The sequence below is a fragment of the Parasteatoda tepidariorum genome, chromosome 10 (assembly GCF_982258835.1).
Source record: "Parasteatoda tepidariorum strain Cologne lab strain chromosome 10, Ptep-v5.0, whole genome shotgun sequence".
NCBI classification, from domain to species: domain Eukaryota; kingdom Metazoa; phylum Arthropoda; class Arachnida; order Araneae; family Theridiidae; genus Parasteatoda; species Parasteatoda tepidariorum.
Genome location: NC_141764.1, coordinates 6,967,490 through 7,039,578, shown reverse-complemented (window position 1 = coordinate 7,039,578; position 72,089 = coordinate 6,967,490). Strand labels below are relative to the sequence as shown.

The following is a 72,089-nucleotide window of genomic DNA, read 5'->3' as shown; positions in this document are numbered from 1 at the left end:
TAGCGAATAATGGGGAAAAGCTGGAAAAATCCAGGAAAATTGGTTTATTTCCAATGTTTTAAATTATTTTTAAGATATATTCGTCAGTTTATCATGTGTAAGGTTTTCTAAGAGTAGAATAGTGCATCTTTCTTTGTTAAAGAGGGAAAAGGAATAATAATAAAGAAAAAAAAATAAATAAAATGACTGGTTGGGGTTCGAATTTCGACGCCGTCGAACTCCCTTTAATATTAAGTTATAATTTTCAAACTCGGTCCCTAAGTAGGTGTCTATGGTCAAAACACAATGGCTGGATTAAATTTTTATAGGTGAATTAGGGGGTGCAGGGCGGCTCTCAAAGATCTATTGCATAACTGACCATGAGAGGACTTTTGAAGCGAAATTGTGGCGGGCTTTTCGTATTTAAGTGGTATGGTGGTCAAGACACCGGACTAGTAACTGACGTCTGTGGCGAGGGGTTCGCAGGTTCGATTTCCAGCCTCAGCAGCTTTTCTAAAAAAATTTCTTTATTTTTTCTTCCGCATATTTTGCATTATATTATTTTTTCAATGTGTTTTTCTATATTTTAGAGGATCCTACATATAGGAAATAATTTTTCTTAATTTGGGAAAATAGCGAATAATGGGGAAAAACGGAAAAATCCATGAAAATTGGTTTATTCCCACTGTTTTAAATTATTTTTACAATATATTCGACAGTTCATCATGTGTAAGGTTTTCTATGAGTAGAATAGTGCATCTTTCTTTGTTAAAGAACGCATAAAGGAATAATAATGAAAAAATAAAAAATAAAATAAAATGGCTGGTTGGGGTTCGAATTTCGAAGCCGTCGAACTACCTTTAATATTAAGTAATAATTTTAAAACTCGGACCCTAAGTAGGTGTCTATGGTCCAAACATAATAACTGGATTAAATTTTTATAGCTGAATTAGGGGGTGCAGGGCGGCAGTCAAAGATCTATTGCATAACTGACCATAAGAGGACTTTTGAAGGTAATTGTGGCGGGCTTTTCGTATTTGAGTGGTATGGTGGTCAAGACACCGGACAAGGAGCTGACGTCTGTGGCGAGAGGTTCGCAGGTTCGAATCCCAGCCTCAGCAACTTTTCTAAAAAATTTCTTTTTTTTTTCTCTTCCGCTTATTTTGCATTATATTATATTTTCAATGTGTTTTTCTACATTTTTGAGGATCCTACATATAGGAAATAATTTTTCTTAATTTGGGAAAGTAGCGAATAATGGGGAAAAACTGAAGAAATCCAGGAAAATTGGTTTATTTCCACTGTTTTAAATTATTTTTACAATATATTCGACAATTTATCATGTGTAAGGTTTTCTATGAGTAGAATAGTGCATCTGTCTTTGTTAAAGAACGCATAAAGGAATAATAATAAAAAAATAAAAAATAAAATAAAATGGCGGGTTGGGGTTCGAATTTCAACGCCGTCGAACTCCCTTTAATATTAAGTTATAATTTTCAAACTCGGTCCATAAGTAGGTGTCTATGGTCAAAACACAATGGCTGGATTAAATTTTTATAGGTGAATTAGGGGGTGCAGGGCGGCACTCAAAGATCTATTGCATAACTGACCATGAGAGGACTTTTGAAGCGAAATTGTGGCGGGCTTTTCGTATTTGAGTGGTATGGTGGTCAAGACACCGGACAAGTAACTGACGTCTGTGGCGAGGGGTTCGCAGGTTCGAATACCAGGTTTCTAAAAAATTTCTTTTTTTTTCTCTTCCGCTTATTTTGCATTATATTATATTTTCAATGTGTTTTTCTATATTTTTGAAGATCCTACATATAGGAAATAATTTTTCTTAATTTGGGAAAATAGCGAATAATGGGGAAAAACAGAAAAAATCCAGGAAAATTGGTTTATTTCCAATGTTTTAAATTATTTTTACAATATATTCGACAGTTCATCATGTGTAAGGTTTTCAAGAGTAAAATAGTGCATCTTTCTTTGTTAAAGAACGCATAAAGGAATAATAATAATAAAAATAAAAAAATAAAATGGCGGGTTGGGGTTTGAATTGCGAAGCCGTCTAACTCCCTATAATATTAAGTTATAATTTTCAAACTCGGACCCTAAGTAGGTGTCTATGGTCCAAACATAATGGCTGGATTAAATTTTTATAGGTGATTAAGGGGGTGCAGGGGGCACTCAAAGATCTATTGCATAACTGACCATGAGAGGACTTTTGAAGGGAAATTGTGGCGGGCTTTTCGTATTTGAGTGGTATGGTGGTCAAGACACCGGACAGGTAACTGACGTCTGTGGCGAGGGGTTCGCAGGTTCAAATCCCAGAATCAGCAACTTTTCTAAAAAATTTCTTTTTTTTCTCTTCCGCTTTTTTTGCATTATATTATATTTTCAATGTGTTTTTCTATATTTTTGAGGATCCTACATATAGGAAATAATTTTTCTTAATTTGGGAATGCAGCGAATAATGGGGAAAAACTGAAAAAATCCAGGAAAATTGGTTTATTTCCAATGTTTTAAATTATTTTTACAATATGTTCGACAGTTTATCATGTGTAAGGTTTTCTATGAGTAGAGCAGTGCATCTTTCTTTGTTAAAGAACGCATAAAGGAATAATAATAAAAAAATAAAAATTAAAATAAAATGGCGGGTTGGGTTTCGAATTTCGAAGCGGTCTAACTCCCTTTAATATTAAGTTATAATTTTCAAACTCGGACCCTAAGTAGGTGTCTATGGTCCAAACATAATGGCTGGATTAAATTTTTATAGGTGAATTAGGGGGTGCAGGGAGGCACTCAAAGATCTATTGCATAACTGACCATAAGAGGACTTTTGAAGGTAATTGTGGCGGGCTTTTCGTATTTGAGTGGTATGGTGGTCAAGATACCGGACAAGTAAATGACGTCTGTGGCGAGGGGTTCGCAGGTTCGAATCCCAGCCTCAGCAACTTTTCAAAAAAATTTCTTTTTTTTTTCTCTTCCCCTTATTTTGCATTATATTATATTTTCAATGTGTTTTTCTACATTTTTGAGGATCCTACATATAGGAAATAATTTTTCTTAATTTGGGAAAGTAGCGAATAATGGGGAAAAACTGAAGAAATCCAGGAAAATTGGTTTATTTCCACTGTTTTAAATTATTTTTACAATATATTCGACAATTTATCATGTGTAAGGTTTTCTATGAGTAGAATAGTGCATCTGTCTTTGTTAAAGAACGCATAAAGGAATAATAATAAAAAAATAAAAAATAAAATAAAATGGCGGTTTGGGGTTCGAATTTCGACGCCGTCGAACTCCCTTTAATATTAAGTTATAATTTTCAAACTCGGTCCATAAGTAGGTGTCTATGGTCAAAACACAATGGCTGGATTAAATTTTTATAGGTGAATTAGGGGGTGCAGGGCGGCACTCAAAGATCTATTGCATAACTGACCATGATAGGACTTTTGAAGCGAAATTGTTGCGGGCTTTTCGTATTTGAGTGGTATGGTGGTCAAGACACCGGACTAGTAACTGACGTCTGTGGCGAGGGGTTCGCAGGTTCGATTCCCAGCCTCAGCAGCTTTTCTAAAAAAATTTCTTTTTTTTTTCTTCCGCATATTTTGCATTATATTATTTTTTCAATGTGTTTTTCTATATTTTAGAGGATCCTACATATAGGAAATAATTTTTCTTAATTTGGGAAAATAGCGAATAATGGGGAAAAACTGGAAAAATCCATGAAAATCGGTTTATTCCCACTGTTTTAAATTATTTTTGCAATATATTCGACAGTTCATCATGTGTAAGGTTTTTGTATGAGTAGAATAGTGCATCTTTCTTTGTTAAAGAACGCATAAAGGAATAATAATGAAAAAATAAAATAAAATGGCGTGTTGGGGTTCGAATTTCGAAGCCGTCGAACTCCCTTTAATATTAAGTTATAATTTTCAAACTCGGACCCTAAGTAGGTGTCTATGGTCCAAACATAATAACTGGATTTAATCTTTATAGCTGAATTAGGGGGTGCAGGGGGGCACTTAAAGATCTATTGCATAACTGATCATGAGAGGTCTTTTGAAGGGAAATTGTGGCGGGCTTTTCGTATTTGAGTGGTATGGTGGTCAAGACACCGGACTAGTAACTGACGTCCGTCTGTGGCGAGGGGTTCGCAGGTTCGATACCCAGCCTCAGCAACTTTTCTAAAAAAATTTCTTTTTTTTTTCTTCCGCTTATTTTGCATCATATTATTTTTTCAATGGGTTTTTCTATATTTTGGAGGATCCTACATATAGGAAATAATTTTTCTTAATTTGTGAAAATAGCGAATAATGGGGAAAAACTAGAAAAATCCTGGAAAATTGGTTTATTTCCACTGTTTAAAATTATTTTTACAATATATTCGACAGTTCATCATGTGTAAGGTATTCTATAAGTAGAGTAGTGCATCTTTCTTTGTTAAAAAACGCATAAAGGAATAATAATAAAAAAATAAAAAATAAAATAAAATGGCGGGTTGGGGTTCGAATTTCGAAGCCGTCTAACTCCCTTTAATATTAAGTTATAATTTTCAAACTCGGACCCTAAGTAGGTGTCTATGGTCCAAACACAATGGCTGGATTAAATTTTTATAGGTGTATTAGGGGGTGCAGGGGGGCACTCAAAGATCTATTGCATAACTGACCATGAGCGGACTTTGAAGCGAAATGGTGGCGGGCTTTTCGTATTTGAGTGGTATGGTGGTCAGCACACCGGACTAGTAACTGACATCTGTGGCGAGGGGTTCGAAGGTTCGAATCCCAGCCTCAGCAACTTTTCTAAAAAATTTCTTTTTTCTTCTCTTCCGCATATTTTGCATTATATTATATTTTCAATGTGTTTTTCTATATTTTTGAAGATCCTACATATGGGAAATAATTTTTCTTAATTTGGGAACGTAGCGAATAATGGGGAAAAACTGAAAAAATCCAGGAAAATTGGTTTATTTCCACTGTTTTAAATTATTTTTACAATATATTCGACAATTTATCATGTGTAAGGTTTTCTATGAGTAGAATAGTGCATCTGTCTTTGTTAAAGAACGCATAAAGGAATAATAATAAAAAAATAAAAAATAAAATAAAATGGCGGTTTGGGGTTCGAATTTCGACGCCGTCGAACTCCCTTTAATATTAAGTTATAATTTTCAAACTCGGTCCATAAGTAGGTGTCTATGGTCAAAACACAATGGCTGGATTAAATTTTTATAGGTGAATTAGGGGGTGCAGGGCGGCACTCAAAGATCTATTGCATAACTGACCATGAGAGGACTTTTGAAGCGAAATTGTGGCGGGCTTTTCGTATTTGAGTGGTATGGTGGTCAAGACACCGGACTAGTAACTGACGTCTGTGGCGAGGGGTTCGCAGGTTCGATTCCCAGCCTCAGCAGCTTTTCTAAAAAAAATTCTTTTTTTTTTCTTCCGCATATTTTGCATTATATTATTTTTTCAATGTGTTTTTCTATATTTTAGAGGATCCTACATATAGGAAATAATTTTTCTTAATTTGGGAAAATAGCGAATAATGGGGAAAAACTGGAAAAATCCATGAAAATCGGTTTATTCCCACTGTTTTAAATTATTTTTGCAATATATTCGACAGTTCATCATGTGTAAGGTTTTTGTATGAGTAGAATAGTGCATCTTTCTTTGTTGAAGAACGCATAAAGGAATAATAATGAAAAAATAAAAAATAAAATAAAATGGCGTGTTGGGGTTCGAATTTCGAAGCCGTCGAACTACCTTTAATATTAAGTTATAATTTTCAAACTCGGACCCTAAGTAGGTGTCTATGGTCCAAACATAATAACTGGATTTAATCTTTATAGCTGAATTAGGGGGTGCAGGGGGGCACTTAAAGTTCTATTGCATAACTGACCATGAGAGGACTTTTGAAGGGAAATTGTGGCGGGCTTTTCGTATTTGAGTGGTATGGTGGTCAAGACACCGGACTAGTAACTGACGTCCGTCTGTGGCGAGGTGTTCGCAGGTTCGAATCCCAGCCTCAGCAACTTTTCTGAAAAATTTCTTTTTTCTTCTCTTCCGCATATTTTGCATTATATTATATTTTCAATGTGTTTTTCTATATTTTTGAAGATCCTACATATGGGAAATAATTTTTCTTAATTTGGGAACGTAGCGAATAATGGGGAAAAGCAGGAAAAATCCCGGAAAATTGGTTTATTTCCACTGTTTAAAATTATTTTTACAATATATTCGACAATTTATCATGTGTAAGGTTTTCTATGAGTAGAATAGTGCATCTGTCTTTGTTAAAGAACGCATAAAGGAATAATAATAAAAAAATAAAAAATAAAATAAAATGGCGGGTTGGGGTTCGAATTTCGACGCCGTCGAACTCCCTTCAATATTAAGTTATAATTTTCAAACTCGGTCCCTAAGTAGGTGTCTATGGTCCAAACACAATGGCTGGATTAAATTTTTATATTCGAATTAGGGGGGGCAGGGCGGCACTCAAAGATCTATTGCATAACTGACCATGAGAGGACTTTTGAAGGGAAATTGAGGCGGGCTTTTCGTATTTGAGTGGTATGGTGGTCAAGACACCGGACTAGTAACTGACGTCCGTCTGTGGCGAGGGGTTCGCAGGTTCGAATCCCAGCCACAGCAACTTTTCTAAAAAAATTTCTTCTTTTTTTCTTCCGCTTATTTTGCATTATATTATTTTTTCAATGTGTTTTTCTAAATTTTAGAGGATCCTACATATAGTAAATAGTTTTTCTTAATTTAGGAAAATAGCGAATAATGGGGAAAAACAGGAAAAATCCCGGAAAATTGGTTTATTTCCACTGTTTTAAATTATTTTTACAATATATTCGACGGTTTAGCATGTGTAAGGTTTTCTATGAGTAGAATAGTGCATCTTTCCTTGTTAAAGAACGCATAAAGGAATAATAATAAAAAAATAAAAAATAAAATAAAATGGCGTGTTGGGGTTCGAATTTCGAAGCCGTCTAACTCCCTTTAATATTAAGTTATGATTTTCAAACTCGGACCCTAAGTAGGTGTCTATGGTCCAAACATAATGGCTGGATTAAATTTTTATAGGTGAATTAGGGGGTGCAGGGGGGCACTCAAAGATCTATTGCATAACTGACCATGAGAGGACTTTTGAAGCGAAATTGTGGCTGGCTTTTCGTATTTCAGTGGCATGGTGGTCAAGATACTGGACTAGTAACTGACGTCTGTGGCGAGGAATTCGCAGGTTCGAATCCCAGCCTCAGGAACTTTTCTAAAAAAATTTCTTTTTTTTTTCTTCCGCTTATTTTGCATCATATTATTTTTTCAATGTGTTTTTCTATATTTTGGAGGATCCTACATATAGGAAATAATTTTTCTTAATTTGTGAAAATAGCGAATAATGGGGAAAAACTAGAAAAATCCTGGAAAATTGGTTTATTTCCACTGTTTAAAATTATTTTTACAATATATTCGACAGTTCATCATGTGTAAGGTATTCTATAAGTAGAGTAGTGCATCTTTCTTTGTTAAAAAACGCATAAGGGAATAATAATAAAAAAATAAAAAATAAAATAAAATGGCGGGTTGGGGTTCGAATTTCGATGCCGTCGAACTTCCTTTAATATTAAGTTATAATTTTCAAACTCGGACCCTAAGTAGGTGTCTATGGTCCAAACATGATGGCTGGATTAAATTTTTATAGCTGAATTAGGGGGCGCAGGGGGGCACTCAAAGATCTATTGCATAACTGACCATGAGAGGACTTTTGAAGCGAAATTGTGGCGGGCTTTTCGTATTTGAGTGGTATGGTGGTCAAGACATCGGACTAGTAACTGACGTCTGTGGCGAGGGGATCGCAGGTTCGAATCCCAGAATCAGGAACTTTTCTAAAAAAATTTCTTTTTTTTTCTTCCGCTTATTTTACATTATATTATTTTTTCAAAGTGTTTTTCTATATTTTAGAGGATCCTACATATAGGGAATATTTTTTCTTAATTTGTGAAAATAGCGAATAATGGGGAAAAACTGGAAAAATCCTCGAATATTGGTTTATTTCCACTGTTTTAAATTGTTTTTACAATATAGTCGACAATTTATCATGTGTAAGGTTTTCTATGAGTAGAGTAGTGCATCTTTCTTTGTTAAAGAACGCATAAAGGAATAATAATAAAAAAATAAAAAATAAAATAAAATGGCGTGATGGGGTTCGAATTTCGACGCCGTCGAACTCCCTTTAATATTAAGTTATAATTTTCAAACTCGGACCCTAAGTAGGTGTCTATGGTCCAAACATAATGGCGGGATAAAATTTTTATAGCTGAATTAGGGGGCGCAGGGTTGCACTCAAAGTTCTATTGCATAACTGACCATGAGATGACTTTTGAGGCGAAATTGTGGCGGGCTTTGCGTATTTGAGTGGTATGGTGGTCAAGACACCGGACAAGTAACTGACGGCTGTGGCGAGGGGTTCGCAGGCTCGAATCCCAGCCTCAGCAACTTTTCTAAAAAAAAAATTTCTTTTCTTCCGCTTATTCTGCATTATATTATTTTTTCAATGTGTTTTTCTATATTTTAGAGGATCCAACATATAGGATATAATTTTTCTTAATTTGGGAAAATAGCGAATAATGGGAAAAAACTGGAAAAATCCAGGAAAATTGGTTTATTTCCACTGTTTTAAATTATTTTTACAATATATACGACAGTTTATCATGTGTAAGGTTTTCTATGAGTAGAATAGTGCATCTTTCCTTGTTAAAGAACGCATAAAGGAATAATAATAAAAAAATAAAAAATAAAATAAAATGGCGGGTTGGGGTTCGAATTTCGAAGCCGTCTAACTCCCTTTAATATTAAGTTATAATTTTCAAACTCGGACCCTAGGAAGGTGTCTATGGTCCAAACATAATGGCTGGATTAAATTTTTATAGGAGAATTAGGGTGTGCAGGGGGGGCACTTAAAGATCTATTGCATAACTGACCATGAGAGGACTTTTGAAGCGAAATTGTGGCGGACTTTTCGTATTTGAGTGGTATGGTGGTCAAAACACCGGACTAGTAACTGACGGCTGTGGCGAGGGGTTCGCAGGTTCGAATCCCAGCCTCAGGAACTTTTCTAAAAAAATTTCTTTTTTTTTTCTTACGCTTATTTTGCATTATATTATTTTTTCATTGTGCCGACCAGTCTGTGTAGGGGGCAGGGAACTGTCCTTGCATCAGAAAGGTTCTGGGTTCGAATCCCGGGCAAGGCATGGATGTTTCTTTCCCTCCTGTGTTCTATGTCCTTTCTCCTTTGTGTGTGAATGTGTGAATGTGACCCGCCCTATAAACGGGTTGTGGTAGTGTGACGTGGGCGACGCTGTTCCACCGCCGTGGCTTCGCCACAGGTGCCCACTGGGTAACGAAAAGAGAATTAGCAGTTCTGGCACTTTCTGTGGCCAATGGACAATAGCTCCAAGTGCCCGCCATTAAAAAAAAAAAAATTTTTTTTTCAATGTGCTTTTCTATATTTTAGAGGATCCTACATATAGGAAATATTTTTTCTTAATTTGAGAAAATAGCGAATAATGGGGAAAAACTGGGAAAATTCAAGGAAAATTGGTTTATTTCCACTGTTTCAAATTATTTTTACAATATATTCGACAGTTTATCATGTGTAAGGTTTTCTATGAGTAGAATAGTGCATCTTTCCTTGTTAAAGAACGCATAAAGGAATAATAATGAAAAAATAAAAAATAAAATAAAATGGCGGGTAGGGGTTCGAATTTCAAAGCCGTCTAACTCCCTTTAATATTAAGTTATAATTTTAAAACTCGGACCCTAAGTAGGTGTCTATGGTCCAAACATAATGGCTGAATTAAATTTTTATAGGAGAATTAGGGGGTGCAGGGGGGCACTCAAAGTTCTATTGCATAACTGACCATGAGAGGACTTTTGAAGCGAAATTGAGGCGGGCTTTTCGTATTTGAGTGGTATGGTGGTCAAGACACCGGACTAGTAACTGACGGATGTGGCGATGGGTTCGCAGGTTCGAATCCCAGCCTCAGGAACTTTTCTAAAAAAAATTCTTTTTTTTTTCTTACGCTTATTTTGCATTATATTATTTTTTCAATGTGTTTTTCTATATTTTAGAGGATCCTACATATAGGAAATAATTTTTCATAATTTGAGAAAATAGCGAATAATGGGAAAAAACTGGGAAAATTCCAGGAAAATTGGTTTATTTCCACTGTTTAAAATTATTTTTACAATATATTCGACAGTTTATCATGTGTAAGGTTTTCTATGAGTAGAATAGTGCATCTTTCTTTGTTAAAGAACGCATAAAGTAATAATAATGAAAAAATAAAAAATAAAATAAAATGTCGGGTAGGGGTTCGAATTTCAAAGCCCTCTAACTCCCTTTAATATTAAGCTATAATTTTAAAACTCGGACACTATGTAGATGTCTATTGTCCAAACATAATGGCTGAATAAAATTTTTATAGGTGAATTAGGGGGTACAGGGGGGCACTCAAAGATCTATTGCATAACTGACCATGAGAGGACTTTTGAAACGAAATTGTGGCGGGCTTTTCGTATTTGAGTGGTATGGTGGTCAAGACACCGGACTAGTAACTGACGGCTGTGGCGAGGGGTTCGCAGGTTCGAATCCCAGCCTCAGGAACTTTTCTAAAAAAATTTCTTTTTTTTTTCTTACGCTTATTTTGCATTATATTATTTTTTCAATGTGTTTTTCTATATTTTAAAGGATCCTACATATAGGAAATAATTTTTCTTCATTTGAGAAAATAGCGAATAATGGGGAAAAACTGGGAAAATTCCAGGAAAATTGGTTTATTTCCACTGTTTAAAATTATTTTTACAATATATTCGACAGTTTATCATGTGTAAGGTTTTCTATGAGTAGAATAGTGCATCTTTCTTTGTTAAAGAACGCATAAAGGAATAATAATGAAAAAATAAAAAATAAAATAAAATGGCGGGTAGGGGTTCGAATTTCAAAGCCGTCTAACTCCCTTTAATATTAAGTTATAATTTTAAAACTCGGACACTATGTAGGTGTCTATGGTCCAAACATAATGGCTGAATTAAATATTTATAGGTGAATTAAGGGGTGCAGGGGGGCACTCAAAGATCTATTGCATAACTGACCATGAGAGGACTTTTGAAGCGAAATTGTGGCGGGCTTTTCGAATTTGAGTTGTATGGTGGTCAAGACACCGGACTAGTAACTGACGGCTGTGGCGAGGGGTTCGCAGGTTCGAATCCCAGCCTCAGGAACTTTTCTAAAAAAAATTTCTTTTTTTTTTCTTACGCTTATTTTGCGTCATATTATTTTTTCAATGTGTTTTTCTAAATTTTAGAGGATCCTACATATAGGAAATAATTTTTCTTCATTTGGGAAAATAGCGAATAATGGGGAAAAACAGGAAAAATCCAGGAAAATTGCTTTATTTCCACTGTTTTAAATTATTTTTACAATATATTCGACAGTTTATCATGTGTAAGGTTTTCTATGAGTAGAATAGTGCATCTTTCCTTGTTAAAGAACGCATAAAGGAATAATAATAAAAAAATAAAAAATAAAATAAAATGGCGGGTTGGGGTTCGAATTTCGAAGCCGTCTAACTCCCTTTAATATTAAGTTATAATTTTCAACCTCGGACCCTAGGAAGGAGTCTATGGTCCAAACATAATGGCTGGATTAAATTTTTATAGGTGAATTAGGGGGTGCAGGAGGGCACTTAAAGATCTATTGCATAACTGACCATGAGAGGACTTTTGAAGCGAAATTGTGGCGGACTTTTCGTATTTGAGTGGTATGGTGGTCAAAACACCGGACTAGTAACTGACGGCTGTGGCGAGGGGTTCGCAGGTTCGAATCCCAGCCTCAGGAACTTTTCTAAAAAAATTTCTTTTTTTTTTCTTACGCTTATTTTGCATTATATTATTTTTTCAATGTGTTTTTCTATATTTTAGAGGATCCTACATATAGGAAATAATTTTTCATAATTTGAGAAAATAGCGAATAATGGGAAAAAACTGGGAAAATTCCAGGAAAATTGGTTTATTTCCACTGTTTAAAATTATTTTTACAATATATTCGACAGTTTATCATGTGTAAGGTTTTCTATGAGTAGAATAGTGCATCTTTCTTTGTTAAAGAACGCATAAAGTAATAATAATGAAAAAATAAAAAATAAAATAAAATGGCGGGTAGGGGTTCGAATTTCAAAGCCCTCTAACTCCCTTTAATATTAAGTTATAATTTTAAAACTCGGACACTATGTAGATGTCTATTGTCCAAACATAATGGCTGAATAAAATTTTTATAGGTGAATTAGGGGGTGCAGGGGGGCACTCAAAGATCTATTGCATAACTGACCATGAGAGTACTTTTGAAACGAAATTGTGGCGGGCTTTTCGTATTTGAGTGGTATGGTGGTCAAGACACCGGACTAGTAACTGACGGCTGTGGCGAGAGGTTCGCAGGTTCGAATCCCAGCCTCAGGAACTTTTCTAAAAAAAATTTCTTTTTTTTTTCTTACGCTTATTTTGCGTTATATTATTTTTTCAATGTGTTTTTCTAAATTTTAGAGGATCCTACATATAGGAAATAATTTTTCTTCATTTGGGAAAATAGCGAATAATGGGGAAAAACAGGAAAAATCCAGGAAAATTGGTTTATTTCCACTGTTTTAAATTATTTTTACAATATATTCGACAGTTTATCATGTGTAAGGTTTTCTATGAGTAGAATAGTGCATCTTTCCTTGTTAAAGAACGCATAAAGGAATAATAATAAAAAAATAAAAAATAAAATAAAATGGCGGGTTGGGGTTCGAATTTCGAAGCCGTCTAATTCCCTTTAATATTAAGTTATAATTTTCAACCTCGGACCCTAGGAAGGAGTCTATGGTCCAAACATAATGGCTGGATTAAATTTTTATAGGTGAATTAGGGGGTGCAGGAGGGCACTTAAAGATCTATTGCATAACTGACCATGAGAGGACTTTTGAAGCGAAATTGTGGCGGGCTTTTCGTATTTGAGTGGTATGGTGGTCAAGACAATGGACTAGTAACTGACGTCTGTGGTGAGGGGTTCGCAGGTTCGAATCCCAGCCTCAGGAACTTTTCTAAAAAAAATTTCTTTTTTTTTCTTCCGTTTATTTTGCATTATATTATTTTTTCAATGTGTTTTTCTATATTTTAGAGGATCCTACATATAGGAAATAATTTTTCTTAATTTGTGAAAATAGCGAATAATGGGGAAAAGCTGGAAAAATCCAGGAAAATTGGTTTATTTCCACTGTTTAAAATTATTTTTACAATATATTCGACAGTTTATCATGTGTAAGGTTTTCTATGAGTAGAATAGTGCGTCTGTCTTTTTTTAAAGAATGCATAAAAGAATAATAATAAAAAAATAAAAAATAAAATAAAATGGCGAGTTGGGGTTCGAATTTCGACGCCGTCTAACTCCCTTTAATATTAAGTTATAATTTTCAAACTCGGACCCTAGGAAGGTGTCTATGGTCCAAACATAATGGCTGGATTAAATTTTTATAGGTGAATTAGGGGGAGCAGGGGGGCACTCTAATATCCATTGCATAACTGACCATGAGAGGACTTTTGAAGCGAAATTGTGGCGGGCTTTTCGTATTTGAGTGGTATGGTGGTCAAGACACCGGACAAGTAACTGACGTCTGTGGCGAGGGGTTCGCAGGTTCGAATCCCAGGCTCAGCAACTTTTCTAAAAAATTTCTTTTTTTTTCTCTTCCGCTTATTTTGCATTATATTATATTTTCAATGTGTTTTTCTATATTTTAGAGGATCCTACATATAGGAAATAATTTTTCTTAATTTGTGAAAATAGCGAATAATGGGGAGAAACTGGAAAAATCCAGGAAAATTGGTTTATTTCCACTGTTTAAAATTATTTTTACAATATATTCGACAGTTTATCATGTGTAAGGTTTTCTATGAGTAGAATAGTGCATCTTTCTTTGTTAAAGAACGCATAAAGGAATAATAATAAAAAAATAAAAAATAAAATAAAATGGTGGGTTGGGGTTCGAATTTCGAAGTCGTCTAACTCCCTTTAATATTAAGTTATAATTTTAAAACTCGGACCCTAAGTAGGTGTCTATGGTCCAAACATAATGGCTGAATTAAATTTTTATAGGTGAATTAGGGGGTGCAGGGGGGCACTCAAAGATCTATTGCATAACTGACCATGAGAGGACTTTTGAAGCGAAATTGTGGCGAGCTTTTCGTATTTGAGTGGTATGGTGGTCAAGACACCGGACTAGTAACTGACGGATGTGGCGAGGGGTTCGCAGGTTCGAATCCCAGCCTGAGGAACTTTTCTAAAAAAATTTCTTTTTTTTTTTCTTACGCTTATTTTGCATTATATTATTTTTTCAATGTGTTTTTCTATATTTTAGAGGATCCTACATATAGGAAATAATTTTTCTTAATTTGAGAAAATAGCGAAAAATGGAGAAAAACTGGGAAATTTCAGGAAAATTGGTTTATTTCCACTGTTTAAAATTATTTTTACAATATATTCGATAGTTTATCATGTGTAAGGTTTTCTATGAGTAGAATAGTGCATCTTTCTTTGTTAAAGAACGCAAAAAGGAATAATAATGAAAAAATAAAAAATAAAATAAAATGGCGGGTAGGGGTTCGAATTTCAAAGCCGTCTAACTCCCTTTAATATTAAGTTATAATTTTAAAACTCGGACCCTAAGTAGGTGTCTATAGTCCAAACATAATGGCTGAATTAATTTTTATAGATGAATTAGGGGGTGCAGGGGGGCACTCAAAGATCTATTGCATAACTGACCATGAGAGGACTTTTGAAGCGAAATTGTGGCGGGCTTTTCGAATTTGAGTTGTATGGTGGTCAAGACACCGGACTAGTAACTGATGTCTGTTTCGAGGGGTTCGTAGGCTCGAATCCCAGCCTCAGCAACTTTTCTAAAAAAAAAGTTTCTTTTCTTCCGCTTATTCTGCATTATATTATTTTTTCAATGTGTTTTTTCTATATTTTAGAGGATCCAACATATAGTAAATAAATTTTCTTAATTTGGGAAAATAGCGAATAATGGGGAAAAAACTGGAAAAATCTAGGAAAATTGGTTTATTTCCACTGTTTTAAATTATTTTTACAATATATTCGACAGTTTATCATGTGTAAGGTTTTCTATGAGTAGAATAGTGCATCTTTCCTTGTTAAAGAACGCATAAAGGAATAATAATAAAAAAATAAAAAATAAAATAAAATGGCGGGTTGGGGTTCGAATTTCGAAGCCGTCTAACTCCCTTTAATATTAAGTTATAATTTTCAAACTCGGACCCTAGGAAGGTGTCTATGGTGCAAACATAATGTCTGGATTAAATTTTTATAGGAGAATTAGGGGGTGCAGGGGGGGGCACTTAAAGATCTATTGCATAACTGACCATGAGAGGACTTTTGAAGCGAAATTGTGGCGGACTTTTCGTATTTGAGTGGTATGGTGGTCAAAACACCGGACTAGTAACTGACGGCTGTGGCGAGGGGTTCGCAGGTTCGAATCCCAGCCTCAGGAACTTTTCTAAAAAAATTTCTTTTTTTTTTCTTACGCTTATTTTGCATTATATTATTTTTTCAATGTGCCGACTAGTCTGTGTAGGGGGCAGGGAACTGTCCTTGCATCAGAAAGGTTCTGGGTTCGAATCCCGGGCAAGGCGTGGATGTTTCTTTCCCTCCTGTGTTCTATGTCCTTTCTCTTCTTGTGTGTGAATGTGTGAATGTGACCCGCCCTATAAACGGGTTGTGGTAGTGTGACGTGGGCGACGCTGTTCCACCGCCGTGGCTTCGCCACAGGTGCCCACTGGGTAACGAAAAGAGAATTAGCAGTTCTGGCACTTTCTGTGGCCAATGGACAATAGCTCCAAGTGCCCGCCATTAAAAAAAAAAATTTTTTTTTCAATGTTCTTTTCTATATTTTAGAGGATCCTACATATAGGAAATATTTTTTCTTAATTTGAGAAAATAGCGAATAATGGGGAAAAACTGGGAAAATTCAAGGAAAATTGGTTTATTTCCACTGTTTAAAATTATTTTTACAATATATTCGACAGTTTATCATGTGTAAGGTTTTCTATGAGTAGAATAGTGCATCTTTTCTTGTTAAAGAACGCATAAAGGAATAATAATGAAAAAATAAAAAATAAAATAAAATGGCGGGTAGGGGTTCGAATTTCAAAGCCGTCTAACTCCCTTTAATATTAAGTTATAATTTTAAAACTCGGACCCTAAGTAGGTGTCTATGGTCCAAACATAATGGCTGAATTAAATTTTTATAGGTGAATTAGGGGGTGCTGGGGGGCACTCAAAGTTCTATTGCATAACTGACCATGAGAGGACTTTTGAAGCGAAATTGAGGCGGGCTTTTCGAATTTGAGTTGTATGGTGGTCAAGACACCGGACTAGTAACTGACATCTGTGGCGTGGGGTTCATAGGCTCAAATCCCAGCCTCAGCAACTTTTTTTAAAAAAAATTTCTTTTCTTCCGCTTATTTTGCATTATATTATTTTTTCAATTTGTTTTTCTATATTTTAGAGGATCCAACATATAGTAAATAATTTTTCTTAATTTGGGGAAATAGCGAATAATGGGGAAAAACTGGAAAAATTCAGGAAAATTGGTTTATTTCCACTGTTTTAAATTATTTTTACAATATATTCGACAATTTATCATGTGTAAGGTTTTCTATGAGTAGAATAGTGCATCTGTCTTTGTTAAAGAACGCATAAAGGAATAATAATAAAAAAATAAAAAATAAAATAAAATGGCGGGTTGGGGTTCGAATTTCGAAGCTGTCGAACTCCCTTTAATATTAAGTTATAATTTTCAAACTCAGACCCTAAGTAGGTGTCTATGGTCCAAACACAATGGCTGGATTAAATTTTTATAGGTGAATTAGGGGGTGCAGGGGGGCACTCAAAGATCTATTGCATAACTGACCATGAGAGGACTTTTGAAGCGAAATTGTGGCGGGCTTTTCGTATTTGAGTGGTATGGTGGTCAAGACACCGGACTAGTAACTGAAGGATGTGGCGATGGGTTCGCAGGTTCGAATCCCAGCCTCAGGAACTTTTCTAAAAAAATTTCTTTTTTTTTTCTTACGCTTATTTTGCATTATATTATTTTTTCAATGTGTTTTTCTATATTTTAGAGGATCCTACATATAGGAAATAATTTTTCATAATTTGAGAAAATAGCGAATAATGGGAAAAAACTGGGAAAATTCCAGGAAAATTGGTTTATTTCCACTGTTTAAAATTATTTTTACAATATATTCGACAGTTTATCATGTGTAAGGTTTTCTATGAGTAGAATAGTGCATCTTTCTTTGTTAAAGAACGCATAAAGTAATAATAATGAAAAAATAAAAAATAAAATAAAATGGCGGGTAGGGGTTCGAATTTCAAAGCCCTCTAACTCCCTTTAATATTAAGTTATAATTTTAAAACTCGGACACTATGTAGATGTGTATTGTCCAAACATAATGGCTGAATAAAATTTTTATACTTGAATTAGGGGGTGCAGGGGGGCACTCAAAGATCTATTGCATAACTGACCATGAGAGTACTTTTGAAACGAAATTGTGGCGGGCTTTTCGTATTTGAGTGGTATGGTGGTCAAGACACCGGACTAGTAACTGACGGCTGTGGCGAGAGGTTCGCAGGTTCGAATCCCAGCCTCAGGAACTTTTCTAAAAAAATTCTTTTTTTTTTCTTACGCTTATTTTGCATTATATTATTTTTTCAATGTGTTTTTCTATATTTTAAAGGATCCTACATATAGGAAATAATTTTTCTTCATTTGGGAAAATAGCGAATAATGGGGAAAAACTGGAAAAATCCAGGAAAATTGGTTTATTTCCACTGTTTTAAATTATTTTTACAATATATTCGACAGTTTATCATGTGTAAGGTTTTCTATGAGTAGAATAGTGCATCTTTCCTTGTTAAAGAACGCATAAAGGAATAATAATAAAAAAATAAAAAATAAAATAAAAAGGCGGGTTGGGGTTCGAATTTCGAAGCCGTCTAACTCCCTTTAATATTAAGTTATAATTTTCAACCTCGGACCCTAGGAAGGAGTCTATGGTCCAAACATAATGGCTGGATTAAATTTTTATAGGTGAATTAGGGGGTGCAGGAGGGCACTTAAAGATCTATTGCATAACTGACCATGAGAGGACTTTTGAAGCGAAATTGTGGCGGGCTTTTCGTATTTGAGTGGTATGGTGGTCAAGACACTGGACTAGTAACTGACCTCTGTGGCGAGGGGTTCGCAGGTTCGAATCCCAGCCTCAGGAACTTTTCTAAAAAAAATTTCTTTTTTTTTTCTTCCGTTTATTTTGCATTATATTATTTTTTCAATGTGTTTTTCTATATTTTAGAGGATCCTACATGTAGGAAATAATTTTTCTTAATTTGTGAAAATAGCGAATAATGGGGAAAAGCTGGAAAAATCCAGGAAAATTGGTTTATTTCCACTGTTTAAAATTATTTTTACAATATATTCGACAGTTTATCATGTGTAAGGTTTTCTGTGAGTAGAATAGTGCATCTGTCTTTTTTTAAAGAATGCATAAAAGAATAATAATAAAAAAATAAAAAATAAAATAAAATGGCGAGTTGGGGTTCGAATTTCGACGCCGTCTAACTCCCTTTAATATTAAGTTATAATTTTCAAACTCAGACCCTAGGAAGGTGTCTATGGTCCAAACATAATGGCTGGATTAAATTTTTATAGGTGAATTAGGGGGAGCAGGGGGGCACTCTAATATCTATTGCATAACTGACCATGAGAGGACTTTTGAAGCGAAATTGTGGCGGGCTTTTCGTATTTGAGTGGTATGGTGGTCAGGACACCGGACAAGTAACTGACGTCTGTGGCGAGGGGTTCGCAGGTTCGAATCCCAGCCTCAGCAACTTTTCTAAAAAATTTCTTTTTTTTTCTCTTCCGCTTATTTTGCATTATATTATATTTTCAATGTGTTTTTCTATATTTTAGAGGATCCTACATATAGGAAATAATTTTTCTTAATTTGTGAAAATAGCGAATAATGGGGAGAAACTGGAAAAATCCAGGAAAATTGGTTTATTTCCACTGTTTAAAATTATTTTTACAATATATTCGACAGTTTATCATGTGTAAGGTTTTCTATGAGTAGAATAGTGCATCATTCTTTGTTAAAGAACGCATAAAGGAATAATAATAAAAAAATAAAAAATAAAATAAAATGGCGGGTTGGGGTTCGAATTTCGAAGTCGTCTAACTCCCTTTAATATTAAGTTATAATTTTAAAACTCGGACCCTAAGTAGGTGTCTATGGTCCAAACATAATGGCTGAATTAAATTTTTATAGGTGAATTAGGGGGTGCAGGGGGGCACTCAAAGTTCTATTGCATAACTGACCATGAGAGGACTTTTGAAGCGAAATTGTGGCGGGCTTTTCGAATTTGAGTTGTATGGTGGTCAAGACACCGGACTAGTAACTGACGTCTTTGGCGTGGGGTTTGTAGGCTCGAATCCCAGCCTCAGCAACTTTTTTAAAAAAAAAATTTATTTTCTTCCGCTTATTTTGCATTATATTATTTTTTCAATGTGTTTTTCTATATTTTAGAGGATCCAACATATAGTAAATAATTTTTCTTAATTTGGGAAAATAGCGATTAATGGGGAAAAACTGGAAAAATATAGGAAAATTGGTTTATTTCCACTGTTTTAAATTATTTTTACAATTAATTCGACAGTTTATCATGTGTAAGGTTTTCTATGAGTAGAATAGTGCATCTTTCCTTGTTAAAGAGCGCATAAAAGAATAATAATAAAAAAATGAAAAACAAAATAAAATGGCGGGTAGGGGTTCGATTTCGAAGCCCTCTAACTCACTTTAATATTAAGTTATAATTTTCAAACTCGGACCCTAAGTAGGTGTCTATGGTCCAAACATAATGGCTGAATTAAATTTTTATAGGTGAATTAGGGGGTGCAGGGGGGCACTCAAAGTTCTATTGCATAACTGACCATGAGAGGACTTTTGAAGCGAAATTGTGGCGTGCTTTTCGAATTTGAGTTGTATGGTGTTTAAGACACCGGACTAGTAACTGACGTCTGTGGCGTGGGGTTCATAGGCTCGAATCACAGCCTCAGCAACTTTTTTAAAAAAAAATTTCTTTTCTTCCGCTTGTTTTGCATTATATTATTTTTTCAATGCGTTTTTCTATATTTTAGAGGATCCAACATATAGTAAATAATTTTTCTTAATTTGGGGAAATAGCGAATAATGGGGAAAAACTGGAAAAATTCAGGAAAATTGGTTTATTTCCACTGTTTTAAATTATTTTTACAATATATTCGACAATTTATCATGTGTAAGGTTTTCTATGAGTAGAATAGTGCATCTGTCTTTGTTAAAGAACGCATAAAGGAATAATAATAAAAAAATAAAAAATAAAATAAAATGGCGGGTTGGGGTTCGAATTTCGACGCTGTCAAACTCCCTTTAATATTAAGTTATAATTTTCAAACTCAGACCCTAAGTAGGTGTCTATGGTCCAAACACAATGGCTGGATTAAATTTTTATAGGTGAATTAGGGGGTGCAGGGGGGCACTCAAAGATCTATTGCATAACTGACCATGAGAGGACTTTTGAAGCGAAATTGTGGCGGGCTTTTCGTATTTGAGTGGTATGGTGGTCAAGACACCGGACTAGTAACTGAAGGATGTGGCGATGGGTTCGCAGGTTCGAATCCCAGCCTCCGGAACTTTTCTAAAAAAATTTCTTTTTTTTTTCTTACGCTTATTTTGCATTATATTATTTTTTCAATGTGTTTTTCTATATTTTAAAGGATCCTACATATAGGAAATAATTTTTCTTCATTTGGGAAAATAGTGAATAATGGGGAAAAACTGGAAAAATCCAGGAAAATTGTTTTATTTCCACTGTTTTAAATTATTTTTACAATATATTCGACAGTTTATCATGTGTAAGGTTTTCTATGAGTAGAATAGTGCGTCTGTCTTTTTTTAAAGAATGCATAAAAGAATAATAATAAAAAAATAAAAAATAAAATAAAATGGCGAGTTGGGGTTCGAATTTCGACGCCGTCTAACTCCCTTTAATATTAAGTTATAATTTTCAAACTCGGAACCTAGGAAGGTGTCTATGGTCCAAACATAATGGCTGGATTAAATTTTTATAGGTGAATTAGGGGGAGCAGGGGGGCACTCTAATATCCATTGCATAACTGACCATGAGAGGACTTTTGAAGCGAAATTGTGGCGGCCTTTTCGTATTTGAGTGGTATGGTGGTCAAGACACCGGACAAGTAACTGACGTCTGTGGCGAGGGGTTCGCAGGTTCGAATCCCAGGCTCAGCAACTTTTCTAAAAAATTTCTTTTTTTTTCTCTTCCGCTTATTTTGCATTATATTATATTTTCAATGTGTTTTTCTATATTTTAGAGGATCCTACATATAGGAAATAATTTTTCTTAATTTGTGAAAATAGCGAATAATGGGGAGAAACTGGAAAAATCCAGGAAAATTGGTTTATTTCCACTGTTTAAAATTATTTTTACAATATATTCGACAGTTTATCATGTGTAAGGTTTTCTATGAGTAGAATAGTGCATCTTTCTTTGTTAAAGAACGCATAAAGGAATAATAATAAAAAAATAAAAAATAAAATAAAATGGTGGGTTGGGGTTCGAATTTCGAAGTCGTCTAACTCCCTTTAATATTAAGTTATAATTTTAAAACTCGGACCCTAAGTAGGTGTCTATGGTCCAAACATAATGGCTGAATTAAATTTTTATAGGTGAATTAGGGGGTGCAGGGGGGCACTCAAAGATCTATTGCATAACTGACCATGAGAGGACTTTTGAAGCGAAATTGTGGCGAGCTTTTCGTATTTGAGTGGTATGGTGGTCAAGACACCGGACTAGTAACTGACGGATGTGGCGAGGGGTTCGCAGGTTCGAATCCCAGCCTGAGGAACTTTTCTAAAAAAATTTCTTTTTTTTTTTCTTACGCTTATTTTGCATTATATTATTTTTTCAATGTGTTTTTCTATATTTTAGAGGATCCTACATATAGGAAATAATTTTTCTTAATTTGAGAAAATAGCGAAAAATGGAGAAAAACTGGGAAATTTCCAGGAAAATTGGTTTATTTCCACTGTTTAAAATTATTTTTACAATATATTCGATAGTTTATCATGTGTAAGGTTTTCTATGAGTAGAATAGTGCATCTTTCTTTGTTAAAGAACGCAAAAAGGAATAATAATGAAAAAATAAAAAATAAAATAAAATGGCGGGTAGGGGTTCGAATTTCAAAGCCGTCTAACTCCCTTTAATATTAAGTTATAATTTTAAAACTCGGACCCTAAGTAGGTGTCTATAGTCCAAACATAATGGCTGAATTAAATTTTTATAGATGAATTAGGGGGTGCAGGGGGGCACTCAAAGATCTATTGCATAACTGACCATGAGAGGACTTTTGAAGCGAAATTGTGGCGGGCTTTTCGAATTTGAGTTGTATGGTGGTCAAGACACCGGACTAGTAACTGATGTCTGTTTCGAGGGGTTCGTAGGCTCGAATCCCAGCCTCAGCAACTTTTCTAAAAAAAAAGTTTCTTTTCTTCCGCTTATTCTGCATTATATTATTTTTTCAATGTGTTTTTCTATATTTTAGAGGATCCAACATATAGTAAATAAATTTTCTTAATTTGGGAAAATAGCGAATAATGGGGAAAAACTGGAAAAATCTAGGAAAATTGGTTTATTTCCACTGTTTTAAATTATTTTTACAATATATTCGACAGTTTATCATGTGTAAGGTTTTCTATGAGTAGAATAGTGCATCTTTCCTTGTTAAAGAACGCATAAAGGAATAATAATAAAAAAATAAAAAATAAAATAAAATGGCGGGTTGGGGTTCGAATTTCGAAGCCGTCTAACTCCCTTTAATATTAAGTTATAATTTTCAAACTCGGACCCTAGGAAGGTGTCTATGGTGCAAACATAATGTCTGGATTAAATTTTTATAGGAGAATTAGGGGGTGCAGGGGGGGGCACTTAAAGATCTATTGCATAACTGACCATGAGAGGACTTTTGAAGCGAAATTGTGGCGGACTTTTCGTATTTGAGTGGTATGGTGGACAAAACACCGGACTAGTAACTGACGGCTGTGGCGAGGGGTTCGCAGGTTCGAATCCCAGCCTCAGGAAATTTTCTAAAAAAATTTCTTTTTTTTTTCTTACGCTTATTTTGCATTATATTATTTTTTCAATGTGCCGACTAGTCTGTGTAGGGGGCAGGGAACTGTCCTTGCATCAGAAAGGTTCTGGGTTCGAATCCCGGGCAAGGCGTGGATGTTTCTTTCCCTCCTGTGTTCTATGTCCTTTCTCCTTTGTGTGTGAATGTGTGAATGTGACCCGCCCTATAAACGGGTTGTGGTAGTGTGACGTGGGCGACGCTGTTCCACCGCCGTGGCTTCGCCACAGGTGCCCACTGGGTAACGAAAAGAGAATTAGCAGTTCTGGCACTTTCTGTGGCCAATGGACAATAGCTCCAAGTGCCCGCCATTAAAAAAAAAAATTTTTTTTTCAATGTTCTTTTCTATATTTTAGAGGATCCTACATATAGGAAATATTTTTTCTTAATTTGAGAAAATAGCGAATAATGGGGAAAAACTGGGAAAATTCAAGGAAAATTGGTTTATTTCCACTGTTTAAAATTATTTTTACAATATATTCGACAGTTTATCATGTGTAAGGTTTTCTATGAGTAGAATAGTGCATCTTTTCTTGTTAAAGAACGCATAAAGGAATAATAATGAAAAAATAAAAAATAAAATAAAATGGCGGGTAGGGGTTCGAATTTCAAAGCCGTCTAACTCCCTTTAATATTAAGTTATAATTTTAAAACTCGGACCCTAAGTAGGTGTCTATGGTCCAAACATAATGGCTGAATTAAATTTTTATAGGTGAATTAGGGGGTGCAGGGGGGCACTCAAAGTTCTATTGCATAACTGACCATGAGAGGACTTTTGAAGCGAAATTGAGGCGGGCTTTTCGAATTTGAGTTGTATGGTGGTCAAGACACCGGACTAGTAACTGACATCTGTGGCGTGGGGTTCATAGGCTCAAATCCCAGCCTCAGCAACTTTTTTTAAAAAAAATTTCTTTTCTTCCGCTTATTTTGCATTATATTATTTTTTCAATTTGTTTTTCTATATTTTAGAGGATCCAACATATAGTAAATAATTTTTCTTAATTTGGGGAAATAGCGAATAATGGGGAAAAACTGGAAAAATTCAGGAAAATTGGTTTATTTCCACTGTTTTAAATTATTTTTACAATATATTCGACAATTTATCATGTGTAAGGTTTTCTATGAGTAGAATAGTGCATCTGTCTTTGTTAAAGAACGCATAAAGGAATAATAATAAAAAAATAAAAAATAAAATAAAATGGCGGGTTGGGGTTCGAATTTCGAAGCTGTCGAACTCCCTTTAATATTAAGTTATAATTTTCAAACTCAGACCCTAAGTAGGTGTCTATGGTCCAAACACAATGGCTGGATTAAATTTTTATAGGTGAATTAGGGGGTGCAGGGGGGCACTCAAAGATCTATTGCATAACTGACCATGAGAGGACTTTTGAAGCGAAATTGTGGCGGGCTTTTCGTATTTGAGTGGTATGGTGGTCAAGACACCGGACTAGTAACTGAAGGATGTGGCGATGGGTTCGCAGGTTCGAATCCCAGCCTCAGGAACTTTTCTAAAAAAATTTCTTTTTTTTTTCTTACGCTTATTTTGCATTATATTATTTTTTCAATGTGTTTTTCTATATTTTAGAGGATCCTACATATAGGAAATAATTTTTCATAATTTGAGAAAATAGCGAATAATGGGAAAAAACTGGGAAAATTCCAGGAAAATTGGTTTATTTCCACTGTTTAAAATTATTTTTACAATATATTCGACAGTTTATCATGTGTAAGGTTTTCTATGAGTAGAATAGTGCATCTTTCTTTGTTAAAGAACGCATAAAGTAATAATAATGAAAAAATAAAAAATAAAATAAAATGGCGGGTAGGGGTTCGAATTTCAAAGCCCTCTAACTCCCTTTAATATTAAGTTATAATTTTAAAACTCGGACACTATGTAGATGTGTATTGTCCAAACATAATGGCTGAATAAAATTTTTATAGGTGAATTAGGGGGTGCAGGGGGGCACTCAAAGATCTATTGCATAACTGACCATGAGAGTACTTTTGAAACGAAATTGTGGCGGGCTTTTCGTATTTGAGTGGTATGGTGGTCAAGACACCGGACTAGTAACTGACGGCTGTGGCGAGAGGTTCGCAGGTTCGAATCCCAGCCTCAGGAACTTTTCTAAAAAAATTCTTTTTTTTTTCTTACGCTTATTTTGCATTATATTATTTTTTCAATGTGTTTTTCTATATTTTAAAGGATCCTACATATAGGAAATAATTTTTCTTCATTTGGGAAAATAGCGAATAATGGGGAAAAACTGGAAAAATCCAGGAAAATTGGTTTATTTCCACTGTTTTAAATTATTTTTACAATATATTCGACAGTTTATCATGTGTAAGGTTTTCTATGAGTAGAATAGTGCATCTTTCCTTGTTAAAGAACGCATAAAGGAATAATAATAAAAAAATAAAAAATAAAATAAAAAGGCGGGTTGGGGTTCGAATTTCGAAGCCGTCTAACTCCCTTTAATATTAAGTTATAATTTTCAACCTCGGACCCTAGGAAGGAGTCTATGGTCCAAACATAATGGCTGGATTAAATTTTTATAGGTGAATTAGGGGGTGCAGGAGGGCACTTAAAGATCTATTGCATAACTGACCATGAGAGGACTTTTGAAGCGAAATTGTGGCGGGCTTTTCGTATTTGAGTGGTATGGTGGTCAAGACACTGGACTAGTAACTGACCTCTGTGGCGAGGGGTTCGCAGGTTCGAATCCCAGCCTCAGGAACTTTTCTAAAAAAAATTTCTTTTTTTTTTCTTCCGTTTATTTTGCATTATATTATTTTTTCAATGTGTTTTTCTATATTTTAGAGGATCCTACATATAGGAAATAATTTTTCTTAATTTGTGAAAATAGCGAATAATGGGGAAAAGCTGGAAAAATCCAGGAAAATTGGTTTATTTCCACTGTTTAAAATTATTTTTACAATATATTCGACAGTTTATCATGTGTAAGGTTTTCTGTGAGTAGAATAGTGCATCTGTCTTTTTTTAAAGAATGCATAAAAGAATAATAATAAAAAAATAAAAAATAAAATAAAATGGCGAGTTGGGGTTCGAATTTCGACGCCGTCTAACTCCCTTTAATATTAAGTTATAATTTTCAAACTCAGACCCTAGGAAGGTGTCTATGGTCCAAACATAATGGCTGGATTAAATTTTTATAGGTGAATTAGGGGGAGCAGGGGGGCACTCTAATATCTATTGCATAACTGACCATGAGAGGACTTTTGAAGCGAAATTGTGGCGGGCTTTTCGTATTTGAGTGGTATGGTGGTCAGGACACCGGACAAGTAACTGACGTCTGTGGCGAGGGGTTCGCAGGTTCGAATCCCAGCCTCAGCAACTTTTCTAAAAAATTTCTTTTTTTTTCTCTTCCGCTTATTTTGCATTATATTATATTTTCAATGTGTTTTTCTATATTTTAGAGGATCCTACATATAGGAAATAATTTTTCTTAATTTGTGAAAATAGCGAATAATGGGGAGAAACTGGAAAAATCCAGGAAAATTGGTTTATTTCCACTGTTTAAAATTATTTTTACAATATATTCGACAGTTTATCATGTGTAAGGTTTTCTATGAGTAGAATAGTGCATCATTCTTTGTTAAAGAACGCATAAAGGAATAATAATAAAAAAATAAAAAATAAAATAAAATGGCGGGTTGGGGTTCGAATTTCGAAGTCGTCTAACTCCCTTTAATATTAAGTTATAATTTTAAAACTCGAACCCTAAGTAGGTGTCTATGGTCCAAACATAATGGCTGAATTAAATTTTTATAGGTGAATTAGGGGGTGCAGGGGGGCACTCAAAGTTCTATTGCATAACTGACCATGAGAGGACTTTTGAAGCGAAATTGTGGCGGGCTTTTCGAATTTGAGTTGTATGGTGGTCAAGACACCGGACTAGTAACTGACGTCTTTGGCGTGGGGTTTGTAGGCTCGAATCCCAGCCTCAGCAACTTTTTTAAAAAAAAAATTTATTTTCTTCCGCTTATTTTGCATTATATTATTTTTTCAATGTGTTTTTCTATATTTTAGAGGATCCAACATATAGTAAATAATTTTTCTTAATTTGGGAAAATAGCGATTAATGGGGAAAAACTGGAAAAATATAGGAAAATTGGTTTATTTCCACTGTTTTAAATTATTTTTACAATTAATTCGACAGTTTATCATGTGTAAGGTTTTCTATGAGTAGAATAGTGCATCTTTCCTTGTTAAAGAGCGCATAAAAGAATAATAATAAAAAAATGAAAAACAAAATAAAATGGCGGGTAGGGGTTCGATTTCGAAGCCCTCTAACTCACTTTAATATTAAGTTATAATTTTCAAACTCGGACCCTAAGTAGGTGTCTATGGTCCAAACATAATGGCTGAATTAAATTTTTATAGGTGAATTAGGGGGTGCAGGGGGGCACTCAAAGTTCTATTGCATAACTGACCATGAGAGGACTTTTGAAGCGAAATTGTGGCGTGCTTTTCGAATTTGAGTTGTATGGTGTTTAAGACACCGGACTAGTAACTGACGTCTGTGGCGTGGGGTTCATAGGCTCGAATCACAGCCTCAGCAACTTTTTTAAAAAAAAATTTCTCTTCTTCCGCTTGTTTTGCATTATATTATTTTTTCAATGCGTTTTTCTATATTTTAGAGGATCCAACATATAGTAAATAATTTTTCTTAATTTGGGGAAATAGCGAATAATGGGGAAAAACTGGAAAAATTCAGGAAAATTGGTTTATTTCCACTGTTTTAAATTATTTTTACAATATATTCGACAATTTATCATGTGTAAGGTTTTCTATGAGTAGAATAGTGCATCTGTCTTTGTTAAAGAACGCATAAAGTAATAATAATAAAAAAATAAAAAATAAAATAAAATGGCGGGTTGGGGTTCGAATTTCGACGCTGTCAAACTCCCTTTAATATTAAGTTATAATTTTCAAACTCAGACCCTAAGTAGGTGTCTATGGTCCAAACACAATGGCTGGATTAAATTTTTATAGGTGAATTAGGGGGTGCAGGGGGGCACTCAAAGATCTATTGCATAACTGACCATGAGAGGACTTTTGAAGCGAAATTGTGGCGGGCTTTTCGTATTTGAGTGGTATGGTGGTCAAGACACCGGACTAGTAACTGAAGGATGTGGCGATGGGTTCGCAGGTTCGAATCCCAGCCTCAGGAACTTTTCTAAAAAAATTTCTTTTTTTTTTCTTACGCTTATTTTGCATTATATTATTTTCTCAATGTGTTTTTCTATATTTTAAAGGATCCTACATATAGGAAATAATTTTTCTTCATTTGGGAAAATAGTGAATAATGGGGAAAAACTGGAAAAATCCAGGAAAATTGTTTTATTTCCACTGTTTTAAATTATTTTTACAATATATTCGACAGTTTATCATGTGTAAGGTTTTCTATGAGTAGAATAGTGCATCTTTCCTTGTTAAAGAACGCATAAAGGAATAATAATAAAAAAATAAAAAATAAAATAAAAAGGCGGGTTGGGGTTCGAATTTCGAAGCCGTCTAACTCCCTTTAATATTAAGTTATAATTTTCAACCTCGGACCCTAGGAAGGAGTCTATGGTCCAAACATAATGGCTGGATTAAATTTTTATAGGTGAATTAGGGGGTGCAGGAGGGCACTTAAAGATCTATTGCATAACTGACCAGGAGAGGACTTTTGAAGCGAAATTGTGGCGGGCTTTTCGTATTTGAGTGGTATGGTGGTCAAGACACTGGACTAGTAACTGACGTCTGTGGCGAGGGGTTCGCAGGTTCGAATCCCAGCCTCAGGAACTTTTCTAAAAAAAATTTCTTTTTTTTTCCTTCCGTTTATTTTGCATTATATTATTTTTTCAATGTGTTTTTCTATATTTTAGAGGATCCTACATATAGGAAATAATTTTTCTTAATTTGTGAAAATAGCGAATAATGGGGAAAAGCTGGAAAAATCCAGGAAAATTGGTTTATTTCCACTGTTTAAAATTATTTTTACAATATATTCGACAGTTTATCATGTCTAAGGTTTTCTATGAGTAGAATAGTGCATCATTCTTTGTTAAAGAACGCATAAAGGAATAATAATAAAAAAATAAAAAATAAAATAAAATGGCGGGTTGGGGTTCGAATTTCGAAGTCGTCTAACTCACTTTAATATTAAGTTATAATTTTCAAACTCGGACCCTAAGTAGGTGTCTATGGTCCAAACATAATGGCTGAATTAAATTTTTATAGGTGAATTAGGGGGTGCAGGGGGGCACTCAAAGTTCTATTGCATAACTGACCATGAGAGGACTTTTGAAGCGAAATTGTGGCGGGCTTTTCGAATTTGAGTTGTATGGTGGTCAAGACACCGGACTAGTAACTGACGTCTTTGGCGTGGGGTTTGTAGGCTCGAATCCCAGCCTCAGCAACTTTTTAAAAAAAAAAAATTATTTTCTTCCGCTTATTTTGCATTATATTATTTTTTCAATGTGTTTTTCTATATTTTAGAGGATCCAACATATAGTAAATAATTTTTCTTAATTTGGGAAAATAGCGATTAATGGGGAAAAACTGGAAAAATCTAGGAAAATTGGTTTATTTCCACTGTTTTAAATTATTTTTACAATTAATTCGACAGTTTATCATATGTAAGGTTTTCTATGAGTAGAATAGTGCATCTTTCCTTGTTAAAGAACGCATAAAAGAATAATAATAAAAAAATGAAAAACAAAATAAAATGGCGGGTAGGGGTTCGATTTCGAAGCCCTCTAACTCCCTTTAATATTAAGTTATAATTTTAAAACTCGGACACTATGTAGGTGTCTATGGTCCAAACATAATGGCTGAATTAAATTTTTATAGGTGAATTAAGGGGTGCAGGGGGGCACTCAAAGATCTATTGCATAACTGACCTTGAGAGGACTTTGGAGGCGAAATTGTGGCGGGCTTTTCGTATTTGAGTGGTATGGTGGTCAAGACACCGGACTAGTAACTGACGGCTGTTACGAGGGGTTCGCAGGTTCGAATCCCAGCCTCAGGAACTTTGATAAAAAAAATTTCTTTTTTTTTTCTTACGCTTATTTTGCATTATATTATTTTTTCAATGTGTTATTCTATATTTTAGAGGATCCTACATATAGGAAATAATTTTTCTCAATTTGGGAAAATAGCGAATAATGGGGAAAAACTGGAAAAATCCAGGAAAATTGGTTTATTTCCACTGTTTTAAATTATTTTTACAATATATTCGACAGTTTATCATGTGTAAGGTTTTCTATGAGTAGAATAGTGCATCTTTCCTTGTTAAAGAACGCATAAAGGAATAATAATAAAAAAATAAAAAATAAAATAAAATGGCAGGTTGGGGTTCGAATTTCGAAGCCGTCTAACTCCCTTTAATATTAAGTTATAATTTTCAACCTCGGACCCTAAGTAGGTGTCTATGGTCCAAACATAATGGCTGAATTAAATTTTTATAGGTGAATTAGGGGGTGCAGGGGGCACTCAAAGTTCTATTGCATAACTGACCATGAGAGGACTTTTGAAGCGAAATTGTGGCGGGCTTTTCGAATTTGAGTTGTATGGTGGTCAAGACACCGGACTAGTAACTGATGTCTGTGGCGAGGGGTTCGTAGGCTCGAATCCCAGCCTCAGCAACGTTTTTAAAAAGAAAATTTCTTTTCTTCCGCTTATTTTGCATTATATTATTTTTTCAATGCGTTTTTCTATATTTTAGAGGATCCAACATATAATAAATAATTTTTCATAATTTGGGAAAATAGCGAATAATGGGGAAAAACTGGTAAAATCCAGGAAAATTGGTTTATTTCCACTGTTTTAAATTATTTTTACAATATATTCGACAGTTTATCATGTGTAAGGTTTTCTATGAGTAGAATAGTGCATATTTCTTTGTTAAAGTACGCATAAAGGCATAATAATGAAAAAATAAAAAATAAAATAAAATGGCGGGTAGGGGTCAAATTTCAAAGCCTTCTAACTCCCTTTAATATTAAGTTATAATTTTAAAGCTCGGACCCTAAGTAGGTGTCTATGGTCCAAACATAATGGCTGAATTAAATTTTTATAGGTCAATTAAGGGGAGCAGGGGGGCACTCAAAGTTCTATTGCATAACTGACCATGAGAGGAATTTGAAGCGAAATTGTGGCGGGCTTTTCGTATTTGAGTGGTATGGTGGTCAAGACACCGGACAAGTAACTGACGTCTGTGGCGAGGGGTTCGCAGGTTCGAATCCCAGCCTCAGCAACTTTTCAAAAAAATTTCTTTTTTTTTCTCTTCCGCTTATTTTGCATTATATTATATTTTCAATGTGTTTTTCTATATTTTAGAGGATCCTACATGTAGGAAATAATTTTTCCTAATTTGGGAAAATAGCGAATAATGGGGAAAAACTGGAAAAATCCATGAAAATTGGTTTTTTCCACTGTTTTAAATCATTTTTACAATATATCCGACAGTTTATCATGTGTAAGGTTTTCTATGAGTAGAATAGTGCATCTTTCTTTGTTAAAGAACGCATAAAGTAATAATAATGAAAAAATAAAAAATAAAATAAAATTGCGGGTAGGGATTCGAATTTCAAAGCTGTCTAACTCCCTTTAATATTAAGTTATAATTTTAAAACTCGGACACTATGTAGGTGTCTATGGTCCAAACATAATGGCTGAATTAAATTTTTATAGGTGAATTAAGGGGTGCAGGGGGGCACTCAAAGATCTATTGCATAACTGACCATGAGAGTACTTTTGAAGCGAAATTGTGGCGGGCTTTTCGAATTTGAGTTGTATGGTGGTCAAGACACCGGACTAGTAACTGATGTCTGTGGCGAGGGGTTCGTAGGCTCGAATCCCAGCCTCAGCAACTTTTCTAAAGAAAAATTTCTTTTCTTCCGCTTATTTTGCATTATATTATTTTTTCAATGTGTGTTTCTATATTTTAGAGGATCCTACATATAGTAAATAATTTTTCTTAATTTGGGAAAATAGCGAATAATGGGGAAAAACTGGAAAAATCCAGGAAAATTGGTTTATTTCCACTGTTTTAAATTATTTTTACAATTAATTCGACAGTTTATCATGTGTAAGGTTTTCTATGAGTAGAATAGTGCATCTTTCCTTGTTAAAGAACGCATAAAAGAATAATAAAAAAAAAATAAAAAACAAAATAAAATGGCGGGTAGGGGTTCGATTTCGAAGCCCTCTAACTCACTTTAATATTAAGTTATAATTTTCAAACTCGGACCCTAAGTAAGTTTCTATGGTCCAAACATAATGGCTGGATTAAATTTTTATAGGTGAATTAGGGGGTGCAGGGAGGCACTCAAAGATCTATTGCATAAATGACCATGAGAGGACTTTGGAGGCGAAATTGCGGCGGGCTTTTCGTATTTGAGTGGTATGGTGGTCAAGACACCGGACTAGTAACTGACGGCAGTTACGAGGGGATCGCAGGTTCGAATCCCAGCCTCAGGAACTTTTCTAAGAAAATTTCTTTTTTTTTTCTTACGCTTATTTTGCAATATATTATTTTTTCAATGTGTTTTTCTATATTTTAGAGGATCCAACATATAGTAAATAATTTTTCTTAATTTTGGAAAATAGCGAATAATGGGAAAAAACTGGAAAAATCCAGGAAAATTGGTTTATTTCCACTGTTTTAAATTATTTTTACAATTAATTCGACAGTTTATCATGTGTAAGGTTTTCTATGAGTAGAATAGTGCATCTTTCCTTGTTAAAGAACGCATAAAAGAATAATAATAAAAAAATAAAAAACAAAATAAAATGGCGGGTAGGGGTTCGATTTCGAAGCCCTCTAACTCACTTTAATATTAAGTTATAATTTTCAAACTCGGACCCTAAGTAGGTGTCTATGGTCCAAACATAATGGCTGAATTAAATTTTTATTGGTGAATTAGGGGGTGCAGGGGGCACTCAAAGTTCTATTGCATAACTGACCATGAGAGGACTTTTGAAGCGAAATTGTGGCGGGCTTTTCGTATTTGAGTGGTATGGTGGTCAAGACACCGGACTAGTAACTGGCGTCTATTTCGAGGGGTTCGCAGGCTCGAATCACAGCCTCAGCAACTTTTCTAAAAAATTTCTTTTTTTTTCTCTTCCGCTTATTTTGCATTATATTATATTTTCAATGTGTTTTTCTATATTTTAGAGGATCCTACATATAGGAAATAATTTTTCTTAATTTGGGAAAATAGCGAATAATGGGGAAAAACTGGAAAAATCCATGAAAATTGGTTTTTTTTTACTGTTTTAAATTATTTTTACAATATATTCGACAGTTTATCATGTGTAAGGTTTTCTATGAGTAGAATAGTGCATCTTTCTTTGTTAAAGAACGCATAAAGGAATAATAATAAAAAAATAAAAAATAAAATGAAATGGCGGGTTGGGGTTCGAATTTCGAAGTCGTCTAACTCCCTTTAATATTAAGTTATAATTTTAAAACTCGGACCCTAAGTAGGAGTCTATGGTCCAAACATAATGGCTGAATTAAAATTTTATAGGTGAATTAGGGGGTGCAGGGGGGCACTCAAAGTTCTATTGCATAACTGACCATGAGAGGACTTTTGAAGCGAAATTGTGGCGGGCTTTTCGAATTTGAGTTGTATGGTGGTCAAGACACCGGACTAGTAACTGACGTCTTTGGCGTGGGGTTCATGGGCTCGAATCCCAGCCTCAGCAACTTTTTTAAAAAAAAAAATTCTTTTCTTCCGCTTATTTTGCATTATATTATTTTTTCAATGTGTTTTTCTATATTTTAGAGGATCCAACATATAGTAAATAATTTTTCTTAATTTTGGAAAATAGCGAATAATGGGGAAAAACTGGAAAAATCCAGGAAAATTGGTTTATTTCCACTGTTTTAAATTATTTTTACAATTAATTCGACAGTTTATCATGTGTAAGGTTTTCTATGAGTAGAATAGTGCATCTTTCCTTGTTAAAGAACGCATAAAAGAATAATAATAAAAAAATAAAAAACAAAATAAAATGGCGGGTAGGGGTTCGATTTCGAAGCCCTCTAACTCACTTTAATATTAAGTTATAATTTTCAAACTCGGACCCTAAGTAGGTGTCTATGGTCCAAACATAAAGGCTGAATTAAATTTTTATAGGTGAATTAGGGGGTGCAGGGGGGCACTCAAAGTTCTATTGCATAACTGACCATGAGAGGACTTTTGAAGCGAAATTGTGGCGGGCTTTTCGAATTTGAGTTGTATGGTGGTCAAGACACCGGACTAGTAACTGACGTCTGTGGCGTGGGGTTCATAGCCTCGAATACCAGCCTCAGCAACTTTTTTTTAAAAAAAAATTCTTTTCTTCCGCTTATTTTGCATTATATTATTTTTTCAATGCGTTTTTCTATATTTTAGAGGATCCAACATATAATAAATAATTTTTCATAATTTGGGAAAATAGCGAATAATGGGGAAAAACTGGTAAAATCCAGGAAAATTGGTTTATTTCCACTGTTTTAAATTATTTTTACAATATATTCGACAGTTTATCATGTGTAAGGTTTTCTATGAGTAGAATAGTGCATATTTCTTTGTTAAAGAACGCATAAAGGCATAATAATGAAAAAATAAAAAATAAAATAAAATGGCTGGTAGGGGTTCGAAATTCAAAGCCGTCTAACTCCCTTTAATATTAAGTTATAATTTTAAAACTCGGACACTATGTAGGTGTCTATGGTCCAAACATAATGGCTGAATTAAATTTTTATAGGTGAATTAGGGGGTGCAGGGGGGCACTCAAAGATCTATAGCATAACTGACCATGAGAGGACTTTTGAAGCAAAATTGTGGCGTGCTTTTCGTATTTGAGTGGTATGGTGGTCAAGACACCGGACTAGTAACTGACGGCTGTGGCGAGGGGTTCGCAGGTTCGAATCCCAGCCTCAGGAACTTTTCTAAAAAAATTTCCTTTTTTTTCTTACGCTTATTTTGCATTATATTATTTTTTCAATGTGTTTTTCTATATTTTAGAGGATCCTACATATAGGAAATAATTTTTCTTAATTTGAGAAAATAGCGAATAATGGGGAAAAACTGGGAAAATTCCAGGAAAATTGGTTTATTTCCACTGTTTAAAATTATTTTTACAATATATTCGACAGTTTATCATGTGTAAGGTTTTCTATGAGTAGAATAGTGCATCTTTCTTTGTTAAAGAACGCATAAAGGAATAATAATGAAAAAATAAAAAATAAAATAAAATGGCAGGTAGGGGTTCGAATTTCAAAGCCGTCTAACTCCCTTTAATATTAAGTTATAATTTTAAAACTCGGACACTATGTAGGTGTCTATGGTCCAAGCATAATGGCTGAATTAAATTTTTATAGGTGAATTAAGGGGTGCAGGGGGCACTCAAAGATCTATTGCATAACTGACCATGAGAGGACTTTTGAAGCGAAATTGTGGCGGGCTTTTCGAATTTGAGTTGTATGGTGGTCAAGACACCGGACTAGTAACTGATGTCTGTGGCGTGGGGTTCATAGGCTCAAATCCCAGCCTCAGCAACTTTTTTTAAAAAAAATTTCTTTTCTACCGCTTATTTTGCATTATATTATTTTTTCAATTTGTTTTTCTATATTTTAGAGGATCCAACATATAGTAAATAATTTTTCTTAATTTGTGAAAATAGCGAATAATGGGGAAGAACTTAAAAATTCCAGGAAAAATGGTTTATTTCCACTGTTTTAAAATATTTTTACAATATATTCGACAGTTTATCATGTGTAAGGTTTTCTATGAGTAGAATAGTGCATCTTTCCTCGTTAAAGAACGCATAAAGGAATAATAATAAAAAAATAAAAAATAAAATAAAATGGCGGGTTGGGGTTCGAATTTCGAAGCCGTCTAACTCCCTTTCATATTAAGTTACAATTTTCAAACTCGGACCCTTAGTAGGTGTCTATCGTCCAAACATAACGGCTGGATTAAATTTTTATAGGTGAATTAGCGGGTGCAGGGGGGCACTCAAAGATCTATTGCAAAACTGACCATGAGAGGACTTTTGATGCGAAATTGTGGCGGGCTTTTCGTATTTGAGTGGTATGGTGGTCCAGACACTGGACTTGTTACTGACGTCTGTGGCGAGGGGTTCGCAGGTTCGAATCCCAGCCTCAGCAACTTTTCTAAAAAATTTCTTTTTTTTTCTCTTCCGCTTATTTTGCATTATATTATATTTTCAATGTGTTTTTCTATATTTTAGAGGATCCTACATATAGGAAATAATTTTTCTTAATTTGGGAAAATAGCGAATAATGGGGAAAAACTGAAAAATTCCAGGAAAAATGGTTTATTTCCACTGTTTTAAATTATTTTTACAATATATTCGACAGTTTATCATGTGTAAGGTATTCTATGAGTAGAATAGTGCATCTTTCCTTGTTAAAGAACGCATAAAGGAATAATAATAAAAAAATAAAAAATAAAATAAAATGGCGGGTTGGGGTTCGAATTTCGAAGCCGTCTAACTCCCTTTAATATTAAGTTATAATTTTCAAACTCGGACCCTAGGAAGGTGTCTATGGTCAAAACATAATGGCTGGATTATATTTTTATAGGTGAATTAGGGGGAGCAGGGGGGCACTCAAATATCTATTGCATAACTGACCATGAGAGGACTTTTGAAGCGAAATTGTGGCGGGCTTTTCGTATTTGAGTGGTATGGGGGTCAAGACACCGGACAAGTAACTGACGTCTGTGGCGAGTTGTTCGCAGGTTCGAATCCCAGCCTCAGCAACTTTTCTAAAAAATTTCTTTTTTTTTCTCTTCCGCTTATTTTGCATTATATTATATTTTGAATGTGTTTTTCTATATTTTAGAGGATCCTACATATAGGAAATAATTTTTCTTAATTTGTGAAAATTGCGAATAATGGGGAAAAACTGGAAAAATTCAGGAAAATTGGTTTTTTTCCACTGTTTAAAATTACTTTTACAATATATTCGACAGTTTATCATGTGTAAGGTTTTCTATGAGTAGAATAGTGCATCTGTCTTTTTTGAAGAATGCATAAAAGAATAATAATAAAAAAATAAAAAATAAAATAAAATGGCGAGTTGGGGTTCGAATTTCGAAGCCGTCTAACTCCCTTTAATATTAAGTTATAATTTTCAACCTCGGACCCTAGGAAGGTGTCTATGGTCCAAACATAATGGCTGGATTAAATTTTTATAGGTGAATTAGGGGGTGCAGGGAGGCACTCAAAGATCTATTGCGTAACTGACCATGAGAGGACTTTTGAGGCGAAATTGTGGCGGGCTCTTCGTATTTGATTGGCATAGTGGTCAAGACACCGGACTAATAACTGACGGCTGTGGCGAGGGGTTCGCAGGTTCGAATCCCAACCTCAGGAACTTTTCTAAAAAAATTTCTTTTTTTTTTTTACGCTTATTTTGCATTATATTATTTTTTCAATGTGTTTTTCTAAATTTTAGAGGATCCTACATATAGGAAATAATTTTTCTTAATTTGGGAAAATAGCGATTAATGGGGAAAAACTGGAAAAATCCAGGAAAATTGGTTTATTTCCACTGTTTTAAATTATTTTTACAATATATTCGACAGTTTATCATGTGTAAGGTTTTCTATGAGTAGAATAGTGCATCTTTCCTTGTTAAAGAACGCATAAAGGAATAATAATAAAAAAATAAAAAATAAAATAAAATGGCGGGTTGGGGTTCGAATTTCGACGCCGTCGAACTCCCTTTAATATTAAGTTATAATTTTCAAACTCGGACCCTAGGAAGGTGTCTATGGTCCAAATATAATGGCTGGATTAAATTTTTATAGGTGAACTAGGGGGTGTAGAGGGGCACTCAAAGATCTATTGCATAACTGACCATGAGAGGACTTTTGAAGCGAAATTGTGGCGGGCTTTTCGTATTTGAGTGGTATGGTGGTCAAGACACCGGACAAGTAACTGACGTCTGTGGCGAGGGGTTCGCAGGTTCGAATCCTAGCCTCCGCAACTTTTCTAAAAAATTTCTTTTTTTTTTCTTCCGCTTATTTTGCATTATATTATTTTTTCAATGTGTTTTTCTATATTTTAGAGGATCCTACATATAGGAAATAATTTTTCTTAATTTGGGAAAATAGCGAATAAAGGGGAATAACTGAAAAAATCCAGGAAAATTGGTTTATTTCCACCGCTTTAAATTATTTTTACAATATATTCGACAGCTTATCATGTGTAAGGTTTTCTATGAGTTGAATAGTGCATCTTTCGTTGTTAAAGAACGCATAAATTAATAATAATAAAAAAATAAAAAATAAAATAAAATGGCTGGTTGGGGTTCGAATTTCGAAGCCGTCTAACTCCCTTTAATACTAGGTTATAATTTTCAAACTCGGACCCTAAGTAGGTGTCTATGGTCTAAACATAATGGCTGGATTAAATTTTTATAGGTGACTTAGGGGGTGCAGGGGGGCACTCAAAGATCTATTGCATAACTGACCATGAGAGGACTTTTGAAGCGAAATTGTGGCGGGCTTTTCGTAATTGAGTGGTATGGTGGTCAAGACACCGGACAAGTAACTGACGTCTGTGGCGACGGGTTCGCAGGTTCGAATCTCAGCCTCAGCAACTTTTCTAAAAAATTTCTTTTTTTTTTCTTCCGCTTATTTTGCATTATATTATTTTTTCTTTGTGTTTTTCTATATTTTAGAGGATCCTACATATAGGAAATAATTTTTCTTAATTTGGGAAAATAGCGAACAAAGGGGAAAAACTGAAAAAATCCAGGAAAATTGGTTTATTTCCACTGTTTAAAATTATTTTTGCAATATATTCGACAATTTATCATGTGTAAGGTTTTCTATGAGTAGAATAGTGCATCTGTCTTTGTTAAAGAACGCATAAAGGAATAATAATGAAAAAATAAAAAATAAAATAAAATGGCGGGTAGGGGTTCGAATTTCGAAACCGTCTAACTCCCCTTAATATTAAGTTATAATTTTCAAACTCGGACCCTAAGTAGGTGTCTATGGTCCAAACATAATGGCTCGATTAAATTTTTATAATTGATATAGGGGGTTTCCGGGGGGCACTCAAAGCTCTATTGCATAGCTGACCGTCAGAGGGCTTTTGAAGCGTAATCGTGACTGGCTTCTAGTGTTCGAGTGGTCTGATGGTCAAGACACCGGAGAAGTAACTGACTGCTGGGTCGAGAGGGCGCAGGTTCAAATCCCAGCTTTATAAGCTTTTCAAAAAAAAAAAATTTTTTTTTTTTGATTATTTTGCATTATATTATTTTTTCAATATGTTTTTCTATATTTTAGTGGATCCCAGATATAAGAAATAATTTTTTTAAATTGGTAAAATGGCGAATAATGGGTGAAACTGGAAAAATGCAGGAAAATTGGCTTATATCCATTGTTTTAAATTATTTTTACATTATATTCGACAGTTTCTCATGCTTAAGCTGTTCTATTAGTAGAATCGTGCACCTTTCTTTGTTAAAGAGCGCATAATGGAATAATAATAAAAAAATAAATTAAAATGGCGGTCTGGGGTTCGAATTTCGAAGCCGTCTAACTCTCTTTAATATTAAGTTATAATTTTCAAACTCGGACCCTAAGTAGGGGTCTATGGTCCAAACATATCTGCTTGCAGAAAATTTTTATAGGTTAATTAGGGAGTGCAGGGGACCCCTGAAAGGTCTATTGCATAGCTGACCGTCAGAGGGCTTTTGAAGCGAAATCGTGACTGGCTTCTAACGTAAGAGTGGCCTGATGGTCAGGACACCGGAGAAGTAACTAAATGCTGGGTCGAGGGGGCGCAGGTTCGAATCCCTGCTTTATAAGCTTTTCAAAAAAAAAAAATTTTTCCGATTATTTTGGATTATATTATTTTTTCAATATGTTTTTCCATAATTTAGTGGATCCTACATGTACGAAATAATTTTTTTAAATAGTAAAATGGCGAATAATGGGTAAAAACTGGAAAAATGGAGGAAAATTGGCTTATTTCCATTGTTTTAAATTATTTTTGCAATATATTCGTCAGTTTCTCATGCGTAAGGTGTTCTATAAGTAGAATCGTGCATCTTTCTTTGTTAAAGAGTGCATAATGGAATAATAATAAAAAAATAAAATAAAATGGCCGTCTGGGGTTCGAATTTCGAAGCCGTCTAACGCTCTTTAATATTAAGTTATAATTTTCAAATTTGGACTCTAAGTAGTGGTTAATAGTCCAAACATATCTGCTGCAGAAAATTTTTATAGGTTATTTAGGGAGTGCATGGAACCCCTCAAAAGTCTATTACATAGCTGACCGTCAGAGGGCTTTTGAAGCGAAATCGTGACTGGCTTCTGGTGTTCGAACGGTCTGGTGGTCAAGACACCGGAGAAGTAACTGACGGCTGGGGCCAGGGTGCGCAGGTTAGAATCCCAGCTTTAACAACTTTTCAAAAAAATTTCTTTTTTTTCCAATTATTTTGAATTATATTATATTTTTAATGTGTTTTTCCGTTTTTTAGTGGGTCTTACATATAGGAAATAATTTTTTTAAATTGGTAATATGGCGAATAATGGGTAGAAACTGGAAAAATGCAGGAAAATGGCTTATTTCCATTGTTTTAAATGATTTTTACAATATATTCGACAGTTTCTCATGCGTAAGGTGTTCTATAAGTAGAATCGTGCATCTTTCTTTGTAAAAGATCGCATAATGGAATAATAATAAAAAAAATAAAAAATAATATAAAATGGCGGGCAGGGGTTCGAATTTCGAAGCAGTCAAACTCTCTTTAATATTAAGTTATAATTTTCAAACTCGGACCCTAAGTAGGGGTTTATGGTCCAAACATGTCCTTTGGCACTCAAAGATCTATTGCGTAGCTGACAGTAAGAGGACTTTTGAAGAGAAATTGTGGCAGGCTTCTCGTGTTCTAGTGGTCTGGTGGGCAAGACACCGGAGTAGTAACTGACGGCTGCGGCGTGTGGGCGCAGATTCGAATCCCAGCTTTAACAACTTTTCAAAAAAATTTCTGCCTCATATACCAGCATTGAATAGGAAACAGAAAGGAGGATAGCGGATTTTCGATTTTAATGAAAATTCTGTATCCTTTTTAATTTAAATCCAATACTGAAAATTAGAAACCTTTCGGAGGTGCAATTTCTCATCAATGAGGAGCCATTTCAGCAAAACCTTGTGCATTATTTCAAGGAGAAGAAGACCGCGAAACTCTCTCATTCAGACCAAAGATTTAGAAAATGTATAACCTGACTGGTTCAAAATTGAATTTATGAAACTAAAGAGTAAAAAAACAACAGGTAGTGAAGAAAATTCAATTTATACTCAAAGCTTATTTATTACATTCATAGGTGCTTCAGTTTAATTTTAAGCGTCAATGAACTCAATATATATTTAAATATCCTCAAATGAGCTTCTTTTTAAGTTATGAAACCTATACACGGGTTTTAACAGCTTGATAGGAGTGTATTTTCTCGTAAAACTGGAAAGATTTTAAGAGCTTGATGTGTTTCTTGTTTATGAAATTCAATGAATCATTTAATGTATTTATTAATTGTTTCAAAAGGTTCCTTGTCTTTGCAATTAGCACATTGTAAAAAATTGCTAAAATTTTTACAGAAACTTTCCATGCATTTTTTTTACATTACCGGTAACGATAAGTGAGCCTGGTTGGCAGGCCGCTGGACCCACGTTCGTGAGGACGGGAGCTCGAATCCAGCCAGCCGAAGACTCCCTGTGTCGCAAATACAGAGTCCTCCATGTTCCGTTATCCATGATCCTAATCTTTTCCTCTAGAGCGTTTTGTTTCATATACTTCTATAGAAAAAGAAAGGTGTGCGATCTGGGAGAGGTCGTCAATTTTATCAATGCAACTATTATAAAATATTTATCTATTAGTATTGATAGATAAATATTTTATATAATATATATTGTTGTTGTAGTCGGATATTAAAGCAGAGGGGGTGCGATTATTCTTGTTTTTCAGTGGAGCTATCTATGGCCAAGAATTTGGCATCTGCCATACTCGTTAATAAGGCGGACTCATTCATACATTCATCCACAGATCGTAATTTTGACCTGAACCGGAGAACGATAAATCTCCAATTCAGCACCACCAGTATTGATTTTTACGGGAACATCGAGGACTTTGCGACCCATCAGATTTAGCGTGCATCAGTCACCTTTTACTATACAGAAGTCTACGGCCTGCTGAATTCAAACTCCCCATTTCATAATCGTAAGTCCAGCGCCCTACATACCAAGCTATTCCGGTCTTATTTTATATGTATCTACCATTACTATGGAAATCTCCCCGGTCGGAGCTCGGAGGTAATTTTAAAGTTGGCAGTTAGGTGCGGCGGGAGTGTCTTCCGATTTTTAATTTTTAAATTTAAAGTGGGCTGGCTTAGAACGGCTGAAATCGGTGAAAATTATCGTCCTAACACTGTTTTGAGTCTTGATGACTCAGTGGTTAACGCTGTCATTGAGAAGAGCTGAAGTTCGATTTCCAGAGGCGGTATGAAGCCTACTCAGCCTCAGATCGATGGAGTATTAGTTGGTGTGTAAAGTAAAGGTGGCCTGTGCACAGTTCTAACCACATTGCTACAATCATGCCATTGGTCACGAAATGGCGCAATCTTATCCCCCATAGTCCACTACGGGCTGTTGCGGGAACTCTTTACTTTACCACTGTTTTATTTTTTATACAACGCTGCCACCAGCGATCTTAGGAATTTAAATGAACTATTTATGTCAAAGATAATAAAAAACAATGCGTAAAATTAAAAAAGTAAACACTGAAAAACTATTAATATTTGAACTATCGGTAGTTTAAAGCAGTGCAAATGATGAAATCATTACATTTTCCTCACAAGGGTATGAAAAAAAATCCAATTCGGGTGTGGTTAAAATTTCAAAAGTAATTAAATAGTAAAATATTTTTCTGAAATTAGTTGAAAAGGCTTTAAACAAAGCAAGAATCGTCTTGCAATGTAGAACGCTAGGTGAAAATTTCAATATAAAAATTTGTTTTCGTCACAAGACAAAAAACGTTTAAATTAATGTTAAATTTACAGAATAACTAAAACTGCTTTTTAACATGCAATTACATTTATATCTAATCATTATTTATTTAATATTTCGATTATTTCTGCTAAATTATTCAAGCAAAATATCACTGAAAAAGCTACCAGTTTTTAAAAAGTAACTCGACTTTTGGAATTCTTTTAGTTTTGTTTCTCACCTTTATTTTTTCCATTTCACGTTTGCAACTTCGCTTTTTATAATTAAAATAGCCTTTGTTTCGTATCATTTACGCCTGGCAAGTCTTGAAAATGAGTGCCTGTTTTTGAGCGCAAATGCGGGTTGGTTCCATCAAAAAGTCCTCCACGATTGTAAAATGTCTCCCACTGCTTGATCCAGCAGTTCCCTTGATTGGTTCAAAATTACAAGGCTGTGGAGTTCAACATTAGTAGTCGTAAACCCAAAAATTGGGTCGGCTGTTTAATGACGGTTATTAAATTAAATTAAATAGATTTTACAAATAGAATAGGCCGGAATAGACTGGTTGGTAGGGTACTGGGCCCATGTCCAAGAGTTCGTGGGTTCGACCCCCGCCTGCCAAAGTAAATGGTGACTGATGCACGTTAAATCTGTTGAGTCACAAAGTCTTCCGTGTTCTTATAACAAATCATACCTCCGGGGGTACTGATCCAGGAGTTTCCTAGTCTTCTGGATTGGTTCAAAATTACAAGGATACAGAGTTGAACATTAGTAGTCGTAAAACCAAAAAAATTGGGTCGGCTGTTCAACGACGGTTATAAAATATAAAATAGATATTAAAACTATGTTCTTTTAGGAATATAATGTATTCACTAAAAATTAGTGGTAGCTCTCTCAATGCTGTAAAAACGCTTTATAATGTAATTAAAACATTTAAATTTAAATGAAATAAAATAATTATGTGAAATATAACGTATAAGTAATTAAAAAGTGCTCTGAATTAAAATATATATTATTAACTATGAAAGTATCTATCAGAAATTAAAGTCTAAACTGAAAATTAATAATTAACTTCATAAATACGATATTAAATGATTTTATTTGTAAATTGAAATAAATTTTGCCTATTTTTTATTCAGTCTATCATAAATATCATTTTTGAAGTGTTCCACAGATTATTTTTTTATAATAATTTTCTTAATAAAAGGGTGAAAAATATGTCCGATTGAAAAAGAACTATCAAATTAAAACTATGTAGATATAGTCGTAGATATAATATCATTTTCGATAAGTTCCTCCTCTGATGCTTACGACGTGATGTGTGAACAAGCTTCATATTCTAAGAAGTTTTATTGTTGTGATTTGTGCTTAAATGTACTCTTAATAATTTTACCATTCATAAGAGTTTTCTGTGATTTATAAATTCTAACAGGCCGTGAGGTTTAAACAAATTTAAGAACAATAATATCACAACATAAATAAAGGATATGGTTTTCCATGTTTTGAATGTTATCCCATATTTTGCTATATTAGTGTACAATATCTTCAACGACATCGAAAATGACCTGAAAACCCTGAAGATTAAAATTTGGAAGGGAGGTTGTCAGGGATATGAGTCGCTGGCTTTTGTCAGTTGCTGCGGCAGACAAGGCTTACAAGGGGCTGTCACGCCGACGAAGAAAAAGAAGTGTACAATATCACTTTAATGTTATTTTCAATTTCGTAATTGTATCATAGTTTGCTAGTGGAGTTTTCCAAATTCATTTGTTGTTTGCTTTGTTGAAATATAAATTGAAAGAACGCTTTATAATGTAGTATTGGATGGCGCGACTCCCCACACGCTATTGGCGAAAGCATGCGTTGCCTTCGGTAAAGAGTTCTGCTCTATGCTACCTGTGTCTCGCAGTGGACTGATAGTAAAGACACGGTTCCCAGTAGAGCACCGAAGTCAACAAAACTGGCTGCGGTCAGTAAGCGGGTGGATCACCGCTTTGATTAGTCTGAGTAGGGACTGAGGGTGAGCGGTATCGGTCCTTGTGAAACTGTTCTGCGGTAAAGTATTCGACTTCGCGCGCAGGTCGTCTACCTACCAAAGCAGGTTAGCCATCCCCTCTGCAGAGGATTAGAATTGAGATGGCATGTCCTCGTATCGTCCTCAGGGATGTTTCCCAGACCATAGCCACATCGTGCAGCTCTAGTGCGATGTTAATAAAGTACCGACATACCTACGCCACCTGTAGCTACTACATCTCCACAAAGCTTTGAAAGCTTAAAGCTTGTATTAAATCGCACAGATATATGCAGCAGCGAGCAACTTAGCAAAACAAAAAATTTGATCTCTTTCTGAATCAAGATTCTAGTTATTATTTAGTCTTTCTGAAATAAATATAGGACATTAACTTTTCTAATAAATATAATTCCGAATTAGGATGAGTGCTCCGACTTTTAATGATTCAACTGATGGTTGAGTTTAATTTTTTATGTATTCTGTAATCAGCATTTGGCCATAGAACTGTTTTTCTCATATTTCTTTTAATTATGGTATCTGAGTGGTTTTCATTAATTCATTCGACTTTAATATGAAATCAAATTATAATACTAATTTGATTTCATATTAAAGTTGAAGAAATGTGAGTCGTTTGTAACAATTGTAACGAACCTAACTATTATTTTTTTATAGTAAATGACCCAGAAGCAGAAAGTGCCTAAAACTGTGACGTACGTCGCAGAACATCCCCACGAAATCCTGCAGAACAATTTGTATCTTGAATAGAATTCTCTTTAGCTTTGACCACTTGCTGTTTTCCTGGAGTGATGTTGCTTTAAAAGAGGAACATTTGACACCCTGCACAAATTTCAGCACATTTATCAGTATTCTCCCTCTCCCGTATCTTTGCCATTCTGAGGAGGAAATTAAAGAATAAGCTTTTGGCTATAACATTTTTATAAAATGGGTGTATCAGTGTTTAGCAGACAGCAGGAGAAATCGATTACCTATTTTATCAAGAAAGCTTCTAAATCAAGCCGTAAAAGAATTAAATTCCGAGATTTCCAATTTCATAAAGTTTATGACTTTTATATTTTCCCATTTCAGAAGCAATTTGAGAATTGTGGGGATCCACGATTGACAGAATTGTTCCTGAAAGACCAAATGCTTTCGATGGAGATGAAGAAGTTGTTGGAACAACAGCCAGCGAATGTTTGTGTTTGCAAATGGTGCACCATTTGGGCACTTGTCCCTTCGAAAGATTTTTAAGGCAGCCCTTATTTTAATGTTCGGACCTTCATGTCATAGGTATTTTATTAATAGTTCATCATCGTCGTCATTAACAAAATTTGTACTTCAAAAGTGATTGAAAAAGTAGCAAATCAAGAATGTTTGACTTGGTTTAAAAAATAATGTAGTGTATCTGTGTATGATCCTGTATTTTAATAAGTGAAAATATAGTATTTTAACGTAAAGTTGACTTTTTTTCGCAGTGAAATGCTTGCAGAACATTTGTATAAATTAATAAGTTCTGTTGCAGAACATTTGAAAATATTCTGCTTATGGGGTAAATGATATAGTTACAAGTCAAATGACACTCATATCTTTTGAGAGGTCTGTCAAAAAATTTTATAAAACTATAGATTTTTACTAAACTTTGCTTTAATTCATTAAAATTAAGAGCATTAAGTATTAAAATTAAATTTTAAAAAATAAAACTGGATTTTAAAACAAAAAATATTGTGATGGAATTTTTTTTTATAAAACTATAGATTTTTACTAAACTTTGCTTTAATTCATTAAAATTAAGAGCATAAGTATTAAAATTAAATTTTTTAACAAAAAACTGGATTTTAAAACAAAAAATATTGTGATGGATCTATTTTCAAGACGAAATATTGGTGTAGAATTACTTAAGAATATTTTTATACTGATGCCTGTTTGGTGCTAGTAAGTTTTTGTCAGTAGTGAACAAAATTGTTCGCTTTTTCTTTTGTAAACAACTAGTTTTATAATCATGCATCTAATGATTAGTTACTTTAATATAGTTTCAGGTAGGAACAACAACTATACAAAAATTAATAATTTTCTGTAATAAGCTACAGGATAAGGTACTAAACAAAAAAAAATAGCAGTCTCGGTTATTATTAAAATAAAATGCTTTTATTATTTTAAGTAGTATTTATTAAAGTGAGTTTATGATAGCATAGTAAGAGAATAATAATTCTAGTCACAAACATGTTAAAAATAATATTTTTAATGAACATGTTTAAGTACATCCTTCGTCCTTAATTGCTTTTTGAATTATATATTATCCATTACTGCCAAGTATTAACTGTAAAATATATATATTATTTAATTGTATGAGCTATAAGTAGTAAACATGCAAATAAATTATGGACTGCCAATTTTTAACAGGTTTTGAGTAATTCTGTCTTTTTTAACCACTAAGAACCTACTTTTTATCATGTTATGGTAAAACTGGTTATTAAAATCTAACCTGAACCATATAATTCCAAATGTTATTTTAATGTTTCAGCTATTGAAAAAGCGCTTGATTCCTAAAAGATCAGTTTTAGGAAACAACTCTAAGGGTGGAAACGTATTACTGAATAAAAATTTCTTTTCTGCCCATTATTGAGATTTATAATTTTATTCTTTAGTGCCAAGATCATCATAGCTATTGTATAGGAGAGTTCAGATGAAGGATTTCTGACTGATTTAGAAGATGTGATTGACTGTTGCAAATTCATGAAGCTGGTAAAGTTGCTGTTGATTGGGAGTTTTATTTAAAGAACTATTGCTAATTGAACAGCTCTAAATATATCTTAATGAGTAAATATCTACCTGATTTTTTCATTGCAGGTCCACATATAAAAAAAAACGAGTACCAGAGGTTCACATTTAATAAGGAAGATGCAGATACATAGACAATCAAAATAACAAATAAAATTCCAAGAGCTCTACACTCTGTAAAATCATAAAGCCACCTTCAAGGTTAATGTCTAAATATATACACATAACTAAGAGTAAAAAAGGAAACCACGGTCCACACATGGTTTTATTTTTCTGAAATAACAAATGATTATATGATAGTGTTTTCTTTAAAGAATTATTAAAATAGACTCATATTCTAATTTAAAATGCATTCTTAAAAATATTTTTTCTTATTGAAGAGAAAAGATTCCGTTTATAATTATCATTACGATTGCATCTCATTATTTTTACTTTCTATAAATTATTATTTTCCTCTTTTTATAATGTTTTATGGTACGTTAACATTAATTTTGGTCCCGTCTGTTTTAAAAAAATTTTTTTTTATGGATAATATAATTTTCTTTAAAGCAATACGAAGCTTTAAAATAAATAAATAAATCATGAATGTGGTATAAGTATTAAAAAATACTGTAGTGTAAAAATAAACGATTGGTATTAATTTCATTGAACTCACTAATTTTATTAAATAGTTTCTACGATTAACCACTGAACCAATAGAAGTTAGTAAAAAGTTTTTAAGAACTCAGTTGGAACCATTACATTAATGAATAAAAATTTACTCATCCATTATTTGAAACATTTTAAATTTTAATTCGAAAACTAATTTAGTTTGCATGGAATGCCAGATTTTCTCTTTTCATTAACATTGCTCTTATTGTTTTGGGTATATGCATTTGTCCTGCATTTATATTTTGTTTTGAAAAATGACTTAAGAGAATTCCATACCCTTAAGGAAACTTTTCATTGAAAGTTCTCTTTCATCTCCATAACTAATTTAAAGTGAAGAAAAAGTGAGTTCAGACAAACCTAGAGTAAGTTATCAAGTTTAAATCGCTGAAATTTTTTTTTCTACCTTTAAAAATGCAAACAAATTATTGGAATAAACCATTGCATAATCAGAAGTTATCTTCTCATAACTTATTTTCATTTTGATACTTTTAATACTTTATTACCAGTATTTGAAACTTTATGACTTACTCTAGGTTTGTCTGAACTCACTTTTTCTTTAATTTAAATTAGTTATTTTAAGGTGAAAGAGAATTTGCAACGAAAAGTTTCCCATATGGTATGATGTCCTCTTAAGCATAATTTTGCATTTAATACTATAAAAATAATTCTTCTGTCAGCACTTACAATTGTTTGGACCAAAGCTTAATGTAGCCTTCTACGTTTCATCATGAAGGATACACACATAATATTTAAGTAGTATTTACCTATGCAATTACTGGTAAGAAGATATTTAGACTAAAAATTTCTTTACAATGACAATTAATGAACATAATGTAGCTTGAATTATGGTAAATTAAGAAAATATTTTTGAAGAAATTATCCAGATAAAAAACAATGGATCCAAACCAATTATTTTCTGCTAACCTTGTATTTTTACTTATCAAATTATTTCCTGATAGCCTTTAAAGTTTGAGCCTATGTCAGTGATTTGATTGTCATTCATTTTATTGATGCTGAATCTTTTTTTCAGATGCAGAATGTACTTTAAATCCTCCTTATAATGGTTCTACAAAGTGAGAGTGTCTACTTATTCACGCATTTTGCGAAAAGCTTACAGAAGCACCTGCCTCACCTCAAAAATGGCTGCAGTTTGCCTGATAGTGTAAGTTTTATTTTAATACTGAGCTCTGAATATGTTTGGATATGTATATGAATCTGTTTATGTATCACTGTTTCTTAAAAAAAAAATTTTGTTACAAATTCAGTGTGAAGGAGGATATAGACCCATACGTGTGCAGTTTGTTTCTATAGTTGTGCCATTCCTGGTTTTATGGCCTGCTTATTTGATCCAAGTTTTTGGACGAAAATTGTTTGAAATTGAGGAAAACTTGTTTTGTTTAGAGCTTGGATCGTGTAAACTAGGGGCGCACAACCTTTTTGAGTGAACGGCCCCTTGCACAGCTGGTTGACTAACGAAGGACTGCACATGTATTTGGACATGTTAAGAGCAAATGCAGTAATATTTATTTAAACAATAGTGTTCTAATTTTTTTTATCAGTAAACTTAGTAATATATTTGTAGAAAATTAAAGATGTTCAGGTATTAAAATACATTAAAAAATGAAAAAACTAATACTTTTTTTTTAAAAAAATTGCCATTTTTATCATATTAAAAATAGATTTATCATAATAAATAAATAAACATTGGAGAAAAGAAGTGACTTTATTTATCATATTTTGCAATACAAAAATTCATTTTAAAAATACATTCTAATTAAAAAAAGACTGCAATGCTCATAGAATGCAAGTAGGAAAAAATTTGTTACATAATTTAGTAATATAAATGTTGAATTCCAAGCGTAACAGAGGGGAAATCACACAAGTATTTTATTCTAAAAAATATATTAAATATTTTTGAAAACAAAAATTCTACTAGAATATGATACTTTAGGGTTTAGTATTTAATTAATTGGCATAAAATAATAAAAGAGCCTTATAGTTAAATTGCAAATTAATTAAAAGTACTTGTGACAGAGGGGACAAATGAAATCCCATATTTTTGACATGCACTATTATTTATGCTAAATTCTGTAATTTAGACCATCCGAAACATTATCTGTAACTTTATTTAAAATTATCACATTTCAAGGTAAAATAAATTATTATAAGATTTTTAAAATTGCAAACAAATTTTTTTAAGTCCAAATAATGCATCGTAACAAGAGGACATGGAATGTAACAGGAAGGGAATTATTCTTACGAATTTGACAAAAAGTTAAAATTAAATATCACTATTATAAGTTACTTTTCGGTTATTTAGAGTTGGAGTTGACATCACTGCTATAATTGAAAACCGTGCTACATCTTTGTAGTTATATTTGGAAGTTTTTATTTTACTAGACCGTGTTTAAAATTTTTTTTTAAAAAAAGTGCATTGTTTGTTTCTTTCCCAATTTCAGTTATTTCAGCAACAAAATTAACTGCTAAATTTTTTCCTAGAGTTTTTTACAGTTACAAAACTTTCTATTGCACAATGGTTATAAAGTAAAAAGTCAATTGAGGGATTGTCACAAGTTGTTATGTTTAGTAATTCTATATAGTTATTAGGCAAACAACTATGATTTTAATAGTAAATTCACATTTTCGTGAGTAGCACATACACATTTTATATGGTGTTTTACCTACACATAAAATATGGATAGTTCGTAGTACAGCAAACTTAGATTTGCCAATTTTTATGTTTGGATGGGTCTGCTTAGATACTTGATAAAATTCCATCAAGGTGCACATTTGACTTTGTGGACTTTCTGTCCATTTTCTTTGACAATCATACACTCAGCTCTACCAAAAGTCTGGTAAGAAAATTTATTTGATGAGTAGAAATTTATTACAAGCCTTTTTTGTTTCATCAGAAACTCAGTTACTAAGCTATTTCTTTTGTTTTGGTAGTAAGGTTACAGAATATGCGGAGAACAGTATGTTTTCTTGAAGATACATATAGCTACATATAGATGGCTTTGTTAATACCTTTCCCCAATGCCTAAAGAATTAGATAAAGAAAATATTCTTCCTCAATTTCTAATGCTTGTATCAGTGCATTTTTATTGCTCCTTTATCTTCATTTTTTTTCAATTTATCTATTTTTCTGTTAATTTTTTTTTCAAAATACTTCTGTTATCATAAATATTTGCTTCATATTCTTTATCTTTCTTCTTACAAATACGTATCTTTATTTATCTGAGTAAATATAGAACATTCTAGTTCTATATTCTTTCATTCTTTCAACTGCTGTTTTCCCCATACTGATTACTCACTTAAAAAACTTTTAACTATAAACTAAGCACAATGTCAAATAAAAATTGCACAGCTTTGTATAATAAGTGTGCTCTAATAGTGCAGGAACTGGTTTAAACTAATTGAATCAGGATGCATTAGCACTTGTTTACATTCATAGAGTTCCTTAATGGTCAACTTATCAATTTTGCAATACAGAGGGAACATTTAGTTTTGTCCTCTCTGTTATAGGAGAAACTTGAAAATTTTTTAATTTTTTTTTTCAAAAATGTAACATAACATGCTTGTACTTATGGACTTTATTGTAAAAACCAAATATTAAGTAAAAAGGTTTTTTGTGTAATGAATAAAATAAACTTAAGAGAATAATTGTAACAGAGGGGAAAAACATATATTTGAGATAATTTTTGACTTAAGCAATACGAAAATTTTTTTTAGCAGTAATCACTGCATAATTAGACTCAGGAACAATTTATTTTACAATATAAATCAAGCTGTATGTAAAATCATAATATTTTTAATGGCCTATTCTTCTTTAAAGCAGACAGTTTTTTTTTTGGTAAAATAAGTCGAAATCATAAAGCCTATCTATTTATGATAAATTTTACTATACTCATGCACAGGGTTTGTTGATTTAAATCAGCTTGATTTTAATCACGATTTAAATCATGATTTAAATCAAATGATTTTTTTAAAAAAATCATTGATTTAAATCAACAAATTTTTTTTATGTATATATTGATTTAAAAAGTTAAAAAACAGTGTTTTAAATTATTGATACTTTTATTATTTCTTTTCTTAGTTTTAAAATTTATTTTAAATAAATTGCTGCATTAATTAATTTTAGTTAACGAAATTACTTTCTTTCTTGGTATGTGTTAAATTCTAACACAATCGAAATTACATCTTTAAAACTCTTGACTCTTGAGATTGAAAGTACAGATTAAAGTAAACATTTAAGTATTTTTTAAATTTTTTTTTAGCTTATCTGTTTTGATATAGGATTAAAAACAAATATTTTAATATAAAAATATATAGATTAAATATTTATTTATTTTTTGATGAATGACTACATTTATAGACACAATCTGTTACATTTATTTAGTCATTTTAAAAATCAAGAGAGAGAAAAAAAGGAAATCACAATTTTAAATTAAAATTATGATTTGGTAATTGAAACTTTGTTTTATAGTTAAAGTATTCCTTAAATTCTCTATTTCATCTAGTCTTTAAATTTCAATCATGCATTTGTTTCGAAATAGTTGCTATGCATTCAAAGCTATGTACTATAATGAAAAATTGTTTTAGGTAGTAAGAGCTTCTAAAATATTCTTATAATATGATTTTAATATTAATTTAATTTTAATTAAACATTTATAAAGTTTTTTTTGTCATAAATCAAAGTTCTTACAGTGTATTTGAATAAAAATCAAAAAAATCTAATTTAAATCAAAAAAATCTGACTTCTTTGATTTTTTCTAAAAAAATCAAAAAAATCACGAACCCTGCTCATGCATAACTCCAAAGGGGAATACTTATATTGAAAATGAAAACAAAACCTACTTTTGTTGCTTTAAAAATAGATTTCACTTTTTTTTCTTATCAAAAAATATAATGTTTTGCTTGTAAAAATTGAACATCAAAAACTTTAATGGCACTATTTGTAGATTTACTTTTCTTTTTATTCACTGGCCTTGGGTGGGCCCTGGTCTTCTCCAAGCAATCTCTTTTGATGATTGTTTTCCAGATTTTTGCCTTAAAAGTGTTACAAAACTTATGCATCTCATCTGAAATCTGTCTTAAAATAGAGTACTTGTGGAGTTTGCCAGAAATACTTTTTTAAAGCACCAATCTTCTTTCGTTCTGGTCAGGCAAACTGCTTATTTAAATCTCTAATATTTTGAAAATTTTACTGCATGTTGCTATAGATCTTGTTTTCTATCAGGTTGTCTATAGATCTTATAAATTTATAGATTATATCTATATAGATATATATCTGTTTTAAAGTTATAGATAAAGTTATAGATATGATTTCTATGGTTTTAGAAATTATTTTTCCTAGTGATTTTGAAAGTAATCAATTATTAAATAAAAACTGTTGTAAGTTTCTCCACCACTATGTATTCGTTACGTAATTTCAAAACATCTCAAAAATGTCAGATTGGCGAAAATGCCTTGCTCTCAAGTTCTGTGATATATTTCATAAAAATTTTATTTTTTAAAAAACAAATCCTGCTTTAGTTCACCATGATTGGAAAAACATTTTGCAACGGCTTCAACTATTATAAGCTATGTATGATATAATATTAAATTCAATTCTTAAACCACTTTGAACAACAACAAAAAAAAAGTCACCTGATAAATAAATTTTCTGTTCTGAAAATGGTTTCCTTAACTGCTTTTCAAGCAAATTTTTTTTAATAATCTTATACCTTCCTTACTCTTACTTTTTATGATTTTAAGTTATATATAGGCAATTTAGTTACGTTGGGCTTGTTATATTTTTTTTGAATATTTATATCAGCTACATCTCTAAATGTTAGCGATATAATTGCTTGATTCTGTTTGATCATCCCTTGTTGCATTATGCATTAAATTTAAGACTGCTTAATTTTTTTTTCCTTCTTACTCCTATCAATCCTAGTTGCATTTAAAATCATTCTAAATAAACCTCTCCTTGGAAGATATTTCCATAATTGCTAAAAATAATTGTTTAAAATATGTATTTGAGATCACACTTTAAATTTGTTAATATTTCCTGTTGCGAGAGAGGGAAAGTACTTACTTTCATTCAATTTGTTTTATCACTAAAGTATTATGCAGCAGTAAAAAAGCTTAATTTCTGACTTTGTTTCCAGGGCAAAAAAAAAAAAAAAAAGAAACTAGTGTTCTACACGGTCCTTAAAAGTGCTTTTAAACTGCTTGCCTTTATTTTGAAAAATAAAGACCCTTAAAAGTACTCAATTTTGGTGCAAGGTTTTAAAAAGTCCTTAATTTTTCAGCATCACTATACTTGATAGGAACAATTTTTCAGTTCAGTTTTTTTAAAACAAAGAATCGTTCTCTTATCACCTAGAATTAGACCTTGCACCGAGGATAGAGCATTTTAGAAAGACTAGAACGGATGTGTATGAGGGGGCAACAGGCACGAAAACATATCCTTTCAATTATATATTGGTTCGTTGGTATATGCATTAATATATGTAGATTTATAGATGGCTCTTTTTAATTCAGATCTTACTATTCACGAATAATATAAAAAAAGGAAGAAGAAACTTTTCCTCTTTTTTTTCTCTTCCCCCCCCCATTAGATTGAATTTCAGCACCTTATTTGCAATTTTAATGTTATATGATTCTAACCTCAACTTTCCTCCTTAATGTGTGACAGACTCAGAAAATGAGAAATAGATGAATGATATTTCACTGGACAATGGACTATATTAATAATTTTTTTAGTCATAACATATTTAAAATGTTAATTGTGTTTAATTTTTCTTATCTTTATTTTTTAGTGCTGCTATTCTCTTAAGCTATCCTGGAAAACACAATATTCCTCTTGAATATGTCATTGTTAAGGTAAAGTTATTTCATACAATAGCTTTAATTAATGTATTTGAGATAAAGAATCCTAAGAAATGGTTGCGGAAATATTTATTTGATAATGTAAAAATTTTAGTTCTTATTATTCATGCCTTGAGAATTTGTGCATATATTTCAGTGCATATATTCATACATGATGACTTTTTCCTCCTTTATAATTTGGAAAGTAAAATAAAGTTTCAACATTTTTAAGTAATATTGCTGTGTTTAAAGATTTTTTTTTTAATAAAAAATTTGCTTTGGTTTATACATTTTGAATACCTGTTAGAAGAAAAAATAACTTTTACTTCAGATTTTTTTCCCCTTTTAAAATAATTTTCTTTTTTCTTTTTTTTTCCTACTAGAGTTGAAGTATTCCTAAAAGTTTTATAATAAAATTTAAATAAATTATTTTTTTATGTCGCAATGCTAACTGGACATATTTTCAGGGTTCGTAATTTTTTTGGTTTAAATCACATTTTTTTTTTATACAAATACACTATAAGAGCTTTAATTTATGATTAAAAAAAACTTTATAAATGTTTAATCAAAATTAAATTAATATTAAAACTATATTATAACAATATTTTAGAAGCTCTAATTTACTAAAATAATTTTTCATTATAATGCATAGCGACCATTTTGATACAAAGGCATGATTGAAATTAAAAGACAAGATAAAATAGATAATTTAAAGAATACTACTTTAACTAGTAACACAAAGTTTCAATTAGCACACTTTAATTTTAATTTAAAATTGTGATCTTTTTTTTTCTCATGATTTATAAAATGGCAAAATAAATGCAACTGATTGTGTTTATAAATGTTGTCATTTATGAAAAAATAAAATATTCTATCTATATATTTTTATGTTAAAATATTCATTTTTAATCCTTTATCGAAATATATAAGTTAAGCTAAAAAAAAAACATTTTTAAAAAAAATCTATGTACTCATTGGAATTTTTTTTTCACAAAAGAAAAACTGATAATTTCAAAGATACTGTAAACATATTATGAGAAAAAAAAAATACCAGCTAATAACCCTACTGCTTCAAATAGACTTTGAAAGGGAAGAATGACACTATATCAGGAAAAAATTTCTGAACTCAGCTTTCTTTACCTCATTCTATTTCTTTCACTCGTTCTATTTTTTGGCATATTAAGGTAATTTCTTTTTAATATAACCTCAAGCTTTAGAAATTTCCATCAATAAACTATAATGTAGATTTGAATTCCATACTTTTTTAATCAAAAGGTCATTTCAAGCTGATTTAAATCAACGAACCCTGCATATTTTAGAGAAAATTTCTCAGATCTATCTTCCACCCTTTGTGGGAAGGAGAACTTTGGAGAACAAGATTCAACTTTATAGGCAACAAGTAACATACGTTATGGCATTACAGTCTGATATCTGGCTTCCATACTATCTGACCTAGGGGGGGGGGGGAAGTGGAATATAGGAACCAGAAGCTGTTTGTGAAACTCATTGTGGTTGGTGAAAGAGGAAAAAAATTAAGATTGCTAAAGCAGTTGTCCATACACTTTTACTCTTCCTAATCATAAGTTTACACATTTGTGTTATTTATCCATAAACATTGAATATTATTACACTAATAATTTAAGTTAAAATGGGTGATGGATTAACCCACTGACCATTCTGCCTGTAAAAAATCGTATTTCAACCAGCAGTTTTCCCCACAAATCAAAACCAGTTTTTCCATGTTAGGGGAAATGGGGAGAAACATTCTCTCAAATTTTCCCATTTACTGAACTGCCAGTGGGATTTTGTTTTATCCAGCCGACATTTCCCTCTTAATAGACTGGATAGTTGGGAGCCGAATGTATAATTGCTAGGATTACTGAACTTTGTTTTAAAAAGCTTGAAAGTTAACCTCACTGAGATTTTGGGTTTAGAAATTCTTAGATTTTCTTAGTTGGTGGATCTTGAGCAACAGGAAGACCACTGACCTTGAGGTTGGGTGACAAGGAGAAAAAAAACTTTGAAAAGTTAAAACTGAAGTTGTCACTGCTAAGGAAAGATGTTAAAAGAAGTGTGGGGTTAAGCAAATGTGCTAGATTTTCTGTGTTTTTAGAAATAAATAATTAAATTTTACTTTTTTTTTTTAAAATAAATTATTGAATTTTACTTTTTTTTAGAAATAAATTGTTGGATTTTGCTTCAACATTATTATAATGTGTCATATTTTTCTTCTTCTCTTAAATATTCATCAAAGGAGAACAAAATTTCTCTCTGATGTCATTTTAAAGAAAAAGTATCTTATTTTTTTAAACTTCCTGTGCTAATTTAAATCTTGATTGATAGTTAGTTCTTAAACGCTACGAAAATAAAAACTTCTGATTTTTAATAAAATATGCATTTTAATAAAGAGGTTTCCTTCCTTAATGTTAAAATTTTATACCATTTCTATGCGTTTTTGGTTGTTTTCTAAGTGAAAACCTGAGTTTTTAAAATTGTTTAACATATGATTTAACCAAAGAATTTTGTTAGAATTATGGTATATATTTATTTAATAAGTGTCGATTTATTATTAAAAATATCCCCAAAATTATGATTTTGGAAATGAACTCAAGAAAGCTATTTTTAGATATTAAGACTTTCAATTGCCATTTTAGTAGTTTAGGCAGCCATTTAATATCTATTTATAGTTATTAAGTTTGTAATATAACTTCCTAAAATATTTTTACGTGGGAGAATAATAAATCAATTTATATTTATTTATTTTTTAATCTTTGTTTTAATTTCAGGTTCTATATGGGGAAATTTTCAAATAACCTGTTTCAAACTATCGTTAGGTCTGCTTAGGTTCGCTTTTTCTTGAACTATGTAAACTGCAACCCAGTACAATGCCTCGAGTTGTATCCTTTCAAGTTGCTTTTTTCAATTTTTAGTGTTTTATTTTTATTGGCAAGCATGCAATTATGTAGTGTTATTAGCTAAAATAATTAAAACACATCATCTTCCCTCTCTGTTATTCAGTTTATTATGTTTTACATTAACTGAAATTTAAATATTTATTGATAAGAATTTACAGAGCAACCGAAATTATTATCAACAATTAAATATATATTTGATTTACTTTCTGATGACGTTTGATTTACTTTCTGATGATATTTAATTTATTTTTGAATTTCATTTTAAGTTACATGAGGGTAGTTTTGTTGGAATTAAAGGGTAATTTTTTGAGAAGTTACCAAGTCAATATAAAATATTATTTCTTTTTTAACTCTCTGGACTGCAATATCAGGTTTATGATTCATAAATGAATTGCAGGAATTATACGTCACTTTTATGTGTTTAAGATTAACACATGAATTACTAGCTTTCCAAATGAATTAAAATTAATTTCTGAATTTATTAAAATTGTTTGTGAAAGCACATGTCTGACTCCAAATTGTATATATTCAAAATTAATTTCTCTAATAATAGTAGCAATACCATTAAATTACAAATTGAATTTTGGCTATTTAATAATAAATCACATTTATCAGAAGTATTTATTTATTCAGTTTAATATTAATATTTTTTTATGAAACTGATTACTGTTTTTTTCCCCTTTTCTTTTTTTAAGCATAACTGTTCCTGGCTTTGTAATAGCTATTACTAATCAGTATTTTAATAATGTAGATAATAAAAAGGAAGCAGTATTTAATATTTAATATTTGTTTGTAACTAAAAAAATTATAGAAGTTTTTTTTTAATATATCTGTGTACCTTAATATTATTTTGATTTTGCACTATAGCTCTATTATTTTAAACCTTTGTTTGAATCATAAATTTTCTTAACTTTTACATAGCTAGTTCAAGCAGTGGAATTAATTTATGAAAGATTAGATACAATGAACATTGATTGTAACAATAGGTCAGTTTATTATTTTTTAAGAATGTTCAGAATTTTTTAAATAATTTTTAGCCAAATTTTCTTCATTCAAGTGTATTTTAATTAATTAAAACTAAAATTTTGGCTATGATATAGCTTATCAATTTTTTAGCTAGATAAATGTAAGCACCTAGTCTACAACATTAACAGTTCTTGGAGCTTTATCTTTTAACAACTATGATAAGAATGCACACATAATTTAGTATCCAGTTGGATAATGGGAAAATTTAGATTTTATTTTGCTAAATAATATAATAAGTTTTGTTTGGTTATAATAAATTAATGAATAAATAATATTTATTGCAATTAAATGTCTACTATTTCAGATTTTCTAGTTGGTTTGCTTATCATTTAAGCAATTTTCAGTTTTGTTGGAATTGGGATGACTGGAATGACTGTATTAGTATAGACCCTTTACATCCAAAACCTGTGTTTGTTAGAGAAACCCTGCATTAAGCTTTAAGGTAAATTAATCAACTATTCAATTTAAATACATATTCAAGATAATGTTAACTGATTCTATTTGCGTCAAAATCATTCCTGCGAAATTGTTTTAAATTAATTGCTTAGTTATCTGTATGGAAACAAGATAATAATCTTTCAAATTATCTGAAAGTAGCAAAATTCAGAACAAAATGATTCAAAATGCAAAAAATATTTAAAAGTAATTTTTTTGTATTTTTTTTTTTAATTCAATAAACTATTTCTTATTCAATAAAATAAATGCTTGTAGCATTCAATATAATTTTATGTACTAAAATCCTTTACAATTAGTGGATTAGTTATCAAATCATTGGTGAATTATGGACCAAATTATAACAAATTACGCAGACTTCGGTTCTAGATTAATAAAAAAAATATTTTATGAAATGAAGAAAACAAATTTAATTTATTCATATCTGATTAATTCTTGAAATATTGTACCAAACATCTGTTATTATTTTTTTCAAAAGAATAATTTGTGCAATGTTTAATTTTTTTTTAATATGATGCCACACATTCTTCATATTTAGTTAGCAATATTCAAGCAGTTTAAATCACTGTATTCATGTTAATTATATAGCAGCATGTATGCTTCTTTCTTTCTTCATGTATGCTTCTCCCCTAGACTTTCTTATTATCAAAGAGTGACTGACTTAGTGAAAGAAGGTTAATCTTGTTCCTTTGAGACCTGTGACTTCTTTTAAATATGGACAAGAAGGGGCTGGTGAGATTTTTAATTCACTTTTAGATCAAATGATGATTTTAATTTTCGATTATTTATTTAATGATGTTTTATGTGAGTTATAAAAAAAAATATTCTATTTATATGGCATTTTTTTCCCAAAATTGTTGTTTAACTGTCAAACTATTGTTTTTGTGTTTAAATTGTTAATTTTATTTATGGTAAGCTGCAAGATATTAACATAAGTATGTTCAACCAGTGAACATTTTAAAGGTTGCTTTGGAAGTGCATTTTGTTCCAGTGTACTTCATTGTGTCCACCCACCATTATTAAACTCAATACTTGTATTTGATCAATCAATAAAACATTTTGACCTTTATTATGCTGTGAATTGTAATATTTAATTACATCAGACAGAAGATATCAAATTATGAATTTCTGAATTTTATAGGCTGACTGTAACTCATATTTGACAACTTTTCCACATTTTGTGTATAATTTTATTTTTGCAAAGTGGTTACTTAATTTATGCGTTTTTTTTTATTTAATTTATAGATTTATTAATTTGTATATGCTAAATATTGTTATACATGAAAAATATAAACAATTAATATAAATAAATTCCACATACATGTAAGTGTGTAATAGTTATTAAATTGTTAAACATCCGGTAAAGAAATATTTCTATCTGTTATTGTAATTCAAATGTCATTTCTTTACCATTTTGAAAAACTCTCAGAAAAGTAAAAGTTGCCAAGTGTGCCATAAGTTGGACAAGCTTGTATTAAAAAAAAGAATTAATCTTCGGTGGCTCATAATGTTTGTTTCTTTATAATTTTTAATAATATTTTAATATGCATAAATAAGGAATAACTAAAACACTATTTTTTATATCTGATTAATTTTATTAGGGAAAAAAAGTAAGAAAACACATTTGTCAAGTTTCACCAATTCTAATATATATATATATATATACATGCAAAATTAATGAGTCAGAATCAGGAGGAAATTTATATCTTTTGGTGAATTCACATTTTTGTTTAAAATTTTTTTTAAGGCTGTCTGAAATGAAAAAATTGTAATTATAAAAATATTTGTAATGGGAAATTTGACTGAGTAATTTTTCATGATGCACATTGTGTTACTATAGGCAACAGCTATACAAGGAAAAAAAACAACGATAATACTAGAAGGATTTTTTTTATATCAAACTGTGTGTACAGCTTAAGAAATTAGGTATTCACTTTTGAAATATTTTTTTTTCTAAAAGTATTAAATCCATAATTTTGTTTTAAAAATTAATGAATAAAAAGAATCTTAAATCAAGAAGAAACTCATAATAATTAGGTTTTGTGTCATTTACATCACATATCTATAAAAGAGTAAACTAATCTCTATATATAACAATGATATAATTTAGATTGTTAAGTAAACTGAAATGATTTGTTATATTTTTATCTTTTATAAAATCATCCAAAGTCTGTTGTATATCAGTTAATATTTTTTGTATTTTTGACTCGTTTCCGTGAACATTTTTCCATTTTATTTGTTTAATTACTAAAAAACTTAGGACAAGACTTTTTAAAAAAATTAGTCTTGGAAACTTTCAACTTTCTTTCCGGGTCACAGTACACTGATTGATAAACATTGAGTACATGCAATGCTGTATTAAAATTAATATTGCATTATAATAAATATTTTTCAAACCAAAAACTATTTTAGAATAGAATAATCAAGTTAAAATTATGTGAGATTTGTAAATATGTTAAAAAATTTTAATTAAAAAAAAGAAATACAGCATGATTTTGTGGATTTCCAGAAGTGTTGCCAGGCACTGTTGCAGCTCAGCAATTGAGAGGTGCACTGCTGAAGAGGCCTTGCCGCTTATTAAAGACTTACCTCTCCTCTCCAAGAAGATAATGGTACATACTTCTTTTTTTTTTTATTGTTGTTATTAAAACTTTTATATGATCTTTAATTTCAAACTTCGGCAAATGTTTGTAAAAATGCTTACTGCAATCCCAGTAAATGTTTTGAAAAATATTAAATGAATTATTTCAATTTAAAAGAAGAAAATATGTGTTTTTTTTTTAACATATCCCCACTTTATACCGTGTACCCACTTTACCCCACCTGATCCTACATAATGCTATTTCATTTTGGCACGGTATGGCCTATTCCTGCTGGGTCATCAAACTCTTTATCTAAATCTAAATTACTTATTGTTTTTCGTGTGCCTAATTTTTTAACTTTTTATATGCACCAATATTTGATTTTGATTCTTTATTGCCTGTTTATTATTATATTTTAAGTGTCATTATATCTATATATAGATATATTTTCCTGATTTTTGTAATATGTATTGAATTTGTTACATGCAGTGGAACCTACACACAACCCTTTGAAAATCGATGTATTTGTGCAGTCATTATTAAATTATACTGATAAATCATTTTCTCATGCATTTGCTGCAATAGCAAAGTGAGTTATTTATTTCCTTGAATATTTTATTTAATATCTAATGGGGTTTTTTTTTTTAGTCAGTAATGTCAATATGTATTGTTATAATACAATATGATTCTTAAAAAGTTAGTGCTCTAAATATCAGGTTGAAAATAAAATATTGATAATAAATACTTTTTATTTGTCATGAAATTATTGACATATGAATTATCATAGGGTTTGTTTTCTTGTTAGAAACAAGCTGTTGTTCAAATTGGTGGTTTATATAAGATAATTTATTTTCTCAGTTTTTTGTATTTAAGTAAATTACAATATGTTTTATGTGGATATCATGCTGTTATTAAAGTCTTATCCACATCAGAAGAAGCCCAAATTTGTATTTTGCGAAGCATGTTTGAACTCTGGCATGCTCATCAACAGGTTTGTTCATTTTATTTTTTATTGCATTTTCTTTTCCTTTCCTGTTAAATTTATTTTTATTGTTGACACCTCAACACTAATTATTGATGACTGATGCATACAAAAGTTTGGACCCTCTTAAAAAGTAATCACATCAGCAGGAGTGGAATAGATTAAAGGTAGAAGACTTGTGATCAATTGCTGAAGTGTTTGAGCCACTGCTTCTCTGCAGAAAGCTGTCACTTTGTAATCAATTAAATTTATTAATTAGTAAGAGTCTACTTTTATTATAATTTATTATATTTTGTTAATTCATTATTTTTAATGAAATTTGATTAAATATTGTTTGTCCAGGTTTTTTTTTGTTTTGTGTTTTGCTGCTCCCTGTTTATAAAAATGTTTCATTACATGCTTCTAAAGATAATTTTTATTATTTTTTATTTTATTTCAGATGATGGTAGGGTTAGTTACACAGTATTTGAAAGGTAAAATAGTTGAATGTTCTTCTGTAGTTAATTGGCTCTTTTCCAAAGAGATGTCCTCAGAATTTCTTAAGCAAGTATTCTTTATTATTATTATGAGACATTTGACTTATTACTTGTTTATATGAATTTCTAATGTATGTTTATATATATACCTACTGGGTGTCCCATAAATGTTGCGACAAACTTCTGTGGGAAGTAGGTTGGGCACATCATAAGGTTTAAGAATTACCTTGGAAACCATAATCGGTAATGTCATCATACACTGCTGGGGCGCTTTATTATGGACATGTTGTGCTTTTGAATTTTTTCTAGAATATTTTAATTTCATGTTACTATTAGTTATTCTCGAGAGTTCCATTAAAATAGGCTTATGAACTGCTGTTTTATCGTAATTTAATGATTAGGCAAGCTTGTCCAGTTTGCCAAATCATTAAATTACAATAGAACAGCTAATATTGTACTTATTACAATGTTGTACAATAATTAATAGAAGACAAAAAAATGAAGATATATATAATGATGAGAATGAGAAGAATGATAGATAAATAAAAGTACCTGATGTTCACGGGCACAGGAGGTAACAGTTCATAATAAGAATGCCCCCTTAGCAGCATACGATAACATTTCTGGTCATGGCTTCCTAAGTAATTCTTAATCCGTATGACATGCCCTATTCCCCTAGAAACTTGTCACAACATTTATGGAACACCCTGTATGTGTATATATATGCATACATATACAATGGATCTCCGGTTTTACGTTGTTAGTTTCATATGTACGTTATTTTACATAGTATTTAATATGCATAATAGCTTAGTCATAACAAAATACATTAATTTTTTTATCAGTAATTTGATAAAGTATAATACCGAGCATAGGGATTTGTTTTGATTAGAGATGAATAAAATAGTCCACCAGACTCCAAAAATTATTCGTAGAAACTGTCATAAGAGGCATCTATTTATAACACCCAAAACTACTAAACATATTCCAAAATATCAGAAATGTGTTTTAAATTACTACAAAATAAACATTTCTTAATGATTGTGCTAAATCTTTTTTTAGCTGGTATTTTTTATAAATTTGTGAGATGTGTTCAAAATAAAATTTAAAGAAATATTTGGTTGTAAAAGTTTAAAATAAAAAAACACAAAAGTTTGGATATTGATTATTCTAAGTAGTTTAAAGTTATTGTTCTTCATACTTCTAAAGTTTAAAGCTGTTTCTTCAAACAAACAAATTCCGAAAGTGCAAAACTGTGCTGTTCTATATTGTTCCTAATAATCAATCATACACTGTAATTAATTAACAACATTATGGTTCTTTTATATTATCTCAAGTTTTGAAAAATTATTTTATTTTAACTGGTCTTTTTTAGTGACATAAAACTCTGATTACATTAAAATTAGTCTCACCGAAATGCATCTTCATTTGAATCACTTTTTTGTATAATCGTAGTAAAAAAAGAACATTTACTTAGTTAAATAAGTATGTATGTATCTGTCTTTTGATGAATTTTTATATCAACTTAGTCTATGTGTACATTTTGTTTTAAGCTCTTTATTTTTTCATTATATATTTTTCTTATAAATATGGATGTATTTATATTAACTTGTTTTGGAGCTTAGTTTGTTTTCTGTGACATATGTTATATTTGTAAGATATGTTTATTTAATTTATTATGTATGAAATTTTAAGATTTTTTTTATAAGTGTTATTTTTTATATGAATTTTATGCATTTTTGTTTTTTCTTTTTTAAAATAAAAAAAATCGACTGATTTATTAAGAAAATAGTAATGTAAATTTTATATTATTTGTTAATAAGATTATTTACTAATAAAGTAATTTATTAAATAATAAGAAATGAGCTAAATGTATTGGATGCTAGATTAAAAATGCCGCAAGTGTCAAACAATGATGACCTAAAAGCCAGAATTACTACCGCAATAGCCTCTGTGAATGCCGATATGCTTGCCGCTACCTGGCGTGAAATTGACTATTGACTTGATATTCTCCGTGCGATGAAGGGGGCAGACGTGGAAGTTCATTGACAAGGGTCATGAAACTTTTTGAGCATATCTAACCATTTATGTTATTAATTTTAATCTATCTTTATTTTTTTATGTTATTAAACATCAAAATGGGTCCGGGACTTTATAAACACCCTGTATATCTAGAAATTTAATGAGTAATTTTTAGAATCAAAACCATTTTTAAGTCTTGTTTCAGTACAGTGCCTCTGTCATACAAATCCACCTAACAATAAATAGTATCATTAAAAATTTTCATTGGAAATAAAGTTGATTTTATCAAAGGTAATTTACTTTTTTAATGGTGTATTTATGATTCATAAACTCTGTACTGGCAAATATTAATTTTGTAAATTAACATAGATAAAAAAAATGCACTAAGGAGCAGAAAAGCTTAATTCTTTTTCCTGAATTAGTAAAGAAAGTAAAATTTAAAATCTAAAATTTAATATTTTTCTTAATTATTTTGCTCCCCTTATCAAACAAGGAGAAAGTCTATTTGTCTATAATTTCGTATACCGGTAATCTATTTAGCATAGTTATTTTCATCTAATTTTGTATGCTTTTATTTTTAAAAAAATGCCATCCCTAAGAAAATCTTGAAGTATGGTCTATCTTTAAAACTCTTATATCTAATATAAATCTCACAAGGAAACCTTGTGTACTTTTGCTTTGTTAGCTATACATATTCTATAATCTAAAATATATAAAATTTCCTCTTATCTCCAAATTGTTGAATTTTTAATGCAATAAGAAATGCCCATTTCAAAAAGCCTGGCTTTTAGATGAAGCATTTTCCTCATGGTTGGAAGCTATGCCTGATAAATTTTCAGCATATTGCAAACTTTGCAAATCATCATTTAATCTTAGCAACATGGGGAAGCAAGCTGTGCTTAGTCACACAAAAGGAAAGCAGCATAAAGAGGCTGTTAAAGCTTCATCCTCTCTCAAAGTAAAAGATTTTTTCACTATGAATCAGAAAAATTCTGAAAATGATGTATCATGTGTTACAATTGAAGAAACAAACGCTTTTGAAGCAAGTGGCCAATTAGAATTAAACAATTAAGTGCAAAAAAATTTGAAACTCAAAATGTTGCAAAATTTTTAATTCCTGACTCAGTAACTAAAGCTGAAATATTTTGGTGCCTCGTAACTGTAAAGGAACACTTATCCTTTAGAAGTGCATCAAGACAGCTGAAATTCTGTAAAGTGCTATTTTCAGATAGCAAACTTGTTGAATAAATGCAATTAGGAAAAACCAAAATTGCATACACTATAACGCATGGTCTAGGACCCTATCTTAAAAATGAACTTGTAAAAACCTTAAATACTTGCAGTCATCTTGTCATTTCATTTGATGAGAGCTTGAATAAAATTTCGCAATCTAATCAGATGGACTTATCAGTCAAGTATTGGAATAGTAAAAGAAATGAAGTATTCACAAGATACCTAACTTCAGTGTTCCTGGGACATTCAACTGCAACCGATATTTTGAAATCATTCTTAGAAGGATTATCTGGAATTGACTTAAAAAAATGTTTTCCAAGTGTCAATGGATGAACCAAATGTCAATTTAAAATTCATAAAAATTTTGCGGGATGATTTGAAGTCTTCACCCATAGTTATTTGAGAACTTGGAAGTTGTGGACTCCATTCAGTTCATTGTGGCTTTAAAGCTGCTGTGAAAATAAAGGATTGGGGAATTACAGAATTCTTAAGAGCTATCTATAATTTGTTTAAAGATGTCCCTGCATGTAGAGCTGATTATATCAGTTACACAGGAAGCAAAATATTCCCTTCTACTGTTCGATGTGTAGAAAATGTAGATGTTCTGTCACTTGCAATTGAAATTTTTGCCAAACATCACCAAGTACGTAGAATGCGCTATATCTAACAAAAAAAAATCAAAGTTTTGAAACGTTAATGAAAGCTATTTAAGATCATTTAATGGAGTGTAAATTAATTTTTGTGAACCGTTTAGCTCAAGAAGTAGAACCTTTTTTGACCACTGTTCAAAATAATGCACCATTAGCATCATTTCTATGAAATGACTTTGAAATACTATTATTAAATCTTGCTCATAAATTCATTAAGGAAGATGTTCTTAAAAAGGTATCAATAACAAAGGTTGATTTGGTAACTGACGAAAATCTCAAACCCTTAGAGAATATAAAGTTTAACTGTGAAGTAAAAGCTACTTTGAAAAAAAAAATATAAAAAATGTTTTCAGATTTAATGCTTTAAGAAAATTATTACAGAAGTTGATAGAACGATCACCACTGAAATGACAAGAGCCATTTCTATATTAGATCCTTCTGTCTTCCTTAACAAAAGTTAAACGTCTATCATGGAAATTCTTATGGAAAATAATTGGATTTCAGGTAACACTGCTGATAAGGTTGATGCAGAATTTATGTGTTCAAATACATTTATTATTCAAAAAATAGATACTCAGGAAAGAAGTCATTGGGTAGAGATTCTGTCAATGATGCAATGGAATTAAAAAAATTTGTAGAATTAATTCAGATCCTTTCGCATGGAAATATAGAAAGGGGATTTTCAATAAATAAAGAATGTATTATTGAAGACCAATCTGATTTAAGTTTGGTTGCTTTGCGGCAAGTATATGATGTGTTGCAAGATGTTGAGAATGTTGCAACATTTGAAATCAGTAAAGGCAGGATTCATGCTGCTCGAAATGCACATGCATTATATATTGATACTATATACTGAAAAGAGAAAAAGAATTAGAAAAAACAGAAGTTCAGAAAATAAAAGAAAGAAAAACAAAACAGCGGGAATTGAAAGAACTGGAAGCTAAAAAGCGGAAGATAGAAGCAAAAACTGTTAAAGAACTATATACTGTAGATAAGGAAATAGAAAAACTAAAAAAAGAAATATAAAGTTTTAAAAACTTAAGTTAAATATTGTTAAGTGTTATACATAACTTTTGTATTTGTGAATTTATAATAATTCAACTTTAACATTTCCAGTGTAATAATTTTCCAAATAATAAGAATAATTAAACTAAAAGCCAACTTGTGGATTTTTCCTAAAGTTCGGAATCTAATTAAATTCTATAGAAATTAAACCAGTAACCCAAGGTTCCAAATATTCTTTCTCCATAAAATTGTTTATACTTTAAAATAAGAATAGTTCTTAAGATTTAAAAGTGTATACAGATTTTGTATAAAACAGATTGCTATAGATTGAAATCAATGATAAATTAATGATATATATATATATATATAATAATAATTAAATAAATTTCTTTTAAATTATTGTTGTGTATTGTTAATTACTACTCATTTAATATAGATGTTCCATTCATGCTTCGAAATAGGGGAACGAATATAAAAATTTGGGAGGATAAAGTTTTTTTTAAATTAAAAATCTTAAACTTTGATTGTATTAGGTTTAAAATATGAAATTTTTTAATAATTTAAAAAATTCTCTTATTTGTTTTTAAGTGTTTTATTTTCAGTTTGCTCGTAATGTATGTCATAGTAGGCAAAAGTATCGAGAAAATTCAAGTAGTTTGCTTGCTGGTATTTCCAAACTAATTACTTATCTTGATTAATCCTAATGGTTTTTGTCAAGAATATAAGTAAAAAAATACATTTTGAATAAAAGACTTAATAATAATAAAAAATTTTCTTGCGGGTTAAATAACACGGTAACCTGCCGGGAAATTTTAAGATTTTTACCTGGAAAAATCAGGGAAATTTGAAACCAGATTTGAGTGGCCACCCTGTTTATCTCACAAAAGTCATCGTACACTTTAAAAGAAAAAACTCTTTCTATTAGTAAATATTCTAATTTTTCTTTAAATTAACATTTAGTAGAGTTTACTTTCACATCTACAATTATGTGAGTTTAAAAATTTTACAGAAACTTTTACAACACTCAATTGTGAATTTATGAATTTTTCCACAAATTTTATAATTTTAATCTCTGATATGAAGTCCTTCTTTTAAGCATTTTATCACATGTTTCACAGTGCAGTAGGACACAATGAACTAATTTAACATATTCATTACTGATTTACCTCTTATGATGACAAATAATCAAATTTGGTCTATTTTATTATGACTAGGAGTCATTTTTGTATGATAAAATGAAATATTACGGAGTTAGCAAGCAAAAATTAAAATATAATTTTGCTATTAGAAGTTTGATACTAAATTGCTAATAAATAAATAAAAAATTAAATAAAAAATAAATAAAAAAATTGAAGCAATTGATGATAATTTTGATTCTGAAATACGAAAACATTTAACTGTACGATGGAGTAAAATTTTTGTTACTATTTCATTATTAATGTCTTAAAAATTAACTTTTGCTTTGTTTTTAAAATATTCCATGCAGTTTTGCTAAGAATAGATTATACGTCTTATTATCAAATACCCATTGTGAAATATTCATTTTAATTGATGAATATTTCAATAACAGTTATAAGTGAACAAACACTTTTGGGAGCCACTGTAATTATAAAAATTTATTGATATATAATCACCCGAAACGATTTTCCTTTGCTTAATGAAAATATATTAAACAATACTTATCCAAGGTTTTATTGGTCATTCTGTTTTTGCCATTTTGTAGGTACGCTTTGAGCAAATACTACTTAAAGTAACACATTCAAAAAAATTTTATTCAATAAAAAACAATATATTCTGCAAGCTATACATATTTTCTACGCGTGTCTTAATTTTTAAAAAAAATTAATGTTGTACCAAAACATTAAAAAATAAACAAACAAAATCTTGTCAAGAAAATTTTTTTTTCAAGATGATATGTTAAAAAAAAAAATGACATTTCGAATAAGATATTGTACAATATAGACACTTTTCTTGTAGACATCCTACACTTTATAAGAAAAAAAAAACATTAACCTGGAAATTTTAAGATTTTTACCTGGAAAAATCAGGGAAATTGGAAATCTGATTTGAGTGGCCACCCTGTATAATTTCCTTACTTAATTATCAGTCCTGAATTTCATAAAATTTCTATAAAATTTGAAACAATCACAAGTGGGTCTAATATAATTACCTTACTAAACCTTGCACAATTTTCTCTAACTACCTAAGTAAAATTATTAAACAAGGTTTTTCGTAGATTATCACTAATACCCATTTAGGATTTTAGAATTTATTAATCCTTTATTTTCACAATTTAAAGAGTTGTGCTTTTAACTGTATACTTAACCATCAGTTGAAATCTTAATAAGGTATCTTGATTGCAATATTAATTTGAAGGAACTTGTTCTCTTCTAGCTTTTGCCTGGATTCTACTGGTGATTCATATTTGTCCCGGGGAATAGTCTCACAGCATTGTCTGCTTAAAGCTTTTCTGTGAGATATGTTTACCAGGACTTAAAGTTTCTACAGTGGCTTATGCAGATTTTCATTTACTGTGAAAAATATCTCAGTGCCATAACAAGATGACATATCAGTCATTAATTTTGCAATATGTATTATATATAATTATATATTTTTTTAAATTCATAAAAATAATTAAGCTCTTTATTTTCTGGCACGGTTGCCAGTTATTAATGTAATTGAAGTCTTCAACCAGAATTTTAAGATAACATGACTGCAGACACTAACTGCAGAATTTTAAGATAACATGATTTCTATCTATAAAAATGATTCTATTTTACTGCTGATTAAGCAGACAATATTTATAAAGAAGACTGCTCCTTTTCTCAGGATGTTGCCACTAGTAGTGGTCATAGATCTTATATGATTGCACCTTCATAGAGTCACCCTGGCTATCAATACTCTCCCAGAGAGCAAAATAAGGTTTATTTTCACTCAGCAAAAACCTTTTAAAGTAAAACTAAAAAGGTTTGTTATGTGGTTTACGTGTAAACCTTAAAACGAGATCTGTGACAATCTGCTCTTCTCGACGCACATTACCCTAATCCAAAACCTTGGAAAACAACCTTCGATATAACGACCTTAAAACGAG

General features: G+C 31.6%; 1 protein-coding gene across 2 annotated transcripts; it reads left to right on the top strand.

Moving 5' to 3' along the window:
* Nucleotides 1-45,513: 45,513 nt before the first annotated feature.
* Nucleotides 45,514-71,471, top strand: LOC147802118 (nuclear cap-binding protein subunit 1-like). 2 transcript variants are annotated; one of them, XR_015429547.1, is made up of 10 exons: nt 45,514-45,828; nt 48,016-48,112; nt 49,830-49,961; nt 55,606-55,669; nt 58,441-58,551; nt 59,491-59,555; nt 59,900-60,037; nt 60,682-60,780; nt 62,558-62,660; nt 64,052-71,471. XR_015429547.1 is itself a non-coding variant. In XM_087152627.1 (9 exons), exons 4-6 carry the CDS (start codon nt 58,540-58,542, stop codon nt 60,027-60,029), a joined length of 207 nt encoding a protein of 68 aa, XP_087008753.1. In that variant the 5' UTR covers nt 45,553-48,112; nt 49,830-49,961; nt 55,606-55,669; nt 58,441-58,539; the 3' UTR covers nt 60,030-60,037; nt 60,682-60,780; nt 62,558-62,660; nt 64,052-71,471. The 2 variants fall into 2 exon arrangements, 1 of the variants encoding a protein (XP_087008753.1); XM_087152627.1 differs by having other exon boundaries at nt 45,553-48,112.
* The last annotated feature ends 618 nt before the right edge of the window (nt 71,472-72,089 follow it).

Bases quoted from the DNA above. Each gene is read 5' to 3' on its own strand.
- LOC147802118 (XM_087152627.1), top strand. The intron at 59,556-59,899 runs GTCAGTTTATTA...CTACTATTTCAG, and splicing joins AACATTGATTGTAACAATAG to ATTTTCTAGTTGGTTTGCTT.